Here is a 72,089-nt window from a genome sequence, read left to right on the forward strand (position 1 = left end):
AGGATTGATTCTCCTCAACTTTTGGCGGAAATGCTTTTGATTTGGCTTTATAGGAATAGTATGTTGAATGATATTAGTATCATATGTTTTCAGATCTGAATAATCCCATGCAAAGAAATTAGAAAACAAAGACAAAAATCTGACATACTGCTTCTTTACCTTTGGTGACAATGACTTAGACAATTTTACCATCTTAGGATTTTTAGCTGCTCCAATATTTACCTCCTCAACACCTTCCTCGGTTGGTCTCAATGTCGGCTTGCGGGCCACATCATCTTGATCAAACAGCTCTTCCAAAGGAATCAATCCTTTAGGAATAAAATTATCCTTAAGTTGCAGCACATCCATTTGATTTACCTCATCTGGTTCTGTATCTATGGAGATGTCCTTAAACTCACCTTCAATCTGCAGAAAATCTTTAATTTCTTCATCATCTTGGAAGACTTGCCAACATCTTTGATTATCCGGAACTGTAGGACGGTGCTTCACATAAATCTCAAATTTGTTGCTGGAATTCATTGGAATTTTTAGGTTACTTGCTGCTTTGGCCAATGCATCAGCAACACCATTTTGTATGTGGGGCACACACGTCAAAGTATGTTCAGAAAACAGTTTCAAAATATCTAGGACAACATTTCGATATGCTCTCATGCGAGGATGCTTGGCCTGGAACTCACCTTTCACTTGCTTTATTACCAACTCGGAGTCGCCATAGACTGCAATCTTCTTTGCTTTCAGCTTTCGAAGAATTTTAAGGCCAGCAATGAGAGCCTCATATTCCGCCTCATTATTTGAACAATCGAATGCTAGTTTATAAGAGCAAACTCTCACCTTGCTTGGGACTTTGTCTTGGGCAGAAAAGGGACTTCGAATCCACACACCAATACCAGCACCATCGCTGCCCACAGCGCCATCGAAATCCATGGTCCAAAGACCATCTTCATCGTCCTCCAAGTGCTGAAAATGTGTTGCCTATGCTTTTTCTGCTTGCTACCCATTAGCTTCAGCTGTTTGCTCCATGGCAGCTGGCTTTTCTTCTCTTTCTTTTTGCAAAACTTCTCGAAAATTTTCGGTAATCTCTGGTATATCTTCTGCTTGAACTAACTGACTATCTACCTCATTCAAATTATCAGCAAACAAAACAAACGACTCCAAATCTGTATGTACATAATTTACAGGATGATTTACTGGCTTTTCTTTACTAGTTATCATGTATTTCATCTTTTGCTCCCGATATAACTTTCTCATTTGACCGAACACTGGAATTGTAGCATAAGAAAAGTCTAGCTGAAGTGTACCTTTCAACTTAGCTGCCCAAGATCTAGAAAGCAACATACCAAATCGTGGAGGAATATCTGCCACAACCACATCCATCAAGACATTCTTAGCTGGAATTTGATCTAGGCTTACCACCAAGTCCTTGATCAATCCGATACACTTTGCCCGGCTGGAATCAAATGAATACAAATCATGATATTTTCTTGTGATGTCCAATCCCAGCCTTTCCATGATTGCTTTCGGCATCAAATTATGCGAAGCACCCGAGTCAAACATAGCATTATGTAAAGTATACTCGTGCAACCTCAAACTGATATAGAAGGGAGGAACATCATTTTCAGGAGACTCAACATTCAAAGCAGGCCCAAAAATTAATTTCGGCTGATCATCTTCTACATTTACCGTGTCAAGCATTGGATCAATATTCAGAATTTTGGAAATTTGACCTCGGTAGGTAGTGTTTTTCATGATTTCAGTCAATGGAATAGACACTTTCAGCTTTGAAATTTCATTCTCCAAACTAAATGCTGAAACTTTTTCACCTTCTTTGGCCAGAACTTCTCTTCTTTCGATTTTATCCTTCATTATACTTGGTGGCTGATTTACCTTATCCGCTGAAGATGATTGACTTGCTGGGGGATCAATTATATCTTTTCCTTTTGTCTGTGGGGAATCATTTTTTGCTGAAGTATCTTTCTTTTTCTGAATGGGATTTATGGGAACAGCTCGGTTTCTTAATTGTCTCTGCTGAGCGGACAAAGCATTGAGATATCCTCTTTGGTACTCCTCTGATTCTTCCTCAAGTGCTGCCTCATTCGATAGGATATAATTCTCATCTTGATGTATGATGGAATTTCGCACAAATTCTTCTTCTTCTGTAATATAGGTAGGCAGATCATCAGGAGTAAAAAAGTGATTTTCCTCTCCTATAGTATCACCTTCATCCTCGGATTCTTGGCTAACAAAATTCTGCTGAAGCGGAGGTTTTACTTGTTGCTGAACTGCTGTTTCTTGTGCCCTAGTTTCACGCTGCTTGATTCTGTATTGTGGCTGCTGTGGACCTCGGAAATTAGGATTACGGATCTGCGGTTCCGGCTTGCTGAGATGAGTATTTTCAAGCAACGTAGCTACCTTGTGAAGGAGTTGATCTGATGTAGAAGCTTCTCCTTTGATTGTCACTCGCTTTTCGGCTTTCATCCTTGCTCTCTTATCATTCAAATTCGCTTCAACACTAACAGCGATTTTCTGCATATCCTCCAAGGTAGGCGGATCTCTATCTCGCAATGAATAAGCCATCTCCGGATCAAAACCATCCGGGAATTTGAGAAGTGCTGACTTTCTAGATGGCCTTAAATCATCTGGAATAGCATTATAAACTATGTTAAATCTGATAATGTAATCTTGGACTGACTCACCATGATTACGTTTGAGACTGTTGTACTCAGCATTGATCTGAAGTGGATCCTTTCTGATTTCCCATCGATCTAGAAACTGCTTCTGAAGTTCTTCCAATGTGGGTATACTTCTAGCTGTCAAACCTCTGAACCATTTTCTTACTTCTCCATCGAATGTTTGTACAAACAAATGCATAGTTACATCCTCTTCATCTATCTCATATAGATCAAAGAAAGTTGTCATCTTGTCTATATGCTGCTGAGCGGAAACACCCTGAGGAGTGCCATCAAACATGGAAATTTTACCCTGATAATCAGCTGGCATATCATGCAGATTTTGAGGAAGAGCAAGTGGAGCAAACCTGGCAGCCATTGCTTTAGGTAGATTAGGTATAGGAGTAGCAGGTGGAGTAGGTGTAGCTGTAGTATGAGGGGTATAGGGAGGTGTAGGCAGAGGAGAAGCGGTATGTGACGAGGAAATAGAATTAACTGTTGATTCAGGATGTGTGACTATAGGGGATATAGAAATAAAAGGAGGATTGGTCTGTTCGTGCGGAACTGAAGCCGTGATAGTAGATCCAATATTGCTAGATATAGTTTCTAGGAAATCAGCAAGATTAGTGACTTGGATATCTGTTTGAAGGTGTCTTAGGATGAAATTTTCAACCAATTTATTATGTCTCTCGATTTCAAGAGAAGCAGCAAAATCAGGGTTGGGAACTAGAGAACCAAGTGAACTTTCAGATTTGGTTTTGAACAAGGACAACTCAAAACTCTCGTCAAAATCAATGTCTTCAAGATACTCAAAAACAGCTGGACATGAATGAGATTTGAATATATGTTTAGAATCTGAAGCCAGTTTGGATATCGAGGAACAAATAACCAATCAGCCTGTGAAAACTCTCAACTAATCATCCAAAAGTTCAGAGTTTACAAATGAACTGGGGTAAAATGAAATCGAAGTGGCCGTATTCACAAGCTCACGGAGATTGACTGAAGCAGCGTTTATCTACTTTCGCTTATGCAAAGCAAAAGCGTTTCGAAGGCTACCTGGCATAACTTCAGGCTCCGTCTAAGACTTATGAAACACACACATCAATCCACAAACAAGTTTGTTCTCCCCAGTGTGGTCGCCAATATGTTAGCGCTTGAATTTGGCCTCAGGCTGAAAAAGACAAAATCCAAGGCAACATCAAACCACTTAACCTCGTAGCTAGCCCTACGGGGCAGGAGAGGGCTCTCTCCAGATCTATCTCGGCAAAAGGTCTTCAAAGGGTGGAGATGACCAATAAAGAAAACTGATTTTAGGCTAGTAAACTGATTGAGAAGGTTTGATTTCAGATTTTTAGGGTTTTGGTGGAAAACAGGGGGAGAGAAATTTTGGGTGCGGGGATGGGACAGAGCTTTTGCAGAGATCTTTTTGGGGCAAGGTAGGAGATTCTCTTGATGCCTTTGATTTAAGTGAATGGATAGGAATGACCGGTGAGGAGCTAAAGAGAGCAAGAAACCATCGAGAGTTCTCTTTAGGTAGAGGAAAACATAGATATTAAGCAAACTTAAAGGCAGAGCATATAAATTATGAATTCTACCTTAACACTTCATTTACTTAATGTGCAGAAAAGAGAAATAGGAAATTGATACACATAAAAAATCTTACAAGTACATGAGAGAAGCACACCATCAACAAAAATAACCACAGGAATCCCAAATAATGCTGCAAAACCCTGGTCTTTCCTTTGCCAAAATTGCAGAGATACAAAGTGTAATACAATAGAAGCTTATCCCTCAAGAATCCAACCATGAAAATGACTAAGAAAATACATAATATAGGCAAGCTAACATCTTTCCTTGCCTCTAGGGGTCGAGCTCATCCTTCTAGGAGCTGTTTCAACCAATTCTAAACTGAGCACTAAAATCTAGGCAATCAAAACAACTTGCCTCTATAAGCTAGGAAACCAATTCATTCATTAAATTTTTGACTTTTTATGAATGAATCTTCTAGAAGAGATAAATAAGTGCCATGACATCATAAAATTACATCAATTACATCAAGGAGGATGAAAAATCACTCCAAAAATTCAAACCTAGTCAAATCCGCGTTTTGCTGAGCTGTAGGTGAAAATCTGGCAAATTTCCCTGATGCGTAGCGCCCCAATTCTCAAAGCGTAGCGCGCCTTTGAGCTAACTTTTGAGGCACTTCCCGGCATCGAAATGAGGAAAAAGTAGGCTTGTTGGAAAGGTTTAGATGTCTACTTTCCATCCCAAGTGGAATTTCGCAATTTGGTGTCGATTTGCCCCTCCCAAATTGCAATCTCCCAAGACTGCTTCCTGTGTGTCCAAAAAATGGCAGAAAGTCATTTTTTGCATGTTTTTTGACCTTCTTGTAGGAATTTACAGGGTAAGTTCCTCAGAAAGAATACCAAAAGGACACCGCTCACAACCAGATCTCAAATCAATACACCAGTATTTTTGACGTGGTTAAAACCCTCAGAGTGCAAGGAGGGAAACAGTCCACGGCCTGTCCCAACGTGGGTACAGACAATTTATTAATCAAAGAATGAAAATTTACATAAGCTTCTCTCATGCACAGATTACCCGAACAATGACCCTCCATGCGCTTTAAATAGAACTCATGGACCAATCGGGTGTCAAGCCACGGATCAAGTGTCGGTAATACCGAGGTGAGAGTGAACCGTCGGATCACTACATATCGTGACCGTCGGATTGTAAGTTACAAAATGTACAACGGTAAAGAAACACACTTTACCTAACTCTAACCTAACTCTATGCTAGACCAAGTTGAACTTAACTATATCCTATGTGTCGGAATATCCTAACATCCCCCCTTAAGAACAACTTGGGATAGGATTGAAGGATTTACAAATATGACACAATAGGAGAAGGAAGGAGGCACTAGAGCCTATCCCCCCTTAGTGACAACTTCCTGAACTCCAAGCATATATCGAAGTTTAGTGAACTTCGCCTCTGTGAGAGCCTTTGTGAAGATGTCTGCAACCTGATCATCCGTTGGACAATATTGCACTTCAAGAACATGGTCATGAATGAGCTTTCTGATGAAGTGCATGTGTAGTTCAATGTGTTTGCTGCGCTGATGCTGGACTGGATCTTTGCATAGCTGAATGGCACTTTGATTATCACACCAAAGTGTGGTTGGATGCTGCTGCTCAAAGCCAAACTCTGATAGGATCTGACGAAGCCACAAGGCTTCCTTACTAGCTTCCACGGCACCACGATACTCTGCTTCTGCTGACGAAAGAGAAATGGCAGCCTGTTTCTTACAAGCCCATGTAATAGGTCCTGAACCAAGAGTGAAGACATAACCGGCAGTAGACTTCCGATCATCAAGGTCACCAGCCCAATCAGAATCAGTGAAACCAACTAACAGAGGAGCTGCTTTGGCACTGTAATGAATCCCAAACTGTACTGTACCTCGAACATAACGAAGTATTCTTTTAGCTGCTTTCCAATGACTTTCACGGGGGTTTTGCATAAAACGAGCAACAAGGCCAACAGCAAAGGAAAGATCAGGACGAGTATGGGTTAAATACAAGAGTTTTCCGACAAGTTGACGGTATAAGGTAGCATCAACTTCAGGAGAAGTACAAGAGACTGAAAGTTTGACTCCAGACTGAAAGGGAGAAGGGGCTGGCTTACAGTCTTCCATGTGAAAATGACGAAGAATATCACAAGCATACTTGGACTGGGAAAGGAAAATACCTTCTTGGGATTGCAAGACTTGAAGACCGAGAAAATAGTGTAAGTGTCCTAAGTCTGTCATTTCAAATTTCTTTTTAAGGCTGGACTTCACATGGTTTATAAGGTTGGGATCACTACCAGTAAGAATAAGATCATCAACATAAAGAACAAGGATGATAAGAGAGTTGCCCACTTTCTTGGTGTAGACAGTATTGTCAGAATGACACCTAGAAAAGCCAGATTCTAAAAGAAAGCTATCCATTTTGGCATACCAAGCCCGAGGAGCTTGCTTGAGGCCATAAAGGGATTTCTTAAGTCGACAAACGAGGCTGGAGTCTGTTTGTATGAAGCCAATGGGTTGTTCCATATAGATTTCTTCCTGCAAGTCCCCATGCAAGAAGGCAGATTTAACATCCATTTGATGGACTTCCCATTTTAAAGAGGCAGCAAGGGAAAGAACAAGGCGGATAGAGTTCATTTTGGCAACTGGAGAGAAGGTTTCAGTGTAGTCAATGCCTTCAACCTGTGAAAAGCCCTTAGCAACTAGACGAGCTTTATGTTTATCAACTTTCCCATCTGGTCCATACTTGGTTCTGTAAACCCATTTGCATCTAACAAGTTTGCGTCCCTTTGGTAGAGGAACAAGATCCCATGTATCATTTGTCATCAATGAATGATATTCTTCATTCATAGCTGCTTCCCAATGTGGATGGCCTGAAGCTTCTGCAAAAGTGTCAGGATCATGATTTACTGGAGCTTGAGCCAGTAAAGAAGAGGCTCTTTCAAACTGAGAACGTGTACGTCGCTGATCTGTAGGATCACCGGCAAGATCACCTGCTGCATCCCGAGTAGCACGGACCCATCTTGGAAGTTGAGGATCCTGAGAAGGTGGGGGAGGATTATCATCCTCGCTTTCATCATCAGAAGAAGAAATGTTTTCAAAGATAGAAGAGATAGGAAGAGGTGGCACATCCGCCGGACTAGGCTCGCAGGCCGATTTATTTTCATCAAATTTTACATCTCTTCTAATGATAACATTTTTGGACTTAAATGGAATAAGTCTATAACCTTTTACATCTTCAGAATATCCAACAAAAGTACATTTCTCACTCTTAGGTTCTAAAGCTTTATGCTTTTCATCTGGAATATGGGCCCATGCTTCACTTCCAAACACACGAAAGTGACTTACATCTGGTTTAATGGAACTCCAAGCTTCTTCTGGAGTGATATTCTCTAGAACCTTAGTAGGAGTGCGATTGATTATATAATTTGCACAATTAATTGCTTCGGCCCAAAAACTAAGACTGAGTCCTTTAGATTGCAGCATACAATTAGCCATTTCCTTTAAGGTGCGATTTTTCCTTTCAGCTACACCATTTTGTTGTGGAGTGTATGGAACAGTATGTTGCATTTGAATTCCATTTTCGGTGCAAAAGTTGATGAATGCGTTTTTAACATATTCTCCACCATTATCAGTTCTTAGCTTAAGAATTTGATGTCCAGATTGTTTTTCAACAAATGCTTTGAAGGCCAAAAAAGTGCTAAATACTTCGCTCTTGAGTTTTAAGAAGTATACCCAAGTGCGTCTAGAGAAATCATCAATGAAAGTTAAGAAGTACTTGCAGCCAGAGAATGAAGCAACAGGAAGAGGACCACATAAATCACTGTGCACAAGCTGTAAAGGGGCTGAGGCGTGCCAAGAGGCACGTTTGTCAAAACTGTCCCGATGATGTTTTCCGAGTACACATCCGGAACAAACACCATCTTTGCAAGATACCATAGGAAGACCTGTCACCATATTTTCTTTACATAGATGCTGAAGGGAGCGATAGTTTAAGTGACCAAACCGCTCATGCCAAAGTTTGCTCACTTCATCATTATGAGCAACAAATACTGAGGGAAGATGGGATGACCCAAAGTTGTGAAACTTATACAACCTTTTGGAATCATCAGCAAGACCAGTAGCTAGAATCTGTTTAGGATCTTTTAGATCCTTGATTACAACATCATGAGGTGAAAATTCAACAATTTTACCTTCACCTGAATGAGTTATCTGATAGACAGATAGAAGGTTGCAGGATAAGTTTGGAACACATAATACATCATTGAACTGACCATTGTCTAGATGAACAGTTCCAGTCCCTACAACATTAAGAGATCTATCATCACCAACATATATATTTTTGGTGTTACAATCATTTAAAGAAGAAAACATGGCTTGGTTTTTGGCCATGTGACAAGAGGCTCCAGAATCAATGAGCCACTCATGAGAATGAGAAGAAGAAGAAGATACATTTAATGCATAACCAGACTGAGATGATTGACGATGACATGCAGAAAGTGCCGTTCCGGAAGTTGAAGTTGAAGTAGGCTCCAGATGGATGTTATGTTTCTTCATTGCGGCTTCCAAGGCTTCCATCTTCTTAAAGCATTTAGATTCTAAGTGGCCATCTCGATTACAAAAGTTACAATGTCTGTCAGTCCTCTTCCATTTGTTTTTATTGGTCTTGTCATTTTGCTGAAATGATCTTTCATCTTGAGGCTGAGTTGGTTTAGGACCATTCCTTTGAGGATAAGACTTCTTAGGATTCTTTGAATTTGGTTGCTGCTGGGCGGCTAACGCTTTCGAGGAAGAGTTTCCAAGATTAAGAAGACCAAGGTGTAAGAGTTTTTCTTGTTCTCTTATTAAGGAATCACAAAAGGAGTCAAAGGAAGGGGGTTTGTAGTCTTTGCCTTGACAAATGAAAGCTTCCCTTGTAGAATGGAAAGTGGAAACAAATACAGAGTAGGCTGGTCCCAACTTAGTAAGGATGGAATAAATAAGGTTACCATCTTCTTTCTTAACTTTAACACCTTCCAAGAGATATCTAAGGGTCTTGAATTTGGACAAGAAATCTTCAATGCAAGAAAAATTATTAGGATCCAAAGTAAGCAACTCATTCTCAAGTTGATGGGCTCTAATTTCATTTTTAATCCCAAAAACTTTAGCAAGTTTTTCTAATGCTTCATGAGGAGTTTCAATTTCTGCAATGTGGAATCTAAGATCAGGAGAAACAGACATTCCTATCAAACCACGTGCTTGATCTTGTCTATTTTCCCATTTTTCGGCCTTGTCTTCATCTTTAGGTTTCTTCTCTTGGTCTGTGGCTATTCTGAAGAGACCTTTACTTCTAAGTAAATCTCCCATGTAGGCTACCCATTGGAAGTAGTTAGTGCTGTCAAGAATGACTTGGCATGGACTTTCCATTTTTTTAAAAAAAAATGAAGCTGAAGATGCTGAAAGTAAGTGGTCCAATGGATAGATCTCGAAAAAATAGGCGGTTTTAAAAAAAACGGCTCTGAAAAAGGCTTCCGGATGAAGAAGTTATGGCTTTTTGAAAAAATATTGTTGACGTTGCCGGCAAAGTGCGCGAATGTGCGGGAATGAAAAAATCCGCCCCCACAAAATGGAGACTTGAACCCAAGACCTCTACTCTCTTAAAAAGTCTTTGAACCAATTGATCTATACAAAATATTTGAGAGAGAGAGAGAGAGAGAGAGAGAGAGAGAGAGAGAGGGGGGGGGGGGCCTCGATTTGCGTGCTTGCCTTGGGAAGGCTCTTTTCCCCTACAAAACACAAAACACAAAACCCAACACGAATATGCAAAGAAAAACGAACCTTACGGCTCAAAGTTAGCTTTAGCCAAAAAACTAGAATTTTAAAAAAAATCTCAAAGTTAGCTTTTAACCGAAAAACTAAATATTTTTCTCAATGTTTCTGATTTTCCAAGATCACACTAAGGTGCAGGGAAAAGAGCATACGCATGAGAAAAATCCTTTCTTTCTGTTTCTGATTTGCCCAGATCGCACAGAGTCGCAGGGCAAAGAGCATACGCAGAAATGAAAGGTATAGATCCGGGAAAAAAAAAAAGCTAAATAAACCGAAACCGAAATAAGCAGAGAGAAAATGACAGTAAACTGCAAAAAAACACTGTATACCTCCCGATCTGAAAAATGACGCAGCTAGGGCTACCGGAAACCTTTTCGCGTGAAACGAAAGGGGTTCCTCACTGAAACAGATGCTCCGAACGCAACAGAGCAGTCCTCTCGGCCCGAAAGCAGTCAGAAACAGCAGATCTAGGAAACGACAGCCGCATGCAGTTCTACCGGCTTCAGATTTGGATCACCAACGGACGCGGCCCTCAAATAGCTCTGATACCATGTAGGAATTTACAGGGTAAGTTCCTCAGAAAGAATACCAAAAGGACACCGCTCACAACCAGATCTCAAATCAATACACCAGTATTTTTGACGTGGTTAAAACCCTCAGAGTGCAAGGAGGGAAACAGTCCACGGCCTGTCCCAACGTGGGTACAGACAATTTATTAATCAAAGAATGAAAATTTACATAAGCTTCTCTCATGCACAGATTACCCGAACAATGACCCTCCATGCGCTTTAAATAGAACTCATGGACCAATCGGGTGTCAAGCCACGGATCAAGTGTCGGTAATACCGAGGTGAGAGTGAACCGTCGGATCACTACATATCATGACCGTCGGATTGTAAGTTACAAAATGTACAACGGTAAAGAAACACACTTTACCTAACTCTAACCTAACTCTATGCTAGACCAAGTTGAACTTAACTATATCCTATGTGTCGGAATATCCTAACACTTGTGAGGGCTCAAAACCTAATGAAATGTCTTGGAAATTGCTGAGAAATTGTAATTTGTCATGAAAGATCCAAAAATGCTGAGTTTTTGAGAAATGGACTTGCCCATCTTCAGGGTAGTGCGCGGCACGCTACGCGTTGAGGGCAAAAACCTGCTTTTTGACCAAAAAATTCAAAAATGACCAAAATTGCTCCAAATTCTCTGAAATTTGAGCTGAAGGTGTGTCATTTAGTACCATGCTCCTCCAAGGAAGCCTCTGTTTTAGTGCCTTGGCCAACCGTCCTTTGAGCACCTTCATTCTTGCTTTACACACATGCATTCGAGCCCAATAGTGATTCTTCATGTGTCGGAGCATGTCTTTTTCCATGTTTTCCTTGGCCAGAAACTTCTCCAAATGAGTATTGACCCGGATGAGCATAGCCTCTCGCTCAATGAGTGTCAAATCACCGGGTCTCTTGCGAGCCAAGTTGCGGTCTTCATGGATCCTCCGCAACTCATCAAGAGAGTGTTCATCCTCTAATTTCTTGTTGCGCTGCTCTAAATAAGTAATTGTCCAATTTTCCATCTCCAATTTTCTGCAACAAGTCATTTTCAGCCCTTAGTTGCTAGATGATCTCCTTTGACTCTAGGCTAGGAGAAATGATATCAAGGTCAACAACATCTATGCCTGGAACACCTGATGGCCCCTCATCAATCTTGGGCTGCTTGCCTCTCTCTGGTATCTGTGCTGCTGTCGAAAGCGAGGCCCCTTCCACCTGATGTGGAGATAACACTCGCTGTGCTGATGAAGAAGGCGAGACCCCTTCCACCTGATGTGGAGATAATACTCGCTGTGCAGATGCAAATAAGACCCTGTGGCCTCTCTGATATGTAACATAAGGAGGAGTGATAACATGCTCGAGCACTAGAATATCAAACTGATGTGAAGGCCCTCCCTCATCACGGACAACCTCAGGAGGTGGCTGTGGCACTGTGAACAAGTCACGAGAAATTAAATCCTCCCATAGAATACCCTGTTGTGCCAACTGATGCATGACCACAATCTTGATCAGTGCATAATGATAGATGCTCTTGTGTTGCTATGCTGGGCTCTTTCTTTGCACCAAGGGCACCATCCTCTCTATATTTCGGCACATGAAGAATGGAATGTTCATCATTCGTACCCATGTGAAATGCATCAACAAACGGATATGGTACGAATATAAACGTGAAAATCTGTCCTCGCAAGTGAAATAGCGAATGATGATCCTCATCAAAGGTGCATACTCGTCTCTTAAGAATCTGAAGGGAAAAACACCAATTAGGTGCCTCATATATACAGGTTTGATATATGGCTCATAATGAAATCTATCCAACTGCTAGCGCTTGTTCCACTCTTCTCCAATATTGGGTATCCCTGTTGCTTGAGCAACAATCTCGGGTGACAATGTGAAGTCCACTCCTGCAAGATTCACACGCCCATTGTGCAAATGTAGGACAAACAAGCGGGCCAATTCCTTGTGGTGTTGAATTTTGGAGATTCTCTCACAATATTCATAGCATGATAGATATCGGAAACATGACACTGCAAGTGGACAAGCTTGTAGATAACCCAAAGAGGTGGGCTCCTCCCTGACATGCTGACCACCTTTACCACCCTTGTGATGCCTCCTTGGCACCTCTACCTCTGGTGTTGTTTCACGGTCATCACTTTGCTCATAATTTGTTTCAGTTTCTGACATGGTTTTGGAGGCAAGTGACTGAAAAATAATGCTGACTGTGCACCCAATGAACTGTTGTTTTGACTTGTTTAAATGCTGTTACCAAGGGGACAAACATACATGGGAAATGTTAGGGAAAAAGGGAAAATTAAGGGGATTAGGGAAAACAAATGGGAAAGGAAATTTTAGGAAAGGAACATGGAACATATATAATCATAATTTGTAGGATTTTAATGAGAAGTAGGGTTTAGAAAATTTACATAGGGTTTTAGGAATTAGTAGGGTTTAGGGATTTTAATGATTTTTAATATGGAAATTATATGATTTGCATGGAAAAATATCAAGGAAAATGGTGAGGAAAATATGGGGAAAGAGGAATGGAAAATGGGTAACCTTGGGCAGCAAATTTCAATGAAACCCTAGCACATTTGCATTTTTAAAATTTGATATAGCAAGGTAGGGTTTTTACTTCATATTAGCATGCCATTTTTTTGCATGTTCATTTCTCATTCATCTTAGCCAAACCAAAATCACCATGGATTAGAGGCCTACCTGAAAAGATTTTGAGAGAGAAGTAGTTTTGGTGGCTTGCTGGCGATTTCCTGAGCAAGAAACCCAACGCGTAGCGTGCCCAGCCTGATGCGTAGTGCGCCTCCAACGCGTAGCGCCTGAGTTATTTAGCACTGGAAAATGCGCACTGATGCGTAGCGCGCCTCCTCTGACGTGTAGCGCGCCACTGCAATTGCCCAATTCGCCCAATGAACTTTGAAATCGACTTGACAAGTATTCTCTTGAAGTGTTGAGAGGCAAATGAGTTACCAATAAGGTGGGAGGGGCTTTTATAGGCTCACTTTTGAATTTAATTTGCCCAAAACCCACTTTATAATGTTTTTGAAATGACACTTTTTGAATTAATTGCTGCTGACTTCTGGCTTCCTTTTTCAAAATAGATTGGTTGAAATGATGATTTCTCTTGAAAATTTTTGCAGGGATAGCTTCGGAGATGTCTTGGCAAAGGAGACCAAGGCTGCATGCCAACTTTCGGAGAATTTGAACTTTTTACAAATTTTTACAAAAATGAGATAATGACCTTTGTCTTCAAAAACAGGGTTTTTGAAAACAAGGTAAAAAATTAACTGTACAATGATAAGAGTTATTAAAATGATGCTTTATGACGGACATCCCTCTGGCCTGCTGGTCCTTTATGATATCACAAGAGAAAGCTTGACTCAACCCTAGACCTAAGACCTTGACATTGAAAACAGGGAAATGACCTTGTGAAGAATTTACTCAAGAAAACATGATCCAGCAGTGCCAAATAAGAGGGGAATAAAAGACATAAGATTCTCCACCAGGGTTATGGCATGCCTAACAGGATGCAACATGACCACACTGATGAGACACCTAATTATGAAATGCAAAGAGTTTTGATCTCTGGTGGAGGGCTACTAGACCGACTCTAACAGGGAGCACAAGTATGTACTAGCAGTGTCCAATGTTGAATCGAATGAAAACTACTAGGTTTAAAGATGTCGAAACACGTCTATAGCCTAGACCTCTAAATGTGATTGTTTAGTTTCAAATGCGCCTTAGGTTAATTGAATATATTTTAAAGGTTTATCTTGAAATTAAGTCTCAGTTTTTAGGCCCTATCGATGTCATCTGAAAAACTCTTATGTGCAACTATATGAGACAAAACCCTTTCAATTCGATGAATGCTTACACTAATTAAGAGAAGAGAAAATAATCAATGCAACAAACAAGCAACTGAAAGTAAGATGACTCTTCAATACTTCACTTTTTGAAACAAAATAATGAAAATTCTTTCCACTTCCTACTCTTCCTATCAGATGCACTTCAAATTGTCCTTTTAACAGTAAAATAAATTCATTTTATTTGAAATTCTCTTAATGATGTAATTCTAGCTTTCAATAATGTTACTTAATGCAACATAGCAATTAAACAAACTAGAATGATGTATTTCTTCAATGAAGTCCCAAAATTAATATTTCAAATAAAAATTTCAATGAAAATTTCCAAACAACCAAACATTAATCAAATACAAAGCATGATAAAAATAACTCCTTTCAAAATATGCCAAGACTCAATCAAGACAAATTAAGCAATGTAATCTATGCTTAGAAAAGAGACGTTCAATAAGAGAAGAGAAAATGAAACTTTTTCACTTATTCAATTGAAAGCAAAGAAATATAGATGCAAGGACTCAAAAAAGAGAAATGCATGAAGGAGCAAAATCAACAACTTGACTTAACGAGCAGACAAGCAACATAATGGACAATAACCTAGATGCCCTAGGGACACAAACCATCCAAAAACTCAAAAAATAATGTAATGAAATCTCAAATCAATCAAGCAATCAAATGAAGCTAACGAAGCATTTTATCTAGGGATAATAAAGGTAAACAAGCCAAGAAATAGAATCTACGAGAACAAGACAAACTGGAAATGATTTAAGAGAAACCCTAATTTTAACCTACATGCATCAGTGCGACTGTCTAACCAGCAACAAGCGCCAGAAGGGGTTGTGTTGCGTTTGTTCAAAAGGAACTCGCTCTGGTCGACACTACTGTTAGAAAATAAATAACGATGATCAAGGGATTCAAAGAAAAAAGAAAAATTTCCACAAACCAAAACCGGATCTATCACTCTAAATTCAAGAATCAAAGCAGTAGATGACTTGAAGTACAGATCACACAAGAGAAAGAGTGATACAATAAAAGTCGTCAGAAATCATGAAATGAAAAACAATCCAAAGAGAGGGATGGATCCCCAGTGGAGTCACCAATTTGTGGAGTAGGAAGATTGTCTCTGCAGACAGAGACAACCCCTCTAGCCCAGGAGAGAGGTTCTAGCCAAAAACAAGAAATTCTGACATAATTTCCCTTAGATTGAGAATGGATAAGATCCTACCTCTTGTATTGCTAATCCTTGTTTAATGAAGTCATTGTGTCTTTGCTCCAATGATCAACTCCTTAATGCCAATCAAGCACTTGAAACAAATAGACAAGAAACAATAGCACACATGATAGCATACAATATATTCAACCTATTTAAGAGGATAAGGATTCTTAAGATACTAAATAGCATTTTCAATTGATATAGGAAACAAAATATCAGTTGTATTATTATGACAAAAAGGAAAGTACAACCTTCTCCTTAGCATTGAAGGTTTGCTTGAACATGTCCGGGTTCCAACACCACTCTTAGCATCTCACGATTCACCTCAAACAATGGAAGTTCAAGGCTTCTTCCTCTTTGATCCAAACCAAACAAACCACAAGCTTGTTCTCCCTTTACAAGCACAAACTAGAATGCTAAAGCTCTCAAGAGTTGTTCTGGATATCAAGATTTTGCAGATTATTTGAGCCCTTTCATTAGCTAGCTGAGGTTGGAAAAGAATGAGTTTATATAGCTTGAGAGAGGGAAATGTATCCTCTTATGATGGGAGAGGCCTTATCCCTTTTGGTTTGTTCCATTTTAATAGGGGAAAGGATCAAAAATAGTCTCCCTCAGCTCTATCTTGCCTAACCATTTACCAGACTTCCATTCACGAAGCTTCTAGACCTAGAAGCTTTGACTCCATTTTTAAAAACTTTCAAAAAGAGGGTCAGCGTGGGTCATGAATGGATTACCAGCATTGTTTGTTTCTTGGTCCAATGTTAGACTCTGCAGATCAATGCAGGGAAGAAACTGAGTGATAGTGCTAGCCTTGAAAACTGAGTTTGAAGGAATATTCTTGGAAAGTGATGTAAGAGGGAAATGTTCTGCAGATGAAGAGTAATGTAAGGACATGTTCTTCATGACAGGAAAACACATGAGGGTCACTGTAGAGGTCCTCCAGGATCAAGTAATGGGGAGTACAGGGATAGTGACAAAATGTTGTGTAACACCCCTGTATAGGGTCCTGGGCAATGCCCTGGGAAATTGTTTTTGGACCCTATATTAGGTGGGCGGACCTACTTATGATTTTGTGTATGGGTTTTGCACATGGTTTTGGGCATGATGGTTTTATACCCATGGTATTTTGTAGATATGGTCAAGGGAATTATGATTATGTTCTAATCCAAGGTTAATGGATTGGGGCTTATGAATGCTTCAGCATGTATATATATGTATTGTAACATTGAAAGGAACATAATGAAAAATCAATCTGGTAGTCTCGGTTTTGGGATTCAAGGGAAAATTTGTGTATATTTGTTTTATGTTCTCCCCATTGTTTTTTTTTGTTTTTAGAATTTGTATGCAGGTAATTTTTGTATAGGGTTAAAACCTACACAGATGACAATTTGAGCCCTTAGAGCTTGTAGTTTAGTCTCATATCTCTAAATGGATCCATCTTGAATATATATCCCAGGTTGTTTTTCTGAAAACATAAACCTTTTGGTCCCTCGGGAAATAATCTATCACTTTTCACAATGGAAGTTTGATGGCCAGGGTCTAACAGAATACATTCTAAAGATGTTATCAGAAGGTTTTTTACCAACACACTCGAAGGTCATGTTAAGAAGTGGTGCCAACATTACCTGCAACTTTCATCCATTCGTTTGAGCAACTCATCAGTAAGCTTCAACAAGCCTTCAACATGTATGATTTTCAAGATATTCTTAAGAGGATAAATAATATTAGAATGACACTTGAAGATTTTTCTAATAGGTTTGTTCATCTTTGTTGTGAATTCCCAGAGAGAGATGTTTAATTGATGTATTTGAGTGAGGAATTTCAACGTATCGTTTATGCTTCTTTGGAACACTTTCAATCTAAAATAAATCTAGATTCTGATGATCATCATGATAATATGCAAGTTACAAATGGTCCAGATCTTCCCTAATATTGTCTAGCGTATCTCTCTAAGTCAGGAATAGCCTCAAGCCTACGAGGAGGAAATTAATACTTGTGAAATTTCTCATACTCCTCCTGATTTGTTACCTAATGAAGCCTTGTTCATAAATAGTTTAGATTATGAATAATGCTTGTAGGGAAATGAACCAACTTATATTTCTTCCAAAGCTCTCGTACATTCTGTTGAATTTGAACCTGAAAATAAAGTTGTTGTAGTGTCTCTTCCTGTAGATTAAATATAACTCAAGCCCACTAAATATGTGCCTAAACCTATTCCTGAACTTCATTTACCTTTACTAAATGACTTGGATCTTGTTTCAGATAAATTTTATTGTCCTATCAAATCCCCAGGCCATGACATGCGTGCAAATCCATTTCTCTCTCTAGCTATCACTGACGTGCAGGATGACAATTTTGGTGCAATTGGTGCCCCTTAATATAAATTTGTTAATCCATTATACCTTGATTTATTTTCCACTACACCAGTGGTTTCTTCAAATAATTCAGATCATTTATGTATCGGTATTGATTATGATCATGTACATGCGGGTGATTTTCCATAGTCATGGTATCAGAATGTTGAACCTATTGTTCCTGATCTTTTCCATTCACAGTCTTTAACAGGTGAGGAAGAAGACCTTACATCTTGTCCAATTCAAGATAGTTCTCTCATTGATTCGACTTCACTTTTAACCAAGAAGATCCTTATGTGCCATATACCCAACCTAATCAAATTGGTGGCTTCAACAATTATCATTCTACTAAAAACATATTCTCCCACACCTCTATTGATTATCATTCGTGTTCATCTATTGATCCTATGAAACCACCTGAATTTGATGATTCACCTTTCAAAGTTTTTGGGACTTATCAGGAAGTTGAGGCACTTCAGCTTTCATTGATGGTTATGATAGGTTCTTGCCACCGTGATGAGACCCCTAAACCAAGTCAATTTAGGGTTTTTGAAATCAGGGTTTTTTTGCTCCACTCTTCTCTCAACCTCATTTTACTGAATGCAAGTTCATATTGGAAATCCTTTGATTTGATTGATGTTTCTAGGAGAAAATTTTCCATCCCCTATTAGCTGATATGCATCAACCTCTATACCCTAATTTATTTGTTGAAGGGAGTACACCGGCCATTGTCTCAAATATTTTTTACTGTTTCCCAGATGGTACAAATTGTGAACAGGTACAAGCATGTGATGTCTTACAATCCACTATATGTGGGGGTAACTATCACCTAACCTCTCCTTTTCCTGAGACTCTTCCAATTAATTCACCTCATTCTTGAGAATATAAATAATATGATCTGTTGAATTGCCAACCTATTAGTGTTTGGACATCTGATCAAATAAACAATATATTCACTGGTAGTTTCCCTGCCACATCTAATGATAACCATATGCATTCACCTATTAAGGTTCAAAGTTTTTTTAGGACGATGAGGCACTTCAAATCCCACTGATGGTTATGTCAGGTCCTCACGTCCTTGGCAAAATAAATGAACAACTTCAAACTAGGGTTTATGAAATTAGGGTTTCTGCACTTCAATCCTCCAATATCTTAGTTACACCTGGAAAAAACCCCTCTTTTCAATGTCATCAAGTTGATCGTCCTCAATATCATGATAAGGTTGTTCAATCACTTGCAAGGTTTTGTCTGTTAATTTTTTCAACCGCGTAAAATTCCACCTTGGATAGCTCAAATGACCGGGATAATTATTGCATTATATTCCTCTTTTTGAGAGGACCAAAAGTGACCTAAAGATCACCCAATTTGATCAAGTGGAAGTTGAGTTATGAATTATTTTGTATTATGAAATGGGTTGGCTCTAACCACATGAATAACTGCTTGGGTCAATCCTAACCCCAAGTGAACCCTCAAGAAAGACCATAAATAGAAGAGACCTAAAGATCATTTAGGCATGTATTCTCTTCTCTTTTTTCTTGATTCACGTAGGTTTGATGGAAGGAGTTCGCTCAAGGGTTCGAAATCACAGACAAAAGGTTCACTCTCGGTTAGGGTCTTCTCGATCTTGGTCACTAGCACAGAATAGGGTATTCTAGTCCCTGGACACTGGCACATAATCCTATGGGAGTGACTATAGACCTTTTGATGCTGGCACAGAGGCTTATGGGAGCTATTATAGCTTTAGATGTAGATCGAAAGGTTTAGGTCCCACTCGCTTGCACAGGATAGTCCTGAGAACAACCAGGACATCTCAGTCGCTCGCGCAACAACTAGAAGAGAACGACTCTGGGATTTAGGTGTATTGTGCCATAGTCGCACACATAAAGATTTCCTAAGAACAACTGTGCAGTCAAATTCACCTGCATACAGTGGCCGAGAGTGCGATTAGGGAGTTTCGGTCACATGTAGACAATTGTGATATGGTATATCTAAGTTTCTCTCTACTGTTATACAAATTTGTGGATCTGATTTGTTATTTTCCGCTGCAAACATATGTATTGGGTTCATTGATAGTGACAACAGTGCTTAGCAGTGTTCGGCACAGTAACAACAGTATACATCAGTTGACATCAGTTTCTAACAACACATTACAACCATCAGTATGAGGATTTTGATTCCTAGCATGATTAGATATGTTTCATAGATATCATTATTGTTTTGTAGCATAGATAATGTTATGGATCATTGTACTTTCTTTTGTTACATCATTTGATGACAATCTAAGAAGAAGAATAGTTGCAAGGGTTTTCCCCATAGTGGGTTTTTCCCTGATCTTGGTCCAATCCTAGTGTCTTTATGTGTGTGCATGCTTTATTCTACTATTCCTTTTATATTCCGTTGCATTCATGATGATTTTGATGTTTTTTCTTTCTATATAATTGCATATGATGATGTATAATGGCGTAGATATGAATAATGTAATGATGATATGGGGTGAACTTAACGTATTATTGATGAAATGCAACTATCATAGAAAAGAACAATGTCACCCTATGAAAAATTAACATGGTATGAAAGTTGGGCTGAAGAAAATTCATGGGGATCACCTGATGATGACACCTTTTATGGAAGCAAGAAGAGGATGGTGGAGACCTAAAATAATTCTAGGGTTTCAAGAAAACCCTAGGCATATTGATGATTAGGATTTGATGGATTATATGAGGAGAGAAAACCTAGGTTTATGGCTAGGACTTGAGATTTGACGCATGAAACTATAGCATGGTCTATGTAAAGATGCTTATGCACTTGACAAAGATTCGATGAAGCCCTATATGGGATAATCCCTAACATATCTAGTTGGATACTCGAAGGAAACATTGGTATATGGACCATGGACATTGATGGATCTTAAAGATTGGTTCAAGAGGGAGAAGATCACCTCTCATTGGAGATAAGTATTTCTTGACTTATGATGCTTATTACTTGTTAGATACGATGATTATGTTTATTGCTTGTACTTCCCACATATGTATTTGAGTATATGGATGTTTCTAACCTCCCTAATGAGATGTGATGAGTAGATCCTTCTTGGGGATCATTTTGAGGTGTAGATCTCGAAAGAGACAAAGAGGTACTTGATGAAAAGATGACAAAGTGTTTCAAGCGGCCTATTTCTAATGAAAAGGTGCACAGGTAATACCACAAGATATGCATGGTATGTTTCAGATATTGGCATGGTAAGCCCTAAGGTATGATGAGAATGTATCTTTCTTTAATGGCAAATACATGCATATGAAAGTGACTTGGATATATGTATCCTATGATGAAATTATGAACTTGGTGTTGAATATTTCTGACCTTCTTGAATTCCATGAGGCTATCTAATGTTGATACATTGGTACATTTGATGTTTGGCTAACAACAATGATCTATCTGATGAATATCTTGATCCTATAAAGAAGGCTAGCACCTATGGCTCTAGAAAATAATACTCTTGATACTTGTCATGCTTGTGATAAGCATGATGAAAGAATATGGAAAGAGTGATTGACACTCTTGTTGTTTTGATAAAGCTTTATTGAAGAACCTAACTTGACCTTATTGTTCTTAAGGAGCTTAGTAATATTGATATGAGAAGCATAAGTGTAAGATTGATAAGTAGATATCTTACTAACTATGGTCATGTCTTCACAACGTATGGTTAAAATGAATGTCCTAACTTGATGGAGTAACTTGATAGAAAGTGCTATTGCGTTCAGAATCTTTGAAATATGATGTTGCATCTATTTGTTGTTTTGAGTCTAACCTTTGATGAAAGATTGATGTCATGATGTTGATAGCCATATGATTATGATAACAAATTTGTTATTGCATGACTCTAGTAGAGAAATGTTTCTTACATGAATGAAGATGAATGATGCAGATCCCGGTCAGAGGGAGAATCTCTTCTCAAAATTCTTACCCTTATTACTATTTGTATTCTATTATGCTGAAATATGATTATGTGCATATTGTAGGTTTTAACCCCGTACAGAAATTACCTGTATATGAATTCTAAAACACAGAAAATAAACAATGTGAGATCATAACACATAAAACACATATATATAGAGCTTTTCCCCTGGATCCCAAAAACCGGGACTACCAGCTTGATTTTTCATTATTTTCCTTTCAATGTTACAATACATATTTATACATGCCGAAGCATCCAATACCATGGGCCAAAAACCATCTCGTCCAATACCATGGACCAAAAACCATCGCGTCCAATACCATGGACCGAAAACCATCGCATCCAAAAAAAATGTGCGAAAATCATGCACAAAACCATAGGTGGGTCCGCCCAACGTAACATAGGGTCCAAAACCAAAATTTTCCAGGGCGCTGCCCCGGACCCCATAAATTGGAGTTACGGGTGCCCCTCAAACCCCTTGTTAACTATGTGGAAAGAATATAACACAACCCAACATTCTCCCACTTGTTGCTTTCTTTCCACAGGGGGCCACAATAGAGCTTAGTCATTTTTCCAGCCCTGAAATGCCCATTGTCTCTCTACATCAAAAGAACTTCTCAGAGCTCACAGATTTTGTCAATGCATCTGCAATATTCTTCAAAGTGTCCACATTTACTAGCAACACCTTTTTGTCTTCTATCATATCCCTCACAAAGTGATACTAAACATCAATATGCTTTGTCTTTGAATGATATGCGGGGTTCTTTGCCAAGAAAATTGCACTTCAGCTATCACAGTCTATCCTTATAGCTTCCTATCCTAACCCCATACTTGAACACAATCTCTGCAACCAAACCGCTTCCTTGCTTGCATGAGTGGCTGCCATGTATTCTGCCTCTGTAGTTGATAGTGCCACTACAGATTGTTTCTTACTCATCCAACTGACTGCACCTCCAAATAGGTTAAACACATACCCACTTGTAGATCTTCTCTGATTTAGATCTCCAGCCCAGTTTGCATCAACAAAGCCACGAATATCCAACACTCTGTCCAATCCTGGTCTTCCTTGGTAGCACAAACCATAATCACTAGTGCCACGCAAATACCTAAAAACCCGCTTCATTGTTGTCCAATGCTCCTTCCCTGGTTTTGACATAAACCTGCTCAATACTCCCACTGCATGTGCAATGTTTGGTCTAGTACAGACCATTGCATACATCAGGATACCGACTACACTTGCATATGGAACACGGGACATGTCTTCTTCCTCTTCTTGTGTCTTGGGACACTGTTCAGCAGATAACCTCACACCTACAGGAATAGGAACCTTCACCGGTTTACTATCCTGCACATTAAACCTCTGCAGTATTGTCTCGACATACTTCCTCTGGTTTAACCAGAGCTTCCTCTTTTCCTGATCTCTTTTAATTTCCATGCCCAAAATATAGTTTGCAACACCAAGATCTTTCATGTTGAATTTGGAGGACAATTGGGTCTTCAAATCCTGGATAATTTCTTTGTCATTTCCAACCAGCAACATATCATCAACATACAAGACCAGATAAATAACACGGTCACCAATTAATTTAAATACACATAGTGATCTGCTTTGCTTCTGGTGAAGCCAAGTCCCCGTATAAATGTATCAAATTTCTGATACCACATCCTTGGTGACTATTTTAACCCATATAGAGACTTCTTTAACTTGCATACTAGTTCTTTCTTACCCTTCACCGCAAAGCCTTCAGGTTGCTTCATGTAGATATCCTCTTCCAAATCCCTGTGAAGAAATGTTGTCTTCACATCCATCTGTTCTAGATCAAAATCAAAAGCAGCAGCAATAGATAAAAGTAATCTAATAGAAGTTACCTTGGCAACAGGAGAAAAAATATCATCAAAATCAATTCCTGGCACCTGGGAATAACCTTTTGCTACCAACCGAGCTTTGTATTTATCCACTTTTCCTTCTGCATTTTTATTCTTTTTGAACACCCATTTGCTGCCAATGGGTTTCCTCCCAGCCGGCAACTCCACCAAATCCCAAGCCTCATTTTTGTGCAAAGATGCCATTTCATCAACCATGGCCTCTTTCTAGAGTTTTCCATCCTCTGAATCCACTGCTTCCTTCACAGTTTTGGGATCATCATCAATAACAAACAAATCAAAATTTGAACAAAAAGCAGATGGACTATACCTCTCTGGTTGCCTTCTTTCTATAACTAATCTTCTCATAGCCAAAGTTTGTGGCTCTTCATCTTCTGATTCCTCCTCTGTTGTAGAGTTTGATTCTTCCTCCTTTAGCTCAAACTCTATCTTCTCGGGTTCCGTTGGACTTCATGTTTAATAACATCTTTCACCTCTCTGAACACCACATCTTGGCTGTACACAACCTTCCTTGTTACTAGGTTCCAAATTTTATAACCCTTTAAACCATCCTTATACCCAATAAAGATGCACTTTTTAGATTTACTATCCAACTTGGTTCATTTCTCCTTTGGAACATGTACATATGCATCACATCTAAATACCCTTAGATGTGAAAGAGAGGGTTTCTTACTAGTCCATACCTCATGTGGAGTCTTATCCTCCAACACTGATGAAGGTGACCTGTTGACCAGGTAACATGCAATATCCACCGCCTCTGCCCAGAATTCCTGTCTTAACCCGGCACCATTGAGCATGCTTCTTGCCCTTTCCATCAACGTCTTGTTCATTCTTTCCGCAACTCCATTTTGCTGAGGTGTATATGGAGTAGTCTTCTTCCATGCTATACCACACTTCTTACAGAGTTCTTCAAATTCCTTGCTGCAAAACTCTCCACCATTATCTGTCCTCAGCACCTTTATCTTCTTCTTTGTCTGATTTTCCACGAGAGCCTTAAATTCTTTAAACCTGTCAAAGACTTCAGATTTCTTCTTAAGGAAATATATCCATGTATTCCTTGAGAAGTCATCTATAAATGATACATAGTACACAAACTTACCCAGTGATGGAACCTTCACAGGTCCAAACACATCACTGTGTACAAGCTCTAATATTTTCGCCCTCTTACCACCAGAGGGGAAACTCACCCGATTCTGTTTCCCATATACACAATTTTCATAAAAATCAAAATCCAGAGAGCTATTACTCATACCTTCTACCATACCTTTACCATGAAGTATTCGAAGGCCTTTCTCTCCAATATGTCCAAGCCTTTGATGCCACGGCATGGTCTTCTCTCAAGAGACCACTAGATTTTCTGCTCCACTTTCAGGAACTACAGAACTGTTGCACCCATCAACAACCGTGCTACCTTGCAGCTTGTACAGAGTTCCAATCCGAACTCCCTACATCAATACCAGTGCTCCCCAAACCATCTTGCAGGTATCCTTCTCGAACATTGTTTTTACACTGGCATCATCCAGCTTGCTTACAGAAATTAGATTTCTGGCCAATGTAGGAATATGTAGAACACCCGGAAGTGTTCTAACTCTTCCACCTTGCAACTTCAACTTTACCTTTCCGTGACCAATGATTTTAGCCTTCCTGTCATCCCCCAAGAAGACATCACCACCATCATATTTCTCATACTCGCAGAACCACTCTCTATGGGGAGTGAAGTGAAAGGATGCATCTGAGTCAATCAACCATGCCTCATGATCTACATGTGTACTTGAAGAAGCCAAGTACACATCCCCACCTTCATCTGAGGTGGTTTTCACCTCTGCAGAAAGAGCCTCATCAGATCCCTTTCCTTTATTAGGAGCTTTATATTTATAGTCCCTTTTGAAGTGGCCTTCCTTTCCGCATTTCCAGAACACCACCTTTACATGTTTTCCTAGAGATTTAGATCTCCCACTCGATGACTTATTTTTGTTTCTGTTCGGGGACCGTCCTCGTATAGACAAGGCATCACCATTCTGGCTCTCCATATTTTTCTGTCTCATCTCCTCCGTCAGCAAGGCTCAGACTATTTCATCAAACTGCAAGGCAGTTGCATTGCTACCTATTGCAATAACCAAACTATCCCATGAATCTAGTAGAGAACACAACAAACTGATGCACTTATCTTCACCTGAAATTTTAATATCAACATATGCTAACTGACTTACCACAGTATTAAATTCATTCATATGCTCTGTCACTGAGTCTCCATGTTTCATCCTCAGGTTATACAATGGTTTTCACAGGAACAGTTTATTCACCAGAGACTTAGATTGGTACAAAGTCCCTAACTTGTCCCACAAATCCTTCATCGTAGTTTCCCCTGATACATTCAACAATACTGAATCTGAGACACACAATCGTATTGTTCTTTTTGCCTTCCAATCCAACTTCTTCCATTCTTCATCGGACACTCCCGTTGGTTTAGTACCTAGATCTACTGCGATCCACTGATCTTTATCCACCAACAAATCCTCCATCTTGAGTTTCCACAATTCGAAACTCTGACCATTAAATTTCTTGATCTCTATCTTTCCATTGCTCGCTATCTTCTTTCACCACTAGAATCGATCTCGTAGATCTCCCACTGAACAAGGTCTACCATAAGCCCAAGAAAAACCCCTCAAAAACAAAGGCGTCTCCTTGAAGCCAATACCAAATCTAGGTTGTAACCCCATATAGAAATTACCTGCATACCAATTCTAAAACAAAAGAAATAAACAATGCGAGAGCATAACACATAAAACACATATACACAGAGATTTCCCCCTGGATCCCAAAACTGGGACTACCAGCTTGGTTTTTCATTATTTTCCTTTCAATGTTACAATACATATTTATACATGCCAAAGCATCCAATACCATGGACCGAAAACCATCGCGTCCAATACCATGGACCGAAAACCATCGCGTCTAATACCATGGACCGAAAACCATCGTGTCCAAAAAACATGTGCAAAAATCATGCACAAAACCATAGGTGGGTCCACCCAACCTAACATAGGGTCCAAAACCAAAATTTTCTGGGGCGCTACCCCGGACCCCATAAAGTGGGGTTACGGGTGCCCCTCAAACCCCCTGTTAACTACGTGGAAAGAATATAACACAACCCAACACATATGAAAGTATTGATCTGTTGTAGAGTCTTAGATATAAAGCCTGTACATAAATTAAGGTTTCTTCCTTGAACAAGGTCACAGATATAGGAGATCTTATCCCTAGATGCATGCATGCTAAGGCCTAGATATTGTCCAAGCAACTAAAGGCGCTCTCATGCTAACCTTAAGGGAGCGACCAGAGGTTTGACTATTGTTGACCATCATATGAAGCTTTCTGAAGTTGTTTGAATTCTGAATCAAAGTGTCACTGATCTATTCTACCACTGTTAACTGATTTATGAAATTGTTGAGTTAAATTTCTGATCATATAATGAAGTATTATGCACAAAATCATATGGTCACCTAGAATATGTCAGCTAATCAGATGTGTTGTAGATGGCTAGATCTACTAGCAAGAATGTTTTCCATAACATGAACATGCAGATTGAACTTGTGTTTGCAGGTGACTGGGAGATACATATAGATATGTCACTATGTTTGTGCTACAAGAGGTTGGCATGATTTGGCTTACTAGTATATATGAACAGTGTTTTGTCATGATGCTTGACAATAACTTTGAATTTATGATAGAGATGTGCTTTGACTATAGATCTCTCTACAATAGTGAATTTAGACTTGATCTGATGTCTAATGCTTTATTTTGACGATTGTTGATTTTCCCTGATGTCTATACTATGTGGGCATGATGAATTATGTGGGTATTCAAATATTGTCCTCCTTATTCTTAGCACAATGGTTGAAATAATGATAATTGTGATTCAGCATGAAAGTGGAACTTGCATGACTCATCCTTGGTGTATGCATTTTCACCTCGCAACATATATGACTTATACTATGATTATGAGAATGACTTGATGAAGCCTCAAACTTATATTTCATGGTTGATTACAACTTATTTACATGATAATAATTGAATTTAGACTTGATATGAACTCTACATGAGCTCTACTTGATTACTGGTTGAAAGAATTGATAATGTGATATTGATGACTTTGATTATGGTCATAATCTGGCTTCTAAAATCTGATGATCTGACTTTGTTGTTGTGATGGTACAACATTGATTTATGTAAGGATGATTATGCTATCTTAGCAAAGCATTGTGCCTATAGAGAGATTTGCATGAAGCAAGCTCCTTGATCCAGATATGTCTATATTTGACAGTTATATGATGAAGTTAGGATGATGAGTTCCAAGGTATGGATTTGATATTAATTATGGTTTTGGTTTTATATCCTGATGATCTAATTGTGACAAATGATGAGCCTCTGATGATCTAAATTAGAGGGAGATGGCTTATGAAGCCTGAAATGATGTATCATGGCATGATGAATCAATTTCTGGAATTTGGGAAAGAAATTCCATATTGCAAAGCTATTGGAAAATGTTTTTGAATAATGAAAATGAAAATCCTTGGATACTCTGATTTGAAGTTCAATATGTTGTTGAACTTGACATGACATCTGACGGTTGAAGCATTGATGTTCCATTTTTGAACATCCATATATATATATATATATATATATATATATATATATATATATATAGATAATGTGCATAGAACTTGAATAAATTCATGATTGAGCTACTTCACTCACGTAGAGTTGCCACCGAGCATGCTTTGAAATATCTGCATGAGGTGTTATATTTTGAGAATGACATATTTCTACTATGATATGTGTCTACATAGATGTATTGTTGATATTTTAGAATATCATTGATAAGCACATTTGGATGTTTCTTTAGTATGATATCTGCCATGATATCTTGGATGAGAATTCCATAGCATGATCGAGGTTGATCATGAAGCTGCTAGCATGGATAGCTATGAGATGTTTGATCATGATTTGGATATGACATGGTTACATATATATGGGATCAAGATACTCTCATATATTGAAACGATGTGGTTGTTCGAAACAAACTCAGGCTTGTGGTTGGTACCTCCTCGAGAGGGACTAGGATTATGGTATCCTTTTGCGATTTATATGAGTATATATCATCTGACATGATATTTGATTTCCTTTCCTATATGAATAGAAAACAAATACTATTGAGACAAGTTGATGATGAGAGCGGTGCCAATCGAGAACACTAAACCAACTCTCCCCCCTATTTGAGCTCCCAGGGTGATGAAATGAGGGATAAGGGCTCCTGGGGTTGAGGGAACTCTGGACAATAGGGCGTTACCCCTATTTTTTACCCATAGGGTTGAGGGTGTTACTCCTCTGTCTAGAATTTATAGAGTATACCCCAGTTGGCAGCATACCCATAAGCAGGGCTTGTTGGAAATATTACTCCTCATTTGGCGAATGAGTTGAGGGTGTGCTTGGGGTGAAAAACACAAGGTGATTATGATGCAGGTGTTCTACCAAATGACTAATAAGAGCAATTGTTGGTAATATCGATAGGTAATAGGATTCTAGGTTGAGGGTGAAGCTCCCAATGAAATTCTGAGTTGAGGCTAAAGCTCCCCAATGAAATTCTAGGGTCGACAGTGTACTCCCCTGTGTGATCCAAGGTCGAGGGTTTACTCCCCTATGTGATGACTTATCCTATTTCTTGGTATGGGTGGAAGCTATTGCTCCACGATGTGATTCCAGGTTGAGATGTGCTCCCTAATGATATGCTCTCCAATGACGATCGTTGATGATAATCCGGGTAGTAGCTCGCTAGAAGAGATTCTAGGTAGAATCTTGATGGATAGAGGGTGGTAGCTTGATCTCCCCTCTAGTAACAAATTCTTCTTATTCTAGATCCAAGAATGTTCAACATAAAGAAAGAACAATCAAGAGATAAACAGGAATAAGCAAAGGATAAATCGAGATGTACAATGATTATTTGTGATGATGAGACAGTTGAGATGGACATGGCATGATGACTACATGACATAGATGATCTATGATGATACGTGATGACACTTGAAGATTCCATAATGGTATATTGTTCGATGGAGAGATATTGGCAAGTGGAATTCTCCCAAGTTGAGAGGGAGTGTTAACTTTTTCAACTGTAATAAAATTCCATCTTATATAACTCAAATGATTGAGCTAATGATTGCATTATATTCCTCTTTCGAGAGGACCAAAATCGACCTAAAGTTCACCCACTTTGGTTAAGCGGAAGTTGAGTTATGAATTATTTTCTATTGTGAAATGGGTTGACTCTAACCACATGAGTAACTGCTTGGGTCAGTCTTAACCCCAAGTGAACCGTCAGGAAAGCCTATAAATGGAAGAGACCTCAAGGTCATTTGGAAACATCTTATCTTCTCTTTTTTCTTGGTTCGCACAGGTTTGACAGAAGGAGTTTGATCAAGGGTCCAAAATCACATACGAAAGGTTTTTTGTCGGTTAGGGTCTTCTGGATCTCGATCGCTGGCACATAATAGGGCATTCTGGTCCCTGTACATTGGCACGTAAGCATATGAGAGTGACTATAGACACTTGGATGCTGGCACAGAGGCTTATGGGAGCGATCATGGCTTCAGAGGTAGGTTAGAAGGTTCAGGTCCCCAGTCGCTCGCACAAGGTAGTCCTGAGAGCAACCAGGACATCTCAGTCGCTCACACAACAACTGAAAGGGAGAAAATCTAGGATTTAGGTGTATTGTGCCATAGTCTCACACATAAAGACTTCCTGAGAGCGATCATGCAGTCACAGTTTCCCTCATATAGTGGCTGAGAGAACGACCAGGGAGTTTCGGTTCCACATAGACAATTGTGATGAGGGTGACCAGAATTCAGATCTAGGGTTTGACATCTTGGCTTCAGTTGACTTTAGTGATCTGGTATATATGATTTTCTCTCTACTATTATACATATTTGTAGATCTGATTTTTTATTTTCCACTACAAACATATGTATTGGGTTCATTAACAGTGACAATAGTGCTTAGCAGTGTTTGACACAGTAATAATAGTATACAACAGATGACATCAATTTGTGACAACACATTACAACCATCAATATGAGGATTCTGATTCCTAGCATGATTAGATTTGTTTCATAGATATCATTATTGTTTTGCTACATATATAATGTTATGGATCATTTTACTCTCTTTTACTGCATCATTTGATGATGATCTAAGAAGAAGAAGATTTGAAAGGGTTTTTCCCTGGTCTTGGACCAATCTTGGTGTCTCTGTGTGTGTGCATGATTTCTTCTATCGTTCCCTTTATATTCCACTGCATTGATGATGATGGTGATGTTGATTCTTTCTATATAATTTCATATGATGATGTATAATGGTGTAGATCTGAATCATCAATGGTGATGTTGCTTCTTTCTATATAATTGCATATGATGATGTATAATGGTGTAGATCTGAATAATGTAATGATGATATGGGGTGAACTTAATGTATTAATGATGAAATGAAACTATCATAGAAAAGAACAATGTCGCCCTATGAAAAATTAACATTGTCTGTCAAATCCTCTACAAGTAGGCGAAATTTTTCCTCGCTTAGGTTGAATATAGGGTTAAGCTTGAATGAATGTATGTCGTGGCTGGATGATTATAGATTTCAAGTATATCATTCTCTTCACAAGGATTGGATCGCATTTTGGCTTGAACGGTCTCTTATGGCACGTTTTCCTATAAGTAGACATGACCTTCTTGTTGGTGTGCATGTTTCATAGGTGGGAATTTTAGTTTTTGCTCAACTCTTCATGTTAGGTCTAATCGCTGACGTATTTTTCATTGCAAGCCAGGAATTGCTGTGGTGGCTACATTGGAAGTTTTATTTCACATGACCTGACCTTCACTCTAGTTAAATTAGGGTTTTAGGATTTAGACTAGTGAGGCTTTATGTTTTTCTTATTAATTTGTTAATTAAGGTTTTCTCCTTAGCATTTTACTTATGTTTTAGATATGTCTCATTGTGTTTTCTTTATCAAAGGTTATTACTTGTTGCATGACATTAGGCATTTAATCTTGCACTCATATTCTTGCATTGTTCATTGTTGCATGGCATTCATGAAATATCTACATATGAATTACGTTGGTCTTGTAATTGCAATTGGTTGATTTCTTCCTTGCATTGACATAGCATTTCATTGCATTATGGTCCCATCTGTTGCATTACGCTACACATTAATCTTCTTGCATAGTGTACAATAGTTATATACCTAGCCTCACATTCTCTCCTTATCGCATGCCACTGCATGAACCTTCGTGAACCCGGAGCCCTTCATAACCTTTGATGTTGCTACTAGCTTTATTACGCCTATTTTCATGTGTTAAAATCCTAAAGGAAGATTGCTTTGCCTCCTTGCACATGTTGACACCCTCAGACAGTTTCCATGGTCACCTTGCCCTAATGTGGAATCCCTAATCATAACAGCTGTGTGCAAATTGAAAAGGATAGTCCAAGATGTTGCATCTCATAGAACTAGTGATTGAAACTGTGTCCCAAAAATGACTTATGTATGTCTATCTCATTAACAAGGAAAATATGAGTAGGTACCTATGGTGAACTCTAACTGGTTCGAAGGACCTATATCTGTAACCTGAACTTTGTTTTGGGCTTGGTATTGTATATTCCATGGTATGTTTTCGTTGTTCATTTGTTAGTTGGAGATGTGATGTGGAATCAAGGCATGAGAGAAAACCTAAATCAAAATATCTTTTAGTTTCTGTTAAACAAGAAACAACCTCTCTTGCCCGTAAAATAAATCAAGATCCCTCATCTACCCTGGCGTAATAAACACCCAATAATAAGTGCTAATTTGCACATGAAAGAAACTAAAATTAAATAAAGGGTAAAAGGATTGAGAAAGGATTCTTATATAGATATGTGATGCGACCACTCTGATGGGGTACTTTCTAGGCTTGTTGGCAATGGAGATTTTTTTTTTTAATTTCTTGGAGTGACTCCACCTGGGCACTGTTTAGGCCTGTCGGTAGTGGAGCAACACCAAAAATCATATTTTAAAAGTTTGAGTAAAATAAGTCGTCTTCCTTGTTTTTTGCATCATCATTAACTACTGGCATGTACGAATTTATAATTTAGTGTTTCATGACTAAAAAGACCTAACTTAGACATAGAGGAAGGGAATATCTATGAAGGTCAAAGTAACGCAAGAGGTACCCATAGTGTATGTTCAATACTTCCTTGCATTTTGATCCAAACTCAATCTATTGTAAGGACATAACCAAAGATACTGTGTTTTACTAGTGGTTTGACAATTGTTGTAGCTTCTACGAGAACACGCAAAATTTTGGGTATATTCAAAATTCTAGGTCCCCTATTACGATCAAGTTTTGAATTGGCCAACCTCCCCATGACACATTCTTATCAAACCTTGTCAATGCAACCATTAATGTGATGTATATTTCACTCTTTTGTGGTGTTCTCTCATGATAGCATTAGGGTTTGGAGGTTTTTTGCTTCAAAGATGCATTGAAAGTCCCTCATGCCCTCGAAACTTGTGCTTCTATAATATACATCGCAAATTGGCTTTCATTATGTTGACCACTTTAGGGTTTGGGAGAAACCCTAAATTGCTAAAATAGAGGCTCCCTCCATGTTTTAACCTAGTTCATATACCTCAGAGGATGCATTCTCATCTACATTACCCGACATCATGGGAAGAATCACTGCATATTGTATCCTCCTAGGTTCATAGTTGTTCCCCCATCCCAAAATTTGCATTAGGGTTTTTATAATTGTTTTCTTTTTCAAAACCCTATAGCCGCTCATTGAGTGTGCGTGCCATCACTTATCCTAGGTTTTGGAGTGCATTATGGTTCATGTTCCTGTTACTCTAGTGATGCATTATTTCTCCTCATGTTCTCTTTTATACAAATTGTAAGCATATCCTTCATCATTCACCATGCTTCATCTCTTTACTCATTCTTTGGATGACATTCTTAAGTTTGAATTCCCATATGGCTGCATGACATCTTAGAAGAGGTAAGTTTCGCATGTTCATTCATCAAGTTGGTTTGTATGCCCCAAGAAATATTAGCGTTTATTCTTTCAGTTTGAGTATTTAGAATGAATGCTCTTGCCAATCTCTATCTCAATCAAAAGAGTCCTAATATTTGCAAAATTTCTTAGAGGCCTCCTTAGAATTTATGGAATTCATTTTGCCAAAATTCTCTTGGTTACCTTTTGTAACCTTTTCCAACCATTTTTTCATTTCAAAATTGAAAACGGTGCCACTTGTGAAATGATGGATCATCAAATTCACTTACTTACACATTGTATATTTCATCTTGGATGTTGATCTCACCAATATAATATGGCTTAGGGTTTTTTTTGTGGTAGTTTGAAACTTATAATATAATAGTTCAAATTGTCTTGTTGCCAAGCTTGAAATATATATCGGTTATGACCTATAGGCTTGCCACGAAATTCAAAGAAGCGCGTGCTAATTGGATGAGGTGAAAGACAATTGCATGAAGGCACAATAACGCCATGAAACTAAGAACATGTAGTCTATTGTCAAGATCAAGTGGTCCAAGGGTTGCAGGGGATTCACTGGAGCTTTTAGGACTTATATGAGTTCATGGAGAAGCGTTTAGGCATTGTTGCATGCATCAATGAAATGAGGCTGTACAGGTCTTTTGTAAAATTCCAGATCATTAATATGCTATAGGATGGGTACCACGTCAGGTTGGGAAGACACATTATTGAAATGGTTGATTATTATGAGGAAGAGTGTGCATTTAGTCAGGCTCGTCGTGTGTCTCCTTACTATCTAGAAGGAATGGATATCTACGATACAATTCTTTATCACATGAAGGAGGATATGAAGTTGAGTTACTTGGATTAGGATTTAAATGTAACATATCGTTTATCTCCTCAAGCTTGGTTTGCTTTGGGTGATTGTTATGGTTTGCAGAAGGATTATAAGAATTCCTGAAAATGTGTCAATGAGACATACAACTTGATTCACGTTTTACTTATGCCCATACACTCGGTCGTCATGAATATGTTGCAATGGAGGAGTTTGATAGTGGAACTACCTATTATCGAAGTGCACTGCGAATTGATACGTTGAAGACGGTTTAAAAGGGAAATGGAACACATTGTCATATACATTATGCAAAATGTTGAATTGTATTAGGAGCATATACAAAAGGGGAAATGCATGAAATGCCAATAAAACCATATGTGGATTGGGTTTCATAAGGCCAAAGTTACACATCAATTATTTCAAACCACAAATCGACACCATTAAAGCCTTGGAAAGTGCATGTAACATGCACAGAGGGAATATCATCATGAGTGTGATTTGGGCATTGGAATTAATGTGATTTAGGGCAGCTAGTCTTAGTTCTTCTGATGCTAGGATCCTCACCTCTGCCAGGTGTCACCGCCCGACTAGAGCGTTACAATGTGTTGAAGAGATTTGTGTTCATGAATCCAATTAATCAATACATCACTAAAAGTGTTGTAGGGAGAGATTAAAATGGCGGAGCACTGGTTTTGGTCTATGAATTTGACAATAGAGATGGGGAATGCATGCTAAAGGTTGTAGTGTTTCCATAGAAGGACGATTTTTCATATAGAAGGAGGAGGTGTTGAGATTTTCTGTTTCACAAAATAGGCAAAAATCTCTAATGTGTGACAAAAATAGGAATTTGTTGCTAGATTAGCTCCAGGTTGTTGGGAGAGAGTTAATGCATCCTATATTTGATGTGAGAGGATTTATGAGGTAGTTAGATTCTCCTAGCTATAAAACAGGTATCCATACAGATTGTCTTTTGGGTGAGAGTTTGTAAGGAAATTGATTATTTTGTAATCTCCTGTTTGATAATAAAGAACTGCCGATGCCTGTGTTTGGTGGACGTAGCCCAGATTGGTTGGGTGAACCACGTTAAATTTGTTGTGTCTCCTGTGCATGATTTACTAGCTATGTTATTGTTTTTCCTTGTTGCGCATTGTTTAATTAACAAGTGGTATCAGAGCAGCGCGCAGCGGAGGAGTGACGGGCCCAAAGTCTGTGCGTGTGACCTGCATTGTTGGAGCGTTGCAGCATCGTTGTGGAATGGTATATACCAGCGCTGTGGATTGGAGGTCCTGCGTACACATCGTTTAACAGAGCGGAGTGGCTGTTGGAGCGTAAAGGTGGAACTGCGCACTGTTTGTGACGGTGTTGCTGGTCGACCGTGGTGCCAAACTCGTGGAGGTGAAGCGTGGAGGTTGGCGCTACCATACCTGGAGGTATTACCTGCGTGGAGATTGCTGTTACCTGCGGCGTGGGAGGATTAACACCATAAAACATTGCTGGTGCGTGGAGTCTGTTATGCGCAGAACTGGTGGTGCGTAAACCCTGCGGGAGCATTCCATTCATTGCTGGTGCGTATGGTAATTGGTGCACCTCAAACTTGCTGCGTGGAGGTGCGTGGTTGAACTGTTGTCCAACTGCATGGAGTGGATCGCTGCTGGTGCATGTGAATGGTGCTGCGTTGAATGATTGCTGCGTGATGTGTATTGATCGCTTGCTGCCTGGAGGTGCTGCGTGGTGCGTAAAATCCCTTGCCTGCTGGTGTATTCCGTTGATTCCTGGTGCGTGAATTTTTTGTGCTGGTGTGTATTCATTGCTGGTGCGTACTCCAGCGTAGAGGTATGTCAACCTTGCGTGGAGAGTATTTTTAAAACCTGTGTGAAGGCACATTTTTACTTGATTAAATACGCCAGTGCTCCATTGACGCATTGTTCCAGTGCACTTTGATACTCATTTTTTTGTATTGTAACTCAGTTTTTTTTTAAAAAGAAAAGGCAGTGTCATATAAGGCATAGGCAGTTTTTTATATATTAATTGCTGGTATTTAACAGTTGGTGTTTTGGAGATTATTGTGTTTTTTGGTTGATATAAGATGGCGAAAACTCAGAGTGCCAGGTTTGAAATTGAGAAGTTTAATGGTAAAAATAATTTCGAGATCTGGAAGGTGAAGATGTACGATTTTCTTGTCCAACATGGTGTGGCAAAGGCATTGTTGGGCAAATCCAAATAGCCTTACAACATCACAGATAATGAGTGGGCCGAGATGGATGAAAGAGCGATAAGTGCTATTTGACTGTGTCTAGCTGATGATGTCCTGTTTAATATCGTGTCAGAGACAACAGCTGCTGGTTTGTGGAAGAAACTGGAGAAATTGTACATGACCAAATCCTTAACCAATAGGATTCTCCTGAAGCGACAATTGTACAGTTTGCGAATGAAGGAAGGTACATCAATTTCTGATCATTTAAATGCTTTTAATAGTCTTCTTGTGCAATTACAAAGTATAGAAGTAAAAATTCAATCCGAGGATAAAGCTATTACTTTATTTTGCTTGTTGCCCGAATCATGGGATCATTTTGTTACTTCTATAAGTCTTAGTTCATCAGAAACTATTGAGTTTGATGATGTAGTTGCATCTTTATTATTGGAAGAAAAAAGGAGAAGGTCACATTTAGAAACCTCTACATCAGAAGCTATGATGGTTAGAGGTCGTTCGAAAGAAAGACGCTCCAGTAGGCCGAGCGACTCACGTTCAAAGTCGAAAGGGAAGAAGAGTAAGCTAAAGTGTTGGTTTTGTGGCAAATCAGGGCATTTAAAGAAGGACTGCTGGAAGCGACAGCAGCAAACTTCTAAAGCAGATTCTTCGACAGAGAAGAAGGAGGCAAATACGACAGATACAGGTTTGGCATCTGGTTCAGGTATGAGTGATGAAGTATTATCAGTTAATGTGTCAAATCATGGTAAACATTGGTTGTTAGATTCCGGGGCATCAAACCACATGTGTATTCATAAAGACTGGTTTAAGACATATAAATCAATTGATGATGGTGTTGTGTACATGGGTAATGATGTAACATGTAATATTGTGGGGATTGGGAGTATACAACTGTAAATGTTTGATGGGACAACTAAAATGTTAACTGATGTGAGGCATGTACCAGATTTAAGGAAAAATTTGATTTCATGAGGAGCACTTGATTCAAATGGATATAAAACTGTAATTCAAGGTGGAGTAATGAAAATTTACAAAGGTATTTTACTAGTTATAAAAGCTAAGAAAGTAGGAAATCTATTTCAGTTAGAAGGAAGTACAAGGTCAGATTATGTGTCTACGGTGTCTAAACATGACAGTAGTTCCATTCACTTATGGCATCAAAGATTGGGGCATATGAGTGAAAGAGGGTTAAAAATTCTGGTTGATCGCAAGTTACTTCCAAATCTAAAGTCTGGAAAGTTAGATTTCTGTAAGCATTGTCTGTTTGGAAAACAAAATAAAAAAAAGTTTAAAATAGGCAAACATACTAGTAAAGGCATACTTGATTATATCCATTCAGATGTTTGGGGACCAGCCCATACAACCTCATATGGTGGCTCGTCTTATTTTGTATCATTTATTGATGACTTTTCTAGGAAAGTGTGGGTCTACATGTTGAAAAGGAAGTCTGATGTTTTTTCAGTTTTCAAGCAGTTTAGAGCATTGGTAGAAAACAACACTGGTAGAACAATAAAGTGTTTAAGAACTGAAAATGGTGGTGAGTTTACTTCCAAGGAGTTTGACAGCTATTGCAAGGATGCAGGGATCGAGAGACATAAGACCACGGTTTATACTCCTCAGCAAAATGGAGTTGCTGAACGCATGAATAGGACTCTTCTAGAGAGAGCAAGGAGTATGCTGAGTAACGTTGGGTTGCAAAAGGAGTTGTGGATGGAAGCGGTGGCAACAACTTGTTATGTGATAAACTGATCTCCATCGACGACGATAGGCTGCAAGATTCTGCAAGAGGTATGGAAAGGACACCCTTGTGACTATTCTAAACTCAGAGTGTTTGGTTGTGATGCATATGCTCTAGTGCCTAAACATCAACGAACGAAATTAGATCCAAAGTCAAAAAGGTATATCTTTGTTGGGTATGGTGTTGGAACAAAGGGATATAGATTGTGGGATCCTACTACCCGCAAAATCATCATCAACAGAGATGCAAAGTTTAATGAATCCTCTCTTGTACAGTTAGATGTAGATAGTAGATTGAAACAAGATGATGTATTTGAATTTCAGCACATTCAGTTTGATAGCATTTCTAATGATAGTCATGATGACCATAGTTCATATACTAGTTATGAACAGGTTTTAGAATCAGATTATGAACAGGGTTTAGATGGAGGTCATGAATAGGTCTCAGATGGCGATCATGAAGAAGTTCCTACAGATGGTAGACAGCCAATTGTGGAAGCACCAGAAACATCCTTAAGGAGGTCTACAAGGATCAAACGTCCTCCGAGAAGGTATGATGATTATGTTACTTCAGTTGCTTTGACCGCTAACGATGATGAACCTTTGTGTTATCAGGAAGCTGTAGAAGGTCCAAAAAGTGACAAATGGAAAGTAGCCATGAAGGAAGAAATGATGGCCTTAGGTAAGAATGGCACATGGGATCTGGTTGAACTTCCCAAAGGCAGGAAAATTGTGGGATGTAAATGGGTTTTCAAAGTGAAACGAGGTGTGAATGATTCAAAGGACAGGTACAAAGCAAGGCTGGTTGCAAAAGGATTTTCTCAGAAAGCTGGCATAGACTTTCATGAGATTTTTTCACCAGTTGTTAAAATTGTTTCAATTAGAATTGTGTTAGCGTTAGTTGCTTTGCTTGATTTAGAGTTGCAGCAATTAGATGTTAAGACTCCATTTCTACATGGAGACTTAGATGAGGAAATTTATATGGAACAACCGGAAGGGTTTGTTCAGCATCGCAATGAGAAATTTGTCTACAGGCTCAAGAAGTCATTATATGGCCTGAAGCAGTCGCCTCGGCAGTGGTATAAGAAGTTTGATTCTTTCATGTTGAGTTAGAAATATGTTAGAAGTGAATATGATCATTGTGTTTATTTTAAGCAATTTAAAAATGGCATATTCATTATCTTAGTATTGTATGTTGACGATATTCTTTTAGCAAGAAAAAGCATAGAAGAAATCAACAGGTTGAAGGCTCAGATGGCAAGGACATTTGATATGAAAGATCTAGGAGCAGCAAGACAGATTTTGGGCGTGGAGATTTTCAGAGACAGGAGCAATGGTAAGCTATGGCTATCACAACAGAAGTATATTGAGAAAATACTTTTGAGTTTTGGTATGAATAACGTGAAGCCTGTGTCAGTCCCTCTCGCTTCCCATTTCAAGCTTTCTTCGAGTTTATGTCCTAATTCAGATGAAGAAAAGGAATTTATGTCTCGAATTCCATATGCTAATGTAGTAGGGTGTTTAATGTATGTGATGGTTTGTATGCGACCAGATATTTCACATGCAGTTGGGGTTGTCAGCAGGTATATGGCAAATCCGGGTAAAGAACACTGGTCAGCAGTGAAATCGGTGCTTCAATATTTGAGAGGCACAAGTAGTTATTGTATCACTTACAATAAGAGTAGTGAATTTGTTTGCGGATATGTTGATTCCGATTTTGCAGGTGATTTGGATAAGAGAAGGTCAACATCAGGGTATGTCTTTACTCTTGCAGGTGGAGCTATCAGCTGGATGTCAAAGCTACAGAATATTGTTGCTTTATCCACTACTGAAGCAGAATACATTGCTGCTTCTCATGCTTGCAAAGAAGCGGTTTGGTTGAAAGGTTTGTTTGGTGAATTTGGTAGGTTGCAGGACAACATCAAGTTATTTTGTGACAGTCAAAGTGCAATACATTTGGCTAAGAATCCGGCCTATCATAGTAAATCAAAGCATATACCGATCAAGTACCATTTTGTAAGACAGGTTATCACTAAAATAGGAGTCTCTCTTGAAAAGGTGCATACAAAGGAGAATTGTGCAGACATGTTCACGAAACCAGTTTTGTTAGAGAAGCTACGCTGGTGTTTGGCTTCTCTTGGCTTGCAAAAAAGATAAAAATAATAAACAAGCAGGGCATCAGGCTAATTTTTGTCAAGGTGGAGATTGTTGAGATTTTCTGTTTCACAAAATAGGCAAAAATCTCTAATGTGTGACAACAATAGGAATTTGTTGCTAGATTAGCTCCAAGTTGTTGGGAGAGAGTTAATGCATCCTATATTTGATGTGAGAGGATTTATGAGGCAGTTAGATTCTCCTAGCTATAAAATAGGTATCCATACGGATTGTTTTTTGGGTGAGAGTTTGTGAGGAAATTGATTATTTTGTAATCTCCTGTTTGATAATAAAGAATTGTCGATGTTTATGCTTGGTGGACGTAGCCCAGATTGGTTGGGTGAACCATGTTAAATTTGTTGTGTCTCCTATGCATGATTTACTAGTTGTGTTATTGTTTTTCCTTGCTGCACATTGTTTAATTAACAGGAGGAAATGGAAGCACCACTGCACCATAATATTCTTGGAAGGAACTCAAGTGTCATAGTACTGTATTGACCCAAAGTTGCAACTATAATAGGTAGTGAGATGTGCTCCAGAGGTGTGAACTTCACTAATAATGGGAAGTGTGACAGGTCTAAAGTCACAGTCATGAAATTTCACCTGGAAAATTCGATGGTTACGTGACCAGACTTGTCATGCGATTATGTGACCTTTCTTGAGGTCGCCCAGTCACAAATTGGAGTTGCAAAATATAATGATCAATGTGACCTAGCCTACGTTGTGACCGTATGACCCCTCCCAAGGTTGTTGTGTCACAATATATACTTGGAGCAGCCAGTGGCCAATGTGACTTGTCCTCTTTTGTGACTTTGTGACCCTTAGGGATCGGGATGTTGACGATGATCTTGGGAGTGGGTCGCATGAAGTCAATATTAAAGTAAGCTTGCTTCACAACTATGTGGGGAATCAAATGTCACACTTTAACAATGTATATAATCTTCCAATATCGAACACGTTATCGTCAACACCCATACTATAAAGCTACGAGTAGTAGGAAAGTTTTGGTGCTTTCTCAAGGAAGTGGGCTTTGGAGTGCGTGAAAATATGAAAGGACCCTCCAGATTAATTGTGCAAAGCAAGAGTTGGTGATTACCTCGAATGGTGCTACGAGGGGCTCATGAGGCTATGTAAGGAGGGATTCATTCATGGTCTTCAGGTGCGTGTAGTAGTAATTCCCATGGCTATTGTGAGCATCAATGATATTAACAGATCTTTCGCCTTACCTTATAGAGAATAAACACGAAAGTGAAATAACACTCTTTTCCTGCAATGAAGGATAGTATAATGAAAATGATACAAAGGTTTTGGCATTATTTCCATAGAGAATACCACATGGGATGTGACTTTCACTGCCACAATGAACCTTTAAGTTCATATCACAATCTTATCACTCATCTAAAGTTATGACAAACTTTGTAGAATGAGCCTGTGACCTAGCTACGTCTGCTCTTTCGAGGTTGCGAGTCTGATTCTTGTTCTCCAATGTTGCAAGAAGATAATTTGACCTATGCTGATCTTAACAAATTTCACCTGCACCATTGGCTGATGTGACAATTGGGTCACAAATCTCAATGACAAATTTGATTAGCCTTTCCTTGTGATCTTGTCAATGCGAGGTGCGACGTACATATGCATGCGAGAATATGACCGATGTATGACACTATAACCTACGTATGCATTTATGACTTTCAAAGGGATGGATCACATACAAGAGAATGTGTTTTCCTCTTGGCAAAATTGCTCCAAAGACACTTATTATATTCTTTCATGGGGCATGATGCCAACCAAGTTGGAGAATGTGGTTGTCTTCTAGGATCTGCTCCTATGGTCACATATTGTAAGATGGGTTGTGAAATTCTCCCAAATCAAGTATCAAGATCACCCTATAGGGATTGCACATCGTAACAACATAGTGGTTTAGAAAAGGGCTATATAGGGGTCTAATTAATGTCTTTTCCTTAGTTAATTAATTATGTTTTAATATCATGCTTTCTTTATAAATATATATGACAATGTATTTCGTTTGCAGGTAGGAGGAAAGGAGGGAGAGAACTGATCATGTGAAAAGAGCCAAGCCATACAAAAGGAACAAAAACAGAAGATGGTTGGATGAAAGTGAGGCACAATAGTAAGAGGTTCAAAATTTCATGCAAGCCTCCATGGTTTCACAACAATGTTGGCAACAAGAACCAACCTCAGGTCTCTCAAAACTTCTCTTTTCTCCTTAAATTATCTCTTCTATCAGTATGAAAATGTTCTCATCATGGTGTCAACAGTTATGTTGAGATCAATTGAGCATGTACTAGGTAGTAGGCATGAGAGAACAATGAGGAATTTCAAGAGTCATGAGGGGAGGTCAAGGGTCATGGTAGATGAATAGTCACCTCATCTCTATAAATGTACCCTCATGCCTCATTGGAGTGGATTAGCACTTGATTTGAGGCTAGGACTAGATAGTTGATTTGTGCTTGAGAGCTAGAGGCACTCAACTCTTGGAAGCTAGTAGAGTGAGCTACAATGAGCCTAGGGTTTTTCATTAGGAAATGGTATGAGAAACCCATGTTCCATTGTTGGGATTTGACAAATTGCAAGATATGTACTTGTATTTTCAGAAACAATAATAAGATGTTCTTTATTTCTGGCACTAATTCCCATGCTTGTTCATAGTGGTTGTATTGGTTGTCTGATATTTTCACTACATTTGTATGTGTGCATTCATACATGTAATATGTTATGGATTGGTTCATAGTTGTTGTATGTATGTTTGCTTTCGAATCTGTGTTTACTTATTTCTCACCATGTCAGTGATCTATTGTGAACTAATTTGCAATTAACCTCTGGCATGTTCATGTTCATGTTCATGTTCATGTATGTCTGACTAGGTTCTGGATAATTGATCCCTCTCATGGCATATTTCTTATTATTGTTGTGACTTGCTTGTACCTGTTTCTATAGTTTGTAAATCTTGGGCTGGTTTTCTTTCATTGTTTGGGCATTTCATTCTTTCCCTCACTCTGACATCTTTTCATTTGACAACCAAGAGCTCAAACATTTATGGTGGTAGCCAGGCCCATATACTAGATGGGGATCCTATCCAAAATGGTGTGAGTTCTAGTTGGGACCTCACACCAGGGAGACCCCCTAACTATTGGCGGTACATTCTAGCCCGTCAACAAAACCACAACATCTTTTGGTGTCATTGTTGGGGAAAAATCTAAATATATTTCCCTAGGCATAAATTTTTCCATTCCTTGTATGGTGAGCAAAGGAAGTGTGAGTTGAAATTTCTAACCTAGCATAGCCTTTAGGATGTAATCCTTTCTTTTGGGAGGCCTCACACTCGTTTTGATACCTCCTAGTAGAAAAATCCTCCTGTGCAGGACCCAAAATGAATTAGCTTCAAAAGAATCTGGAAAGAAAGGACCGCTAAGGCTCTAGAAGAATTTTTGTTCTACAAATGCTTCAACTTCTGGTTGTTGGAAACATGAGATGAATTCCCTTGAGACTTCATCTAGGCTTTTGGACTTCTTAGAGGAACATTTCCCCCACCTAGTTTTTACCTTTTAGAGCCTAAGTTTGAAGAGGTCTCTATCATTTTGATCCTTTCAAATTTCATACCTTCCCTGAAGTTGAATAAATTAAAGATATACTCTTTCCTAGCATATCTCAAACTTCCATAGCTATTTCACATCCAATCTTAGTTTTTGTTGTTCATTCTACCCCTTACCTAGGTCTTGCAATAAATATTCCTCAAAATCCCCTACAAAATATGTTTGTCCCTAGATTTTTTCTCAACAAATATGCCCCTTTGAATCTACAACAACCTATGAATATTGCAATGCCTCAAGACTATCTCAAACTTCTGCCTAGATTCACTGGGGAAGATGATGTCACAACCCATAAACATATTGAAATGTTTTGTGCATTTGCAAAAAACTTGAACGTTGAACACTTAGATGTGGTATTGAGGTTGTTTGTTTAGTCTTTAGATGGGGAGGCTAGAAAATGGTTCAAGACCTTTCCTAACAACTCAATCAACACTTGGGAGGAATTAGAGAACATCTTTATGCAAAAATGGGGTGAGAAGAAAGACCATGGATACTTTTTGACTAAATTTAATGCAATAAAGAAAAGACCAAATGAAGATGTCACCAAATTTATAAAAATATTTAACAAATTGTATAACAACTTACCTGCTAAGATTAAACCCCCACAAGAAGCAGCTAAGGTGGTGTTTGTTGGAGCCTTTGAATCATATTTTGGGTTTACTCTAAGAGAAAGGAAATCCCTCTCACTAGACCAAATCTATATTGATGCTCTGGAGGTAGAAACAAACTTTGCATTAGCAAGGAAGTTGAAGGGAAATGTGGAGCATAGTGATAGGAGAAAGGGGAAGGAGGAATTCTATTTCTCTATTCAAGTTAAGGAGACTCAAAAGAAAAAATTGGATAAGATGAATAAGTTAATCAAAAGCCTCTCAAACAAGATAGTGAAGTTGGAATTGGAAAAAAAAAACCCTCCTAAACAAATACAACAAGGTCCTAATAGAAACTTCAATCCCCAATATAGGAGACCTCCATTACAACTTCTACATAGAGAAAGAAAATACCAGCAAGACCAAATACAACCTCCCTTGTATATAGAAGATGACCCTAAGGAAGGAATTGAAGATGCACTTGAAATTCAAGAAAATCAATACTCAACTTTATTAGAAGAGGAGCATGAAATAGAAGCATGGGGAGGAGAGGATGATGATCCAGATGTTCCTTTGGATAAAGAAGAAACATATGCTTATTGCAAGCAGTTTGCAGATTTCATGCAAGAAGAATTTCATAAGAGATTTGACTTGAGGTCTAGAAAAATATCTCAGACACAAGACCAAAGTGAAGAACCTACCCAACCTACCACCCCCAAGCAAATTGATAAGGGGAAACAACCTGTTAGGCCTGACCCAACAACCAAAGGAGAAACCTCCCATCCCACTCATTCTATGTACGAGTATGCAAATATAGAGCAACAACATGTGCAAACCAAGAAATTGCATCAAGAAAATAAAGAGACAGTTGAGCAAGTGAAAATGGAGAAGAATACCTTTTCCTTTAGCTTGCAAAAGAATTGGAGAAAGTAAAGATATATATGCCTTTGACTAAATTGTTGAAACAATCTTCCTATAAAAGGAAAATTTCTGATTTCATAGATGCATCTCATGTCACCTCAACACAAGACAATTTGAATTTGTAGGAAGAGAGACCTGTGGTTGTGTTTGGATCACATGTGGAGGCCCTTCCACCCCTCCATTCTATGTTACATTGGTGATTCATGATTTATTGTTGCACAATTGTATGCTTGATTCAGGGGCTTCTCATAATCTAATGCCTTTATCTATCATGGAGCAGTTGGGCTTGCAAATAACAAAACCATATAAGGACTTATACTCCTTTGATTCCAAAAAAGTAAAATGCCTTGGGATGATCAAGGATTTGGTGGTTAATCTGGCTCAAATCCTAGTGAAGAGTGTAGTAATGGACATTGTGGTTGTAGACATTCCTACAAGATTTGGTATGCTTCTTTCTAGATCATGGGGAATGAAGCTTGGAGGTTCCATTAAACTTGACCTCACATATGCCACTATCCCAGTGTTTGGTGGAGAAGAACACAAATTGTACAGAGAGTCCATATTTGTAAAAATTATCACTAGGGTAGATAATTCCAATAACTCTCCAGTACATGGCCAAGAAAAAGATCTTTCATGTCTTTTGTTAGAAATGGATGAGTGAATTATGGAGGATACTCAAGTGGAAATTCCCTCACAAGTCAATAAGAAGCAAATGAAAATTGATTGTGTTTGGAAGTTATACTTTGATGGGGCCTACTCTAGGGAAGGAAATGGAGCAGGAGTGTTGTTGATATCCCCTGAAGGTAACCTCATCCCTCTCTCATATAAATTAGAATTTGACACTACAAATAATATTGTTGAATATGAAGCATTGGTGTTGGGCCTACAAGATGCTAGAAATCTGAAAATTGAATGTTTGACATTTTTTGGAGATTCTGAATTGGTTATAAAACAAATTAGGAATCAATGCCAAACCAAAAATCCCAGGTTAAAATCTTACAGGAATGAAGTGTGGGACTTGGTTGAGAATTTATTTTTTCCATTTAACATTTAGTTTTTTCCTAGAGAGAAAACATAATGGTTTATTCCTTAGCAACAATAACCAACACTTTCAAGCCACCAAAAAACCCCTTTCTTAGGTATGAAGTTAAAATTAGATACCGACCCTTCGTGCTAGACAATGTAATATATTGGCAGGTATTTGAGGATGAAGACCAAATTGAAATATTTATGGAGGTGATTGGAGAAATTTTCAACTTTGCAATAGAACAGGAAGGTGAAGATATAGAGGGAATTGAAGGATTTGAGTAGCATGTGCCTTGGGAAGGGTCTATGGTTGGGTAGAATATTTTGCAGTTAAAAGGAAATATAATACCAAATGGGCTAGTTCCATTGGAAAGATTGTTTGATGCTAATGATATGGCAGTCAGAACAGCTAATAAGGAGAACGAGGAACATACATAAGACTGCAACATTGGTACACAACAACAACCTAAACTAGCTAAGTTGGCCAAGGGGATCCCAGAATAATACATACAAAGGTATCTTGACTTGTTCAAAGAGTATGCTGATATTTTTACTTGGTCCTATGATGATTTAAAAAATTATGATACTAGTATCATTCAACATAAGATCCCTTTGAAATCTAGAATTAAACCTCACAAATAAAAGTTTAGGAAAATAAATCCCCTGCTTCTCCCCTTGATAGAGAAAGAAATCAGGAAAATGCTCCAAGCTAAGATCATTGTACCCTTGAGATACTTATATTGGGTGGCTAATCTAGTCCTTGTTACGAAGAAAAACGGAGAGATCATATTGTGTGTGGACTTTAGAAATCTGAATAGGGATTATCTAACAGATAACTATCCTTTGCCCAAGATGGACTATATTTTACAGAAATTGGTAGGTCATCGATATTTTCCATGATTGATGGGTTCTATGGATACAACCATATTTTTGTGCATCTTGATGATTAGAAAAATATAACCTTCACTGCGCCTTGGAGAAATTTTATGTATGCCATAAAGCCTTTTTGTCTCATGAACACTGGTGCCACTTTCTAGAGGGAAATTTATATAGCTTTCATCAGGGAGAAAGATAAATTTGTGGTCATTTACCTAGATGACATAAAAAATTCTCAAAGTCTAATGAGGAACACTTGCAACACTTACAACACACATTTGATAAATGCAGGAAATATGGGTTGTCCCTGAACCCAAAGAAGTCCTAATTTTCCCTTAGAGAAGGAAAATTATTGGGGCACATAGGCTCAAGAGAAGGGGCAAAAATTCACCCCAAAAGGGTAGAAGCAATTAGTAGTATCCCTCTACAAAGGAACAAAAAGGAGATACATATTTTCTTAGGTAGGATAAATTTCTTGAGAAGGTTTGTGCTCAATTATGCTGAAATTGTGAGAGAGATCACAGATATGTTGAAGAAGGACAGAGAGGTTAAATGGACTGCAAAAGCAAGAGAATCATTTTCCAAAATGAAAAAGTCCTTTGGAGAGGCCCTATTTTTGGCTAACCCTGATTATCAAAAGCCTTTCCTTATATTTTTCATTTGCATCTCCTAACATTATTGCAGTTGTTTTATTGTAGAAGAATGAAAGAGAGAAGGAGAAACCAATTTCATTTTTCAGCAAGTGTTTTAAGAAGCAAAACTAAAATATAATATTTTGGAAAAACATGCCTATTCTTTGGTCAAATCCTTAAAATCTTTCTAGTTTGACATTCTACAATCTAGGGTAATTGCTTGTGTTCCCACTGTAACTGTGGAAGACATCCTCACACAGGGAGACAATGAAGGCAAAAGAGGAAAATGGATAGCCAAAATTCAAGAATATGACATGAACATCAATCCCACCAAGTTGGTCAAGGGGCAAGGATTGGCTAAGATTTTATCAGAGGAAAATTGTTAGGCACTAGGCATAAATTTGTTGGCTAAAAGTTCATAACCAAAAAGGAAAAAGAAACTTAAAAATACAAAAGGAGAAACACAAAAAATTGCAATGAAGCACTTGGATTATGAGTGGTATAAATTCTTTATCCATTTTTTATTTTTTCTGGAATTCCCAACTAATTTTTTCAAAGAAAGGTACAGAGATCTAAGGCTGCAACCACAATTTGTTTTTATATCAAATGGTTAGCTATATCGGAAAGACCCTATGGGATTTTTACTACTTAGCTTGGTTGAGGAAGAAATCCCCAAAAAAATAGATGAATTTCATAGTTGTGTTTGTGGAGAAAACTGCAGTTGGAAAGCAACAACTCATAATATTTTGAAGGTTAGATTCTATTAGCCTAAGTTATTTGTTGATGTGAACCATCGAGTGAAGGCTTAAAAATAGTGCAAAACCTTTGTTGAAAAGCAGAAATTGGCACCCCCGCCTTTAATCCCTATTTTTGTGGAGGAGCCATTTAGACAATGGAGGTTGGATTTCACTGGGGAGATTCACCCACCATCTAGTGGGCAGCATAAGTGGATCCTCATAGCAATAGCCTATTTGACTAAATGAGTAGAATTTGTCCCTACCAGAAATGTAATTGATACAATGGTCATTAAATTCATGGAGGAAAACATTTTAGCCAAGTTTGGTTGCCCAAGGAAAATAGTCACTGATAATGCTCAAGTATTTAAATATGCCAAGTTTATCAATTTTTGTCAGAGCTATAACATCATTTTAGGATATTCCACCACTTATTACCCACAGGGAAATGGGTTGGTAGAATCATCCAATAAGACTTTGGTGAGGATTCTCAAGAATACCATAACACAAAATAAAAAGAATTGGGATTCTCAACTCAAATTTTCATTGTGGGATAATAGAGTCACCACTAAGAGGTCAACTGGTAAGTCTCCATTTGAGCTAGTGTATGGGACTTCAACACTTTTTCCTACCCAATTGGCTATGCCTGTGGAAAAACTGATCCAAGATGCAGAGGAGGAGCCTAATCCCTTGACCAGGAGGATAAATCAGTTGGTTGAATTGCAAGAGAACAGAGAGCAAGTGACTCAGAATCTAATCAAGTACCAAGACAAGATGAAGTCTCTGTTTGAAAAAAAGGCTAAGGACAAAATTTTTCAGCCAGGTGACCTTGTACTCAGATGGGATGTCAGGAGAGAGGACAAAGGAAAACATGGGAAATTTGATCCTTTGTGGTTTGGACCCTTCAAAATAGTTGAAGTCAAAGGGAATAATACATTTCTACTGGAAAATCTTGATGGTGAAGTGTTTGAGCTGCCTGTAAATGGAAGTACCACAAGCATTATTTTAAACAATAAATACATTTGTCCACCTCCATCGTAAATACCGGTGAGCCATGTTGGAAACTAGATCACTACTAAGAAGGAGGGGTGAATCGGTAGTGTGGCACTGTTGGTGGGAAACATTCCCTAAGGCAAGGATTAAAAGCCTCAATAGAGAAGGATAAGATAATCAAAAAAGAAAACTCAAACAAGAATTCCAAACATACAAATTATCAAAATTGGATTTGGATACATACCCAGGGGTCTTACATTTGAAGATGTTCCCATAGGGTCCAAACCCATTGCTTCCTCCAAGATGTGAAAACTTGCAAAAGAATCACAAAAGCATATAAATAATATATGATTCAATGTGCATAAATAGAAATATGTTATGTCATCATATATAAACATATAAACTATCATTCATAAGATGACAACATATATCAAGAACAAAACATGATTTTCTTTATTGATTCATAGCAGTAGGTATAGGAAAGATACAACCTAATCTAGGCCAAATGCACCGACGAAACCTTCCTCCAGATCCATCCAGCCCGAGCCATGAAGAAAACCTCTCTAATAAATGCAAGTAGATTCTAGATAAGGATGTTGAGAATCTATGCAAAGGAAACCAGGGTTTCCTCTAAGATACTGGGAGTGAAAGAGGCATGGGAAAAGCAAATTTGAACTAGGAGAAATAGAGTATAATTTTTATATCCTTGTTCTTATATGAATAAGGTCTACCCAAGGGGTGTATATATGCAACCTCAAATTGGTTATTTCAGTTAGACCACATGCTCTTGTAGGTGGGCTCTCAGTAAAACCATAAACCCAACCCAAAAAATAGCATTTTATTTTATTTTTTAATATTTTAAAAGGTATACGCATGTATAGTGTTGTGGGAACAGTGTATATATGTGATTTAGTATGGGAGGAGTCTTGTATGGATTTTGAGATATTGTATATTAGTATAAATTGAATTATTCATAGGAAATGGGATTGCCCAGGGCCATAAAAGAGCATCAAGTCTATAGGAGTGTTGAATGATGTTATAACAGAGGCACCCTCATATATGAGGTCAAAAGGGAAAACATGATGGCAAAAATATATTAAGTATAGAGAGAGGAGTCATCTGAAAACCTGAGAGGAAATCACCGGTTTCCAACCCATCGAATACCTATGGAAGGAGTTAGAAAGAAATCTCATGTCTGAGGCGGGCATACCCATGCTTAGAAGTAGTAAAGCATGTATGTTGATCAAGTATAAAGTAGATCCAAAACGTATACATAAGTGTATAGAAGGAGCTAAAGAATACATAGTGTATCATCATATCATAGCCGCGAAAGAACACCATGGAGCTATGTCTCCATATAACATATAGAATAATGTTTGACCAATGATGCTAGAAAATTTTCTGATCAATGATGATGCATAACTAATCCTAATAGAAGTACCAAGTCATATAAATGGAATAGTGGTATTACGTGAACTCAGGTGCCAACATATAAGATGTTGGTGTGAAAGACTACAACATATAAAGTTGAGAGGTGTCACTAGAAGAAAACTGAAGGAGATGTCAAGTGAACCAAGATGCTGACACAGATCGAGGTCTTCACCAACCGTAGATGATGCATTTCTACAATATGGGAATAGATGAGCTAAAGTTGACCATGTGAGAAATTGTTTGATTACTGGTCATTGATGTATATAGTTAACAAATGTGAAACAACTTACCAATAATGATAATGCATGTTAAGGTACCCTAGTACAATCTAACAAGTGTGAATAGATGTGTTGAAGTCGAGCACTTGAAATAATATATCAATCAAGAGACGTTGATGTATTCTCACTATCAATAGTAAAAGAGTCTACCATTGATGACTGCAAACCATAAGGTACTGAAAAATGACTCTAAACCTTGTTCCTAGAGCAATGAGTTGGAGTCGATGGAAAATGATTCGCTCAAAGGAAGGCATTAAGGCATCCCACATAAATTAGCATGAGTGTAAATCGCAGGCCAATAATTTGGAAGAACTATGATGAAGAGAGATGAAGTAACCATTTTGAACTAAATTTTCAGCATACACAAGATGTAGCTAGTACACAATAGCAATCCTCTAAACCAACCAATAATGAAAGCTGACACAGAGGCAAGGAATCCACCTATAGGTTCAAATGGAAACCAAGGTACTGCACAAATACCAATGTGTGATAATGTAAGATGGCGTCAAACATAAGGGAAGCCACTCAGTCAAAGGCCCATAATGTTGATCGATGCTGAGCACAAGGTCACTTATCAATGATGTAAATAGGGATAGGGTGCAACTCTAGATCTACTCTCAAATCAATTTGTCAAAGTCGATAAGAGAAGACCCGCTAGTAAGAAGTCAATGGGGACCTTCTTAACCAACACGAGTAAAGGACCATGTCGCTAATGTGATGCTGACAATAAATTGACAGATCAGTTATCACTAACAGAAATGAGTCAACAGACACTGTAGAATGGCCGACAACAATTTTACTTCCCTTGAACAAAGTCACGACTTTATGTGACTTTATGGAAACATAAAATAACCTTTTATAAGTTTGCAATGCAGGAGGCATTAGCAAACTCTCCATATGATTGGAAGAGATAACCAAATGGTGGAGAACTGAATCAAGAATAAGGTTATAACTTCCCTAAAGTCAAACTAAGTCCCATCCTGATGGAGGAAAGACTCATTTTAAGTGATGTTTTCAAGAGTGACATGATTGAACCTTGTTGCCATCAAATGATGAAGAAATTGTCCCATTCATGATCCCATTTTGGAATATTTAATTTTTTTGGTATTTTTCATTATAAATCCTAAAAAGGAATAAAATAATTCCTATAATACAATGGAGAGAACAAGTGTCAAGGGAAAGTGCACTAGTTCCTGGGACTAGAACATTCCCATCTGCAATTCAAGGTGGAAGATGTTGGTCATTGACACTTAGAGGATATTCCCTCCACGGAAAAGGGTGCCAACTCGCAAAGGCTAATGAATGCATGGTTTTAACTTGCAAAAAAGACATGGTAAAAAGTGGCTTATACACGAGTCCAAATGAATTTGGCTTAAGGCTAAAAGGGTTCCAAGTAGTTAATATGCAATGTGATAGTACAACTCAACACATGGGAGCCTCTAGGGTATAAAGCCAGAATAATAGTGAAGAAGAAGAAGAATGAGGCTTCAATGCAAAGTCATGGTGGGACTAAATATGATTCCCAAGCCTACTCAATACTTGCAACATGGGAAACATATTCTAGTGAGGTTCTAACTAGGAAGCTCGTGAAAGGAAAGTCTCTACCACTATGTTACGATTTTACAAGAAGGCAAGTGAGAGAGGTTAAAAATCGCAACATAATGGGGTTGAACCTATGGCTAAATATTACAGTATGAGGTCAAGATGCATAATGTAATTCAAAATTGATATGTCTTAACCTATAAGCCAATTTATAATAAGATGCCTGACATAATAGTTCAATGATCGTGAAGTCGAAGAAACAGAAAAAATATCACTAAGTGATAAAAAGTCTTCGTCACCGTGAAAATAACCTTTCCCAACACTCCAAGAAAAGGTCAATTCAACAAACAAGGAGAAGAAAATACCAAAAGAAAAATCACTCCTCAAAGAAAAAAGACTCTTAATATTTAAAACAAGAATTCACACATTTGCCAAAAACTCAAAAGATTACAAAGCCAAAAACAAAAGAAAAGAAACACAAAGAAAATGTTTTTCTTTTATTTTAAAGATTTAAAGAAACAAAAAATTTTGGAAAGGGAAAAACAAGCAACAATTTTAAGACCAAAAACATGAAAAATACTCAAATCCCACTAGTCACCAAAGATCACAAAGATAAAAGACTAGACAAAAATAAGAGACTTAATCACTTCAAATGATTTGGCTAGAAAGATACAAAAGGCTCTGTAAATTAGAAAGGTTCCGAGAACTGAAACCTCTCATTCATCAAGAATCACAAGTCCTTTTCTAAAAAAAAGAAGAGAAAGAAAAAAGAAGCCAACTTCTAGGTTGCAAAAGAAGCAAATCAAAGACTGGGTTATCAACAAGAAACAAGATTTTTTCCAGAAGCACAGAACATCCAGACACTTCATAAAGAATATCTCGAACCCAAATTCAAACACAAAAAACTTCAAAGAGTACGAACCCTAGGTTGACATAGGAATTTATAAAACAATATGAAAGACACCAACAACAACAAACATCAAGGTGATTCCAGGATTCATAATCATTAATAAATCACAAAGAAACTTGGTCAAGGCCTCAACAAAAGCCTGAAATGAAAAAAAAAAAATTAGATCAATATGTGTCTGTTTAAATATAGTCCCACATGTATATGTGACTGTGTCTGAAGAAAACCACATATACGTAGGTTTATTTGGAAGAAAGTGGATATATATGTGACTGTTTATAAGAAAAAGCACATATAAATGGAAAACTAAGGAAAAATGAAAAGAAATCCTAGAGTTAAAAGATCAAGTTGAATGACCAAATTACTTCAGAATCAAGAAGGCTGCAAAAAACCATGAAACAAAAAACTAAACCTAGATCAAAGCAAAACAACCCTTCTAGGAAATACTTGATGGTATTCCCCAACGGAGTTTCCAATTTTGTTGGCAGGAAAAGTTCACTAAGGAAAGGGTTGAAAGCCTCAATAGAACAAGATAAGATAATTAACAAAGAACACTCAAACAAGAATTCCAAACATATGAATTATCAAACTTGGATTTGGAGACTTACCTGAGGGTCCTAGATTTGAAGATGCTCATGTAGTGTCTAAATCCTTTGCTTCCTCTAAGATGTGCAGGCCTACAAAGAAATCACAGAAGCATATACATAATAGATAATTCAATGTTCATACATATTGATATGTTAGATCATCATATATATAAATATAAACTATCATTCATAAGCTGAAAACATATATCAGGAACAAGACATGAGTTTCTTTATTGATTAACAACAATAGGTATAGGAAAGATACAACCTGATCCAGGCCAAAGGCACCGACGAAGCCTTCCTCCAAATCCATCTAGCCCGGGACACAAAACAAGCTCTCTAATAAGTGAAATTATATGCTAGATAAGGATGTTGAGAATCTATGCCAAGGAAACCAGGGTTTCCTAGAGACTAGGAGTGCAGGAGGCGTGGGAAAAAATGACTTTATTTGGGAGAAATCGAGTATAATGACGCTATTCGTCTTATTGTATGAATTAGGCCTACCCAAGGGGTGTATATATACCACCTCAAATTGGTTATTTCACTTAGGGCATGGGTTCCTGTAGATGGGCTTTTGGTAAAACTCGTAAACCCATCCCCAAAAATAACATTTTATTTTATTTTTTCATATTTTAAAAGGTATACTTGGGAATAATGTTATGGGACTGACATATACATGCAATTTAGTATGGGCAAAGTCACGTATGGATTTTGAGATACTTTTTTTAGTACAAAATCAAGCTTCCATAGGAAAAGAGACTACCTAGGGCCATAAAAGAGCATCAGGTCTACATGAGTGTTGAATGATGCTATAATAGACACTTTTAAACTTTTTCTCCAATTACTTAATCTTTTACACCATGCACAAAATGAAGCACATAAACAAATATTAGAGCATCAAACAAAAGTAAAACCATGAAACCAATCACACAATAGACACAAGTATTTCCGGTGGAAAACCCTCCTCTTGGGTCAAAAACAACCCTTGCTTTTGTTGTGATGCTTAATATATTTTATTAGTTATTGAACCAATATACATGGATCAACTTGTTAGCACTTGAAATTTCACCTCAGGCTGAGAAAGGTAAACCTCAAGGCAACATCAAACCACTTAGCCTCGTAGCTAGCCCTACGGGGCAGGAGAGGGCTCTCTCCGGTCTATCTCGATAAAGATCTTCAATGGGAGAGATAACCAATAGGGTAACACTGATTTTAGGCTAGTAAACTGATCAAAAGGGTTGATTTGGGATTTTTAGGGTTTTTGGTGGAAAATTGGGGAAATGGCAATTTTAGGTGCGGGGATTGGACACAGTTTTCGCAGGGGGTTCTTTGGGGCGAGGTAGGAAACATTATTGATGCCTTTAATAGAGATGGATGGATGAGAATGACCGGTGAGGAGTTAAAGAGAGCAAGCAATAACCTTGAATTCCCTTTAAACAGTCGAAAACATTGATATTAAGCAAACTTAAAAGCAGAGCATGACAGTCATGAGTTCTACTTTAACACTTCATTTGCCTAATGTGCAGAAGGAAAAGTAAGGAAATGATTCACATAACACACTTACAAGTACAAAGATAAACACACCATCAATACATGTGACCACAAGAATCCCAAAAAGGACTGCAAAACCCTGGTCTTCCTTTGCCAAAAATTGCAGAGATACAGTGAGTAATACAATAAGAGCTTCTCCCTCAAGAGTCCAACCATGAAAATGAGCAAGAAAGTACATAATATAGATCATCTAACATCTTTCCCTGCCTCTATGGGTCGAGCTCACTATCCTAGGAGCTGTTTCAACCACTTCTAAACTAAGCACTAAAAACTAGGCAGTCAAAACAACCTGCCTCTATAAGCTAGGAAACCAATTCATTCATTTAATTTTCACCTATTTCATGAATGAATCTTCTAGAAGAGATACATAAGTGTAAAAGTGTCATAAAATTACATTATTTACATCAAGAAGGATGACAATCCACTCCAAAAAGTCAAACATGGTCAAAACTGCGTTTTGCTGAGCTGTACACTGAAATTTTGAGAAATTTGCCTGATAGGTCGCGCGCCATTCCCTGACGGGTCGCGCGCCTTTGAGGGCACTTTTGGGGCACTTCCAGGTGTCCAAATGAGGCAAGAGTAGGCTTTTTGGAAAGGTCTGTGAGTCTACTTTCCAACCCAACTAGAATTTATAAATTTGGTTGTCATTTGCCCCTCCAAAATTTCAATCTCCCAAGACTGCTTTCTGTGTGTCAAAAATGTGGCAGAAAGTCATTTTTTGCTTGTTTTTTGACTTTCTGGAGGCCCAAAACTTCATAAAATCTCTTGGAAATGGGTGAGAATGTGTAACTTTTCATGCCAAATCCAAAAATACTGAGTTTTTTGAAAATAGAGTTGCCAAGTGAAAGGGTCGCGCGGGGGATGAGACCCGTCAAGCGGAAAAACCTGTGTATGGCACAAAAAATTCACAATTGACAAAATTTTCTCCAAATTTCTTGAAATTTGGGCTAGGAGTCCCCAATCAAGTACCATGCTCATTCAAAGAGGCTTTGGCCAAAATTTGGAGTGGATCGGGCCTTTTCCGTCGTTTTAGTGCCTTGGCCAACCGCCTTGGATCCGGCGATTGTAATTTTGACATTTCTCTAAAAACATGACACCTGTGAAAAAAGTGAAGGAGGTTTTTCTTCTTTGGCATGTTTTGGACAAAAACCTCTCTCCGTTTTCCAAAATTCATCTTTTATTTCTCTGAAGCATCATTTGAGTGCGACTTGTCTTGATGTGTGAAACAAGGAATTTTGTCGAAATGGAGTGAAATGAAGGGGATAGGGGGCTTCTAAATTCTTGGGGAAATTTTTGGGAGTGGGGAGGGATGTTAGGAAGCAGGGTAAAGTGGAATCTCAGAGATTGAGCGAGGGGAAGGGGTCCAAAAGGGAAAAACACAGGCCAAACCTAGAAAATTGCCAAGTTGTAGCTAGAAACTAGGGTTTGTGTAAAAATGAGGAATTTGGCGGATCTAAGGGATGGGAAGTGTTTGATAAGGTACTTTAAGGATAGGGGAAGGTGTATGAACATTAGGATACAAGTTTTGTCGATGATTTGACCGTCCAAGAGAAATTGCCTTCAAAACCCTAGGAGAGGGAAATGACCTTACCTAGGCGCAACTGAAGCATGAACAAGATGTAAAATGACTCATTAGACACTGACATGATAATGAAAACCCTATGAATGATGATAGACTCAGCTGAATGATGACATGGATTGGCATTTGGGCAACTTTGAAAAGAGTGAGAGCAAACCCTAGACCAAATGCCTAGTGACCAAATTTTGCTTGAAAACTCTTTGAAATGACAAAATTTGACCTTGACACTCTAAGACCACTTTGTAAGAGCATATTTGATCACTGGAGGAAGGCTGGAAAGACTGACACTAACACAACTTACAACCATAAGCTGAAAGATTGGGCTTCCTTCACAGTATGTTGGCATCTATTAAATAGGAAAAAATTTCTCTCTCGGATCTACGAACTACCATCCATTGAAGGTTCTCACGATCAACGATTCTCGCCCAACTCCTATTGGATTATCCAACTCCTATTAGATGAATAAATCTCTTCCCTCTACCGAATCTGCCAAATCACTGTATACTCTGAAGCCTCATTGCCTTCACTTCCTCCATGTGAGCCTCGTTTCATATATTTTCAGATTGGACTCCCAATTTGCCCAACTTGAAAATCAAAACAAAACCATTATTCTGAATCAAAGATACAAATAAATATGAAGAATATAATAGGAGAAAAAAATCTCCAAATACTCCACTAGCTACCACATAATCTCACCAATCACTTCTCCAATCCACACTCCATATTCTACTCACTTCACAAAGATAATGGCTTAAACATACTTCAATTATTTACTGCTACAACTACAAACTACATAAGAAAATATTACACTACACAATTCATGCATCTTGCACTCTCTTCTCAACACACACACTCACTCAACACAACTAGATAATCAACCATGCTAACAATGAGATTCCTCCAATATGTAGATGAACTCAAGTGCTCAAATCAATAATCACTGAGAACTACTAGTTATCACAACTATGTTCATATGCTTGATCTGATCCGGATTTGGCTCATTGACTTGATCAACCACTAAATCCACTTGCCTTTTTTATATTTTCAACTTTAATAAACTTTTGGAGGTCCCATGAACTTTTTAGACCATAAACCGAAAAGTTCCAAACACGAATGTCACCACAATGCAAAAAATAGTTGATCAGCACAAGAAACATGGAGAAAAACTTGTGAAAATTCTCGGTCGCAAGCATGAAATTGTATCCATGTGACTAGAACATCACAATCTATCCCATATGCCTATCTCCATACGACTAGAGATTTTGAGCCGCTCTGATGAGCATGTCTCCGTGCGACTAAGGCTAAAGATGAAGAAAACCAATCGATCTTCAGTCCAGAACCTCTACCAACTAATGGAACACCTTCCTCAGCTCCTTATGACACATGCAAACATATGTGTCAAGTCTACAAATGATGAAATAGGTTAAGAACAAGTCAATGACATGCAATACCTATTCTTCCAACCTTAGTACCAAGACCAAGACCTCCAACTTCTCAAGGAGAAACCACAACCTCTCTAAACATCTCCAACACCTATAGCAACATCTCTAAGTTCCTACAACAACAAAATCATGTCATCAACTACGTTCAATACTGGTAAAATCACCTCAACGCAAGAAACCACAACCCAACACACGTAGAAGCATATCTAGTTTTTCTAATCCATGTAGATACATATGCAACACTTAAACCTCCTACAGCAACAACATCTCCAATCATCATAAAATGCCAAACTCAAACCAATCATCACATGTTGATACCATCTCTACTCAATAGTAACAACATCATGTCACAAGAAAGTTGACATCAATTCCAACTATCAAGACCATCAAGCCAAGCATCCATCGCACCTGCACATGAGAAGCTGCATCTCCAACTTGTTGACATCAATGCCAACACCACAATGCCAACAATCCATTGTAAGTACCAGAGTGTTTTCTTTAATTTTTAGTTTTGTACATATTTTGGCTCCGTGCACAAGTTGAAGACATTAATCTGCAGGTTTCAGTTCCTTGCCAGGAAGGCACTATCCCCAATTGTAGCCGATCTTGTACCCTCCTCGTTGTTCCTCTCAGTGTTCTTGTTACATAGGAAGACTTGTTTTTTAATATAGTGAGCAATTGGAAAAATTTAGAAAAACAAAAAATAGAGGAAGATTAAAAGAAGAGAGAAAAGAAGAAAAATGGAAAGGAGAAATGACAGGACAATGTGGTCCTCCCCCTTCATTTCATATCTAACGGTTAAGAAATGGGCATTTATCATGCATATCGCTATCAATCTCGAAGCCACCCGATCCCTGAGAGACTCAGGTGGGGTAAGGATCACAACCATTAAGCCGACACCTACCTCCTAGAAGGTAAAAGTAAAAAATGTGAAGCACTATGGATAGATGGTCATGATTAATTATGGGGGGTCGAACCTTGTTCCCGACCCCATACAGGCACCCCATTCACCTGACTGATGACCAATATAGGCCCCCTCTCACCCATTGTTTTTAACCATCTCCATTTACTGGCTGTCAGATAGCAAGATCAAGAAAATACAGATTGACCTAGAAAACACCAAATACCTACCTAGAAATAAGGAGAAACAACTTGAGTCCACCTAGGGAAGTATGGAACAAATCAACAATAAATTTTAGGTTGCACAAGATGAAATCAAAGTGCTAAAGAATAGGTTGAAAGGTAATATGTCCCTCATTGAAGCTAGGAAAATAATATGGGATGATATTATTTCTAAAATGAAGAAGATATGGGAGCATATGAAATTAGTGGCAGAACAAAATGCTACAGTTAATACCACAAAATTCTCCATCCTATCATCCAAGGATGAGGATGCTAAAATGCCAAGACTACAGATAAATTCATCAGGTGCCTCAATGAAAACCCAGTTGATGGCCTGAGAGAAATGGATATTAGTGATAGGATAGGGGTAGTTATTGAAGGTTCAAAAATGATTTAGAGAAAATCATCAAGGGATAGGGCTAAGGAATGTGTAAATGATTTGGAAAAGTTGGTAGCAACATTTAGTTCTAATTTTGATCAGAGACCTATTGCAAGATTTCCTAGTTGTTGGGACTTTAAAGGGAACCTGCTACCATGGGAACAATATGAGAAGCTATTGGTTGGGGCTAATATTAAGGTGGATTCTTCACAAAATAGCATTGCCACTCTCAAGGGAAGAACCATAGTAAATTATCTATAAAGAGATTTTCAACTACTTTGGTTGGTGAAAACCCTATTTGTTGCAAAGCGTAATTACATTGAGCTTACAAATATGAGGGTAGCCTATAATGCTCTTATTCACACCCCTACAATAGACCCAAAATTATGGAAAAAGTTTGACAATTCCATCAACCCACCACGAGTCTGAACAATGGAGCTTGGTTCCATCTCAAGAGATAAATGGAATCAGCAATGAAGATATTTTATTTAGCCAACACAACACATTCATCTCATTTATGAAATTTTGTAAATATTTCATTTTCAAGAAAGGAATCAAGGTTGTTTATGTATTAATTAAGACAGTTGGACTAGTTGCATGATCAGATAGTTGAGTAGTTTAGATGGCTATAACATTCCAAGATGTTTTTGTAAATTGTTCTTGTTTTGATTCTCCCTATAAAAGGGAAGAAAGACTCATTAGTAAGGGTTTAAATTTTTGTTCTAGAGGTTGTAATTGTCTGCAAGTTTTTTAATTTTTGGGGCGTATGAGATGTATATCATTCTTGAATATTAATGAAGAAATTTTCTGGTGATTCCAAGCATTGAGATGTGTAGTATGTGATTCTTCTCTGTTTATAATTTCATATGTGTTTTTCTTCTTCAGAAATTATGTAATTGTAGCTACAAGATTCAATCTTAAATAACATATCTACCTATGTTATATTATGGAAAATTGTACCTATGATATGTTGGATTAAAATCCTTAAAATGCGCTCCATGATTTATTTATTTCATTTCCTTGGTCTTTTTCACGATTCTACTAGAATTTGGTGTATAAGAGTCTATAAATAGCCCTCTACATTGGGTTTATTCTCTTATATTTCCTCTCTCACCTATATTGCAACAAGCAATAAACTGCACTCTTTGTGTTTTGGCCACCATATCTGAGCATTAACTCTTTGGAATGACATGGTGTTTGTATACAAGTTGAATTTTCCTCTAAGTAGGGTAATTGAACTAGATTTGATCAAATTATATCTAATTCTTAAGCAGAAAAAACCTATCTTTAAAGAAATATTAAGATATCCTAGGCACTTACCTCTGCTCAACCTAGGGGTTGTCTCTAGGAACCATAAGAAATATGTATATTGATAGGAAGCAATGTAATGGAACTTGAGGAAGTGTCTAAAGCATTTGAGACACAGTTCCCATAGTTCTTTTCTCATGTTTGAAAATCAACAATATCAAAGTTGTAAACAATCGATGACCCTTCTCCAAGGGGATGGGGATGTGAATATACATTGCCCCCATGCGGAGGTGGTGGTGGGTTCAATACAATATGTTGCTACTAATTCTGAGTAGGAAAGGGGTTATTAAGGACCATAAGGGTTCAACCAGTGTCATTTTGTGTAAGGAAGTATATGCACTCTTGGAGATGAGGAAATTTATATGTTAATTGGTCCTCAATGCATATCTTGCAAGGGAACTTGACAACTTTTTATTTAACTTTCTTAGATTTAGCATTAGCAGACACTTTCTGATTTGGGTTGTTCTCGGTCATCTACTACTCTTTAGAAGGAGCGATCTTTTTCTTAACGTTGGGCTTTTGTGTAGATTTCACCGAGTTGATTGCAACGGTTGGAGGAGTAGTAGAGTGGGTAGTAGGAAAGGGATCGGTAGTAACATTCAACTAGGAAAATTTCCTACTCAATTTTTTTACAACAATTCCAGTGGTAGTGCCAATGCGACCATCGACATGAGCACTAGGTTACTGAGGACAAGAAGTATTGAAGTTCTAGGGGCATTAGGGATCAAATCATAAAGCATGTCAAATTGTGAATAAGATAGATCTAAATGTTGAGCATGATGAATATAGTTATCTTCAGTAATCGTGCCAGACATGGAAATGTCCTTCATGATGGTAGGTGGAAGAGATTTGTAGAACCAATTTGCTAAGAGGTAATCTAAAATGGAGGCCTTTACGAGCATCTGTTGATTTCTCCATTCATAGATATGATTGGAGATGTGGGTGGGGGTGTCCTAGCATAGTTTAGTTAGAAGTTTCATTTCGGTTTCATAGTGGATAGGTAACTTGAAGTGCTTTAAGAATTCCATGGTGAGGGTTTTGAGATTATTCACAGAACTTTGTGGTAACTCTATATACCACTTGGTTGTGTTTCTAGTAAAGGTGTGGGGGAAGAGTATGAGCCAGATAATATCATCAATCATTGAGTTTTATAGACACCAAAGGTGGTATGTTGTGACATGTGTTGATGGGTCATATCCTTGTTTGACTTCAAACTTTGGAATGTCGGCAAGAATTGTATGTGGGATCAGAAGCCAAAGTAAGTTATGGTTGATGGGGTCATTCATTAACTTGTAAATATCTAGGATATCAAGAGTAGACAAGAATGAAAGAGGTGTAGGTGCCCTTGAATTTGACTAGGGCAGAGCAGGATGACTTGAGGGACTAGAAGGTCCACCCATCAATGTGTTTCTAGTAGGGCACATAGATTGTGAAGGATAGTAGTTTCCTTGCAATGGAGGTGGGGTCATATAAATTGGTGGTCCATAAGGCACACTCTCAGCTTGAGGGTGATTACCAGAGAATTGGTTTCCCCCATGATAGAAGTTTCCTCCTTGATTCAATGGTTGTTGAGCAGAGAGGCCCTAAAGAGATGCACCAGGATGAAGATGAGGGATATTGTTGGACACATAAGGTACATTGGGTTCACGAACACCACTGACACTATAACCAATCGAAGGAAAAGTATCGATTGGTGGATTATATTGTATCGTATAAGGTATACAAGCTAACATGCCTCCAACGAGTATGTGCATGCTGGAAACATTGCCCCAAGTCATAATTGTTTGGGGGTTAGAACTTAGCAAAGGGTTCAAACCAAATAGGATTTTGAATATAGTCAAACTAATAGCACCCATGAGGGTGATAGTCGGAGGTCCAAGAGCCGACACAAAAGGGGTATGGGTAAGAAAGTGTTGAACTCCACCCATAGCAAGTGTAGTAGGGATTCCTAGACTAGGCATAGTTTGAATAGTAGGATAAATAATCAATTGTTTTGAGATAGTTGTAGGTAGGGTAAGTGGTTTTGGAGAATTTTTTTCCAAAAAATAGCATGACCCACTAGCATTCATCAGGACATTTGGAGTGGAAAATGATGAAGGCATAACAAGGAAAGGTGCAACCAGAACAAAAACAGGCCCAAGAGGGTTGATAAGTGGAGGATTAAAAAGAGGTTTGGAACCTTCAATAAAACAATCCTTTGTTAAAAGAGACTCCTGGGAAGTGTTGTGTGATTCAATGTTTGATACTAGAGACTGATTCCCTTTTGTAGTGGGGGAATCTGATTCACTCGAAAATCCCTCCACAGAAAGTGGGGGAAAGCCTTGGCAAGTAGACAAAAACTCTCTCTGATAGCCACAACTAGCTAGAGATGCAGCCAAGTATCAAATGGATATAAGAGAGAGATAGTATAAATTGACAATTACAATTACTCCTAAGCTTCAATCGAACCTTGGTAAGAAGGGACTAACCACTCTCGTGAATTCGAGTACCTTCCAAAAACCAAATATGAAGTAGGTTCATCTGTCTAAGTACTAGGGCATCCCGCCCCAATCACCTTTTGTAACTCCCTATAAGTATGGCCACTAAGTTCACCTCAACTAATAGAAACCACCAGGTGGATCACAATGATGGGCAGTACATTGTGTGGGTAGGATACATGATTCCCCGACTCATCTTCGATATCCCCAAAAGAATCCTCAATACAATATAATATTAACCCACTGAAATGCAATTGAAGGTAGGCTACCTTCTCTCACACTTCAATGTTTCCTCGCTCTTAACTCTTGTGTTATATGAGCGGTCCTAGTTGAAGTGAGTGCAACGAGATTTTCTCTCTTTAATGACACTAGTTTGGTATTGCATTCTTGGAGAGTTGACTTACACAACCTAACCCTAGACCCTAGCCTAAACTAATATGTGCATATCCTAGAAAAGAGTAGTTGATCAATTTTATTACGAGATTAATTTTAAAGGTACTTGATTAATGTCTTCAAAAGATAAGTGTTGACATATGAAGTTTGTGAGACCTGAATCAAACAATGCATAAAATATTTTTTTCAATTTCGGTTCGATGAGAATGGGTTTCTACAAGGAGAGACTAACTAAACGTATTTTCCAACACAAAACAATCTTCATGCATCTCTAACACAAAGAAATAGATGAAAACATACAATACTAAGATAATAATCCCAAAGTAAACTTTGAACAAACTAGTTAAAATGATAGAAAGAAAAAAAAAATCTTTTCTTTTTCCAAAATAATGCAATTAAGCTACTTTTTCAAAAGAAACAAATACATGCATTCAACCAACGAAAGCAAAGCCAAGTCGAATAGACTCATGGATCAACCAATAGGTAAAACCTTGAAACAAGGAAATCCATAGAACTAGGTGGAGAACAGAGGTTTGGCACTATAACACAGGTCTCAAGGCTACACATGGCATTATCATCTAGGGTAACGCTCTGTGCTAAAAGGAGAAACACATTATAATGCATTGAAAGGCATTGGGAAGGTGCATTACAAAGGTCTTACATAGAAAATAAGGAAATTTGGGTCAAGGAAAGGCTAAGACTAAAAACATTAGCATTCAAGTAGGAAAAATGATGAGAATCCAAACTTGAAAAGAACAGATAAGACAAGAGAAGACCAGAGATTTAGGATCTAGGATATACTAACCGGGAATAAAAAAATGATCCTTAATGGAGTCGTTAATTTTGCTATAGATATTAGTGCGCGGATCTATGAACAAGAAATCTTCTTAGGTTTTCCTGGAACCTAAGATGGAAGGATCAAGGGATCTAAGGCTGTCAAGGGAAGAAATATTCAACAATACTAATGCTAGTCTAGAATTGACAAAGTAGAAGTGAGTAAAAACATGTTTATCTTTCACACAGCTCTATTGGAGCAGTCAGTGCGACAAAGAAAGAGTCCTCATCCAACTCCAAGAGGGAGACCTACATAAAAGACACAAAACAAGCGATCTACACAACATATATAAACCCTATTAATTCAACTACTAACATATAACAACACATAAGTGTTGAATGCATCAATATTACACCATTAGTCTAGATCATAGAAGCATAAGCATGTAAAATGTAAGCATTAAACCATGATATAGATAGAATAGAAGTATATCTATATTATTAAATCAAACGAAGGAAGATTACAACCATGATATGTTGCAACAAGCCTTCCTTCAGCTCCTAGCTCCTCAATCACTCTCTCAATCAGTGTCTTGGCAGCATAACAATACATGAATTGTTATCCAGACCTCAGTGGAATAGCCTCCAATATATAGACATTGGGAGGCTAAGAAAGGTACCAAAACCTTCACCAGTTCAGTTTGGGAAAAACACAAAAATAATGGAAGATGTCTCCTTGTTTTAATGCATTCTCCTTCTTTAGTTGTCTCAATCATGATAGGAAACATCCATATATGAGTTTGAGGTGATCCCGTCTAGATTTTTAGAGTCAACTTTGAGTAAATGACAGAGTCATAGTGAGTTAACTCGTGATTTTTTTCTCATGGCTACGTGAAATTATAGTAACACGGGCCTAGTGGAGATGCAAAGTGTTACTTTCTAGGGTAATGCGGGTTTTCGATTCTAGGGCCACATTATAACACCCTAAATAGTCTAACAGGGAGTGTTATAACTCAAAATGAGCATGAAATTAGGGTTCCTTCTATCCAAGTATTAGATCTTCTCCTCTAAGTTTATGAGGAGGCATTTTATTGTATAAAAACAACACTTAGATGTTCTCTTCCTGTCAATGATGTTTCCATCCCAATCAACATGAGTGTATCCATGTAGTCTCACATATCTGGAAGTATATATCAAACCAAGATTGATCGCCCCATGAAAATATACTAGAATTTGTTTGGAAGCATCCAAATGTGCATGAAAGGGATTTTTCATGAATTTACTCAAAGTGTTCACTACAAATCATATATCTGGATGGGTATACACAAGGAACGTCAATGCCCTAATCAACTGTTGGTACTCAAAGGGGTCTACCAAGTCAGGTCTAGCAGTGCCTCCCCATAACTTCTTAAAATTCATCTCCATTAGTGTGGCTAGGGACTTACATTCAATCATTCCAAATCTTTCCAATAGTTTCACAACACACTTTCCTTGAGAAAGGAAAATTTCTTCAGGTATCTTCCAAACCTCTAGTCCCATAAAGTAATGCATCATACCAAGATCCTTCATTTCGAATTTGGATGTTAGCTCCCTCTTATATTTGATCATCAGGGGCTTGATACCTATCAAGAATAGGTTGTTAACATATAAAACCAAAATCAAAGGCATAACTTAGACCACTTTGAAATAGAGCTTCAGATTGACACTACTTCTTGTGACTCCAAGCTTCACTAGGTAATTATCAATATGAGCATACCAGGATCAGGGAGCTTGCTTCAAACCATATAATTCTTTCTTCAAACTGTAGACATGAGTATTCCTATATTTTATTTTAAATCCCTTAGGTTTCTCAACGTATACTTCTTCTTGTAGTATACCATGAATAAACATTGTCTTTACATCCATCAGGTGGTGTCCATCCTTTTTTAGAGGCAAGAGAAACAATCGATCTAATGGTAATGTAATAGGAAACGAGGGAAAATATATCATCATTGTCTTCTCCCTCTTTCTGAGAGAAACCTCAAGCCATGAACCTTTCTTTATACTTTTCAATGCTTCCATATGCACCATCTTTGATCTTATATAGCCATTTTTAAGTTATGAAAAACTTTCCCTTAGGTCTCGACACAACATCCCATACATCATTCTTCATAATTGATTCATACACTTCGGCCATGGCATCCTTCCAAACCTATTCTTTGATATATTCTTCAAATGTATAAGGCTCAACATCGATCATAGTGCTCATAGCTGCAATGTATCCTTAATATAAGCATGGCTTCTTACTCTCTCTAAAGGTCCTTTTGGTAGGAACATGTCTCTCATCATCTTGTAGAGTATCACGAAGCCATGGTGGTCTCTACTTGGCAGGGGGATCACTTAGAGGAGGATCCAAGGGGTCCATAGGTTCTATGGGATCATCAACTATGTCCTTCTTAGATTCAGGTATAGACGGACCTTCTAGTATGTCATCATCATCTTTCTTCTCAACAAGAGGAAGGTCCCTTGCTTTTCCAAGAGTGACATCTTCACTGAGAGTTACATCCCTCATAAACTTGATCTTCCTTTGACCCAACATGTATATTACAAATACTTTATAATTTTCATAATAACCAACAAATATACCTTTCTTTTCAGTGGCTTCTAGCTTATTTCTCTTGTCCTTCGACACATGAAAGTATACAAAGAAACCAAATATCCTGAGATGTCCAATGTCGGGCTTCACACCTATGAATACTTCTTTGGGAGTATTGTTGTCCAATGATTGATGAGGAACCCTGTTACGAACATATATCATTGAATTTGTAGCTTCTCACTAAAGGAATTTTGGAAAATTCATCGTGTAGCATAGCTCAGACAACTTCTACGATGGACCTATTCTATCTTTCGACCACTCCATTTTTCTTGGGTTGTAAGGTACAATAGTTATCTTCTTGATTCCATCTTTCTTGCAAGATTCAATGAACTCATTCGAAATGTACTCTCCATCATTATCGTATCGAAAGACTTTGATATTCTTCCCTATTTGATTTTCTATCAACACTTTGAATTCTTTGAACATATCAAAAGACTCATCCTTGTGCTTTAAGTAGTATATCCAACGTTTTCCAGGGGGAATCATAAATGAATATTATGTATTAGAGATGTCCACCAATAGAGTGCACATGCATGGGTCAACATAAGTCAGAATGAATAAGTTGTAGAGTATCATCGGTCTTGTTCTTGCTAGGGGGGAATGGTCCCCTTATTTTCTTACCACTAGAACATCCTAGAAAAACTCCATCATGACTAGCTTGAACATCAAGCATCCCAGAGACTATCTTCTTCAATTTTGGTAGGGCTTCATAATGTAGATGTGTTAACCTTTAGTGCCATAGCTCACTTTTATGATTAGTATCATGTAACATTTCCATAAGAGGTCTTCCATTGACTCTATAGAGTCCTTCAAGTCTACATCCCAAGGTGAATGCATCCCTCATATGGAATTCCTTAGGCCAAGTGAGGACTTTTCCATTTATAAAAGCTACTATCATGCCCTTGTCTTCTAAAGAAGAAATAGATACTAAGTTCTTCTTTAAACCTAGAACGTACATCACATCATGAAGAAGAATGGATTCACCAAATTTCAAATGAAATTTGACAGAAACAAAACCCTTCACAGGATGAGTAGAGTTAGCTCCAATAATGATTTTCAAAATTGTCTCCCTCTCAACTAGGTTAGAGAGGAATTCCTTGTACCCAAAGATATGTCAAGAAGCCCCACTATCTACTAACCAAATATCATACGAATCTAGAGGAGAAGAACTAGAAAGAGAGGAAATAAGAATATATTCATATTGACTAGCAACTGCATTTTTTCATATATGTAATTTATTGTTCTCTTTTGAGAATGATGGCCTTCTTCATAGTCATTTGGAGTATCTCTTCTCCTCTCATGATCCCTTCTTCTTTCATCATCTCCTCTTATTCTATCATCATTTCTTCTTCTATCATTGTATTTGTTGTTGTAGCCTTGGTTAGATCTTGGAGCATCTCTCTTTCTTGGATAGTCTCAGGCATAATGACCATACTTGTAGCAATTGAGGCATTCAACTTGAGGCATGTATTTTCTCAATCTTATTTTGGAGTCTTTTGATTTGGGAGAGAAATTTATTAAATTGGATGGTCTCCATTTACCTTTCTTTCACTTGTCTTGAGTAACAAATGTAGAGGACTCTCCTTCCTCATGATTTTGAAACCTTCCCCAGGAAATCATGTTGGTTTCTTCTTGAGTGCATTATCCAACAAGCTCATCAAATGTTGGAAGTCTATTGGTGTTTCTTATAGTAGTAATGCCAGTTTCCCAAATGGGAGGAAGACCTTAAAGAGTGATCATCACCAACTTTCTATCATATATAATGTCACCAGTAGTCTACAATTGATCCCTTAGTTGAGATACCCTCATAATATAGGATTGCACAAGTTTTCCATTATTTATTTTTAATTCCTTGAGCTTATTATTCAAGGAGTGGATATGATTCAAATTGTTGACTTGATACATCCAAAACCAACTTATCATAAATGTCTTTAGAACTCTTCAAATTACCAACATAAACAAGTAAATGATCCTACAAACCATCAATGAGAATTTTCTTAGCTTTGAGGTCACCTTTCTTGTACCTAGACTTGATAGTAGCAGAAGAATTTGTCGGAGGTTCAGGTACTTTTCTTTGCACATATTCCAAAACATTGTTGTCATCTAATATAACTTCCATCTCAATCTTATAAGCATAAACGCTAAATGAGTCACCAAGCTTCTCATTATCATTAAAGAGGTAGACAGCATGACCAAACCAAATATTCTCATTTAGCTTCTTTCAAAGATGATTTCTCTTGTATCTTGTCTCCTTGGGCTTGAATTCACCTTAGCTTTGATACCATGTTAATTTTCCACTGTTTTATGATGTTACTATTACTTTAGCCCAATTTTTATCTTTAATTAGCAATATTTCAATAAAATTTAATATTCCAATGTTAAATAGAAATTGTAGATAAAAAAATTCCAATAGACAATAGACAATCAAGAACAATAACAAAAGGCACAAGGATTTGGTCATAGACTGGGGGAAAATTGACAAGGGGGAAAACCTTTCAAATTCTTCTTATTTTCATAATGTCATAAAATATTCAAAGAGAGTACAGTGATCTAATTCTTCAATCAAAAAACTATCCAACAAAACTAACCAAACAATATCCAAGAGATGAGCCCAACAACAATAATGATCAGAATCAAAGTTCTCAGTCTTATGGTCAACGGTCAAATTCTATGGTCAATTGTCAAAACACCCTAGTTCCTAGTTGCACAAAGCTAGTGATCATTAGTGTGCCTGAAACTCTCCAATCACATGGAGTGCCCTATATGGATGTAGCTACAACCTTGATTTCCCTATTCCAACCCTATGGCCCCAGATCAAATTTTTATTTTTCACGCGTGCGAGCTTGGACCCTGCAATTTCAAACATATACGAACCACTTCCACAAACCAATCTCAAACTTGTGCAAGCCAAACCAAAGAAGAGAGAAGAAGAAAATTCTTGATCATGATGTCCAAATTAGGGTCACTTGAATTTTATTTATATGCTTCCAAGGATCCCCAATTTCTTTTTAAGGTCGACTTGTACTCTTGTGCACATGTGGGTTTCCATATTAAAAATACATTTTTTCCTTACCCAAATTTAATTTTTCCTAGGGCTAGGAGGGGTCTTTCTTGACAAGGAAGATTTTCCAGAGGGAATTTGACCCTGAGCTACAAATAAACATTTTTTAATGAATAAACTAGTTACTAATGCCAAGGTTACTAGGTGGTTGTTGTTACTCCAATAATTTGATATTACCATTTTAGATAAACCTAGGAAATATAATGTTGTTGCATATTTTCTTTCTACATTAACAAATGTTACTGATAATCTACTTGTTAAAAAATCTTTCCCAATTGAGTGTCTCTCTACAATATTCACTCATTCATCTTGGTATGCAAACATTTCCAATTACCTTGCTACAAGAAAGGTTCCCCATCACCTTTTTCCCAAAGAGAAG

Source organism: Pinus tabuliformis, chromosome 9, assembly GCF_031772625.1.
Source record: "Pinus tabuliformis cultivar Carrire ecotype Pingquan chromosome 9, CPIR1, whole genome shotgun sequence".
In the NCBI taxonomy this organism is placed as follows: domain Eukaryota; kingdom Viridiplantae; phylum Streptophyta; class Pinopsida; order Pinales; family Pinaceae; genus Pinus; species Pinus tabuliformis.